Raw genomic sequence first — 62,829 nt, forward strand, 5'->3', positions numbered from 1 at the left:
AAGCATTGAGGATGCTAAGCATTGAGGTTTCTAATCACCGAGGATTCTAAGCTAAGCAATGAGGATGCTAAGCATTGAGGATGCTAAGCATTGAGGATTCGAAGCATTGAGGATTCTAAGGTATGTAATGAGGATGCTAAGCATTGAGGATTCTAAGTATTGAGGTTTCTTAGCTAAGCACTGAGGATGCGGAGCATTGAGGATTCTAACTATTGAGGATTCTAAGCAATGCATGGAGGATTGTAAGCATTGAGGATACTAAGCATTGAGGATGCTAAGCATTGAGGATTCTAAGCATTGAGGATGCTAAGCATTGAGGATTCTAAGCATTGAGGATTCTAAGAATTGAGGATTCTAAGCTATGCATTGAGGATTCTAAGCATTGAGGATGCTAAGCATTGAGGACTCTAAGCATTGTGGTTTCTAAGCTAAGCATTGAGGATTCTAAGCATTGAGGATTCTAAGCATTCAGGTTTCTAAGCAGTGAGGATTCTAAGCATTGAGGATTCTAAGCTAGGCATTGAGGATTCTAAGCATTGGGGATTCTAAGCCAAGCATTGAGTTTTCTAATCTTTGAGGTTTCTAAACATTAAGGCCTCTATGCACTGAGGTTTGTAAGCATTAGGGATGCTAAGCATTGAGGTTTCAGAGAAATAAAATTTCTAAGCAATGGGGATTCTACTCATTGAGGTTTCTAAGCAATGCATGGAGGATGCTAAGCATTGAGGTTCCTAAGCAGTGAGGATTCTGAGCTTTGAGGATTCTAAGCTAAGCAATGAGGATGCTAAGCAATGAGTATGCTAAGCATTGAGGATGCTAAGCATTCTAAGCATTGAGGATTCTAAGCATTGAGGATTCTAAGCATTGAGGATTCTAACCATTGAGGATTCTAAGCATTGAGGTTTCTAAGCAATGCATTGAAGATGCTAAGCATTGAAGATGCTAAGCATTGAGGACGCTAAGCATTGAGGACGCTAAGCATTGAGGACGCTAAGCATTGAGGACGCTAAGCATTGAGGACGCTAAGCATTGAGGACGCTAAGCAATGAGGACGCTAAGCAATGAGGATGCTAAGCAATGAGGATGCTAAGCATTGAGGATTCTAAGCTATGTAATGAGGATGCTAAGCATTGAGGATTCTAAGTATTGAGGTTTCTAAGCTAAGCATTGAGGATGCGAAGCATTGAGGATTCTAACTATTGAGGATTCTAAGCAATGCATGGAGTATTCTAAGCATTGAGGATTCTAAGCTATGAGGATTCTAAGCCAAGCATTGAATTTTCTAATCTTTGAGGTTTCTAAGCATTCAGGCCTCTATGCATTGAGGTTTGTAAGCATTGAGGATTCTAAGCAATGAGGTTTCAAACAATAAAATTTCTCAGCATTGAGGTTTGTAAGCATTGAGGATTCTAAGCATTGAGGATTCTAAGCTAAGCATAGAGCATACTAAGGATTGAGGATGCTAAGCAGTGAGGTTTCTAAGCACTGGGGATTCTACGCATTGAGGATGCTAAGCACTGAGGATTCTAAGCATTGAGGTTTCTAAGCAGTGAGGATTCTAAGATAAGCACTGAGGATGCTACGTATTGAGGTTTCTAAGCATTAAGGACTCTGTGCATTGAGGTTTCTAAGCATTGAGGATCCTGAGCTTTGAGGATTCTAAGCTAAGCATTGAGGATGCTAAGCATTGAGGATTCTAAGCATTGAGGATTCTAAGCATTGAGGATTCTAAGCATTTAAGACTTTAAGCATTGAGGTTTCTAAGCAATAAGGTTTCTCAGCATTGAGGATTCTAAGAAATGAGCATTCTACACATTGAAGATTTTACGCGTTGAGGATTCTAAGCATTGAGGATTCTAAGCTATGCATTGAGGATTCTAAGCATTTAGGACTTTATGCATTGAGGTTTCTAAGCAATAAGGTTTCTCAGCATTGAGGATTCTAAGAAATGAGCATTCTACACATTGAAGATTTTACGCGTTGAGGTTTCTAAGCATTGAGGATTCTAAAGTATGCATTGAGGATGCTAAGCAATGAGGATGCTAAGCATTGTGGATTCTATGTATTGAGGATTCTAAGCATTAAGTACTCTAAGCATTGAGGTCTCTAAGCTTTAAGGTCTCTATGCATTGAGGTTTGTAAGCATTGAGGATTCTAAGCCAAGCATTGAGTTTTCTAATCTTTGAGGTTTCTAAGCATTAAGGCCTCTATGCATTGAGGTTTGTAACAATTAGGGATGCTAAGCATTGAGGTTTCCAAGGAATAAAATTTCTCAGCGTTGAGGATTCTAAGCTATCAGGATTCTAGGCATTGAGGTTTCTAAGCAGTGCATGGAGGATGCTAAGCATTGAGGATTTTATGCATTGAGGATTCTAAGCTAAGCATAGTGCATACTAAGGTATGAGGATGCTAAGCATTGAGGTTTCTAAGCATTGGGGATTCTACGCATTGAGGATGCTAAGCACTGAGGATTATAAGCGTTGAGGTTTCTATGCAGTGAGGATTCTAAGCTAATCTCTGAGGATGCTAAGTATTGAGGTTTCTAAGCATTAAGGACTCTGTGCATTGAGGTTTTTAAGCATTGAGCATCCTGAGCTTTGAGGATTCTAAGCTAAGCATTGAGGATGCTAATCGTTGAGGATGCTAAGCATTGAGGATTCTAAGCTATGCATGGAGGATTCTAAGCATTGAGCATTGTAAGCATTGAGGATTCTAAGCCAAGCATTGAGTTTTCTAATCTATAAGGTTTCTAAGCATTAAGGCCTCTATGCATTGAGGTTTGTAAGCATTTGGGATGCTAAGCAATGAGGTTTCAAACAATAAAATTTCTCATCATTGAGGTTTGTAAGCATTGAGGATTGTAAGCATTGAGGATTCTAAGCTAAGCATAGAGCATACTAAGGATTGAGGATGCTAAGCATTGAGGTTTCTAAGCATTGCGGATTCTAAGCTAAGCACTGAGGATGCGAAGTATTGAGGTTTCTAAGCATTAAGGACTCTGTGCATTTAGGTTTCTAAGCATTGAGGATTCTAAGCATTGAGGATTCTAAGCATGGAGGATTCTAAGCATTGAGGATTCTAAGCATTGAGGTTTCTAAGCTAAGCATGGAGGATTCTAAGCATTGAGGATTCTAAGCTTTGAGGATTCTAAGCATTGAGGAGTCTAAGCATTGAGGATTTTAAATATTGAGGATGCTAAGCATTGACGATGCTAAGCATTGACGATGCTAAGCATTGAGGATGCTAAGCATTGAGGATTCTAAGCTATGTAATGAGGATGCTAAGCATTGAGGATGCTAAGCATTGAGGATTCTATGCATTGAGGATTCTAAGCTTTGAGGATTCTAAGCATTGAGGATTCTAAGCATTGAGGTTTCTAAGTATCGAGGATTCTAAGCATTGAGGTTTCTAAGCATTGAGGTTTCTAAGCATTGAGGATTCTAAGCATTGAGGATTCTAAGCACTGAGGATTCTAAGCTAAGCACTGAGGATTCTAAGCATTGAGGATTCTAAGCATTGAGGATTCTAAGCTAGGCATTGAGGATTCTAAGCATTGAGGATTCTAAGCATTGAGGATTCTAAGCATTGAGGATTCTAGGCATTGAGGATTCTAAGCATTGAGGATTCTAAGCTAAGCATTGAGGATTCTCAGCATTGAGGATTGTTAGCATTGAGGATTCTAAGAATTGAGGATTCTAATCATTGAGGATTCTAAGCATTGAGGATTCTAAGCTAGGCATTGAGGATTCTAAGCATTGAGGATTCTAAGCATTGAGGATTCTAAGCATTGAGGTTTCTAAGCTTAGCTTTGAGGATGCTAAGCATTGAGGATGCTAAGCATTGACGATTCTAAGCATTGAGGATGCTAAGCTTTGAGGATTCTAAGCATTGAGGATTCTAAGCAATGAGGATTCTAAGCATTGAGGTTTCTAAGCTAAGCTTTGAGGATTCTAAGCATTGAGGATGCTAAGCATTGAGGTTTCTAAGCATTGAGGATTCTAAGCATTGAGGATTCTAAGCATTGAGGATTCTAAGCATTGAGGATTCTAAGCTAAGCATTGAGGATTCTAAGCATTGAGGATTCTAAGCATTGAGGATTCTAAGCTAGGCATTGAGGATTCTAAGCATTGAGGATTCTAAGCATTGAGAATTCTAAGCATTGAGGATTCTAGGCATTGAGGATTCTAAGCATTGAGGATTCTAAGCTAAGCATTGAGGATTCTAAGCATTGAGGATTGTTAGCATTGAGGATTCTAAGAATTGAGGATTCTAAGCATTGAGGATTCTAAGCATTGAGGATTCTAATCATTGAGGATTCTAAGCATTGAGGATTCTAAGCATTGAGGATTCTAAGCTAGGCATTGAGGATTCTAAGCATTGAGGATGCTAAGCATTGAGGATGCTTTAGCATTGAGGATTCTAAGCATTGAGGATTCTAAGCATTGAGGATGCTAAGCATTGACGATGCTAAGCATTGAGAATGATAAGCATTGAGGATGCTAAGCATTGACGATTCTAAGCATTGAGGATTCTAAGCATTGAGGATGCTAAGAAATGAGGATGCTAAGCATTGAGGATGCTAAGCATTGAGGATGCTAAGCATTGAGGATTCTAAGCATTGAGGTTTCTAAGCTTAGCATTGAGGATGCGAAGCATTTAGGATTCTAACTATTGAGGATTCTAAGCAATGCATGGAGGATGCTAAGCATTGAGGATTCTAAGCACTGAGGATTCTAAGCTATGCATGGAGGATTCTAAGCATTGAGGATTCTAAGCATTGAGGATTCTAACCAAGCATTGAGTTTTCTAATCTTTGAGGTTTCTAAGCATTAAGGCCTCTATGCATTGAGGTTTTTTAGCATTTGGGATGCTAAGCAATGAGGTTTCAAACACTAAAATTTCTCAGCATTGAGGTTTGTAAGCGTTGAGGATTCTAAGCATTGAGGATTCTAAGCTAAGCATAGAGCATACTAAATATTGAGGATGCTAAGCATTGAGGTTTCTAAGCATTGGGGATTCTACGCGTTGAGGATGCTAAGCACTGAGGATTCTAAGCATTGAGGTTTCTAAGCAGTGAGGATTCTAACCATTGAGGATTCTAAGCATTGAGGATTCTAAGCATTGAGGATTCTGAGTATTGAGGATTCTAAGCATTGAGGATTCTAAGCATTGAGGTTTCTAAGCATTGAGGTTTCTAAGCATTGAGGATTCTAAGCACTGAGGATGCTAAGCATTGAGGATGCTAAGCATTGAGTATTCTAAGCATTGATGATTCTAAGCTGAGCGTTGAGGATTCTAAGCATTTAGGTTTCTAAGCCAAGCACTGAGTTTTCTAATCTTTGAGGTTTCTAAGCATTAAGGCCTCTATGCATTGAGGTTTGTAAGCATTTGGGATGCTAAGCATTGAGGTTTCAAAGCAATGAAATTTCTCAGCGTTGAGGATTCTAAGGAATGAGGATTCTAGGCATTGAGGTTTCTAAGAAATGCATGGATGATGCTAAGCATTGTGGATTCTAAGCATTGAGGATTCTAAGCTAAGCATAGAGCATATTAAGGATTGTGGATGCTAAGCATTGAGGTTTCTAAGCATTGGGGATTCTACGCGTTGAGGATGCTATGCACTGAGGATTCTAAGCATTGAGGTTTCTAAGCATTGAGGATTCTAAGCTAAGCACTGAGGATGCTAAGTATTGAGGTTTCTAAGCATTAAGGACTCTGTGCATTGAGGTTTCTAAGCATTGAGGTTTCTAAGCATTGAGGATTCTAAGCTAAGCATTTAGGATTCTAAGCATTGAGGATTCTAAGCTATGCATTGAGGATTCTAAGCATTTAGGAGTTTAAGCATTGAAGTTTCTATGCAATAAGGTTTCTCAGCATTGAGGATTCTAAGAAATGACCATTCTACACATTGAAGATTTTACGCGTTGAGGTATCTAAGCTAAGCATTGAGGATGTGAAGCATTGAGGATTCTAACTATTGAGGATTCTATTTTAAGCATTGAGGATTCTAAGCATTGAGGATTCTAAGCTATGCATTGAGGATTCTAAGCATTGAGGAGTCTTAGCATTGAGGATTCTAAGGTATGCATTGAGGATTCTTAGCATTTAGTACTTTAAGCATTGAGGTTTCTAAGCAATAAGGTTTCTCAGCATTGAGGATTCTAAGAAATGAGCATTCTACACATTGAAGATTTTACGCGTTTAGGTTTCTAAGCATTGAGGATTCTAAGGTATGCATTGAGGATGCTAAGCAATGAGGATGCTAAGCATTGTGGATTCTATGCATTAAGGACTCTAAGCATTGAGGTTTCTAAGCTTTAAGGTCTCTATGCATTGAGGTTTCTAAGCATTGAGGATTCTAAGCCAAGCATTGAGTTTTCTAATCTTTGACGTTTCTAAGCATTAAGGCCTCTATGCATTGAGGTTTCTAAGCATTAGGGATGCTAAGTATTGAGGTTTCCAAGCAATAAAATTTCTCAGCGTTGAGGATTCTAAGCTATGAGGATTCTAGGCATTGAGGTTTCTAAGCAGTGCATGGAGGATGCTAAGCATTGAGGATTCTAAGCATTGAGGATTCTAAGCTAAGCATAGAGCATACTAAGGATTGAGGATGCTAAGCATTGAGGTTTCTAAGCATTGGGGATTCTACGCATTGAGGATGCTAAGCACTGAGGATTATAAGCGTTGAGGTTTCTAAGCAGTGAGGATTCTAAGCTAAGCTCTGAGGATGCTTAGTATTGAGGTTTCTAAGCATTAAGGACTCTGTGCATTGAGGTTTTTAAGCATTGAGGATCCTGAGCTTTGAGGATTCTAAGCTAAGCATTGAGGATGCTAAGCGTTGAGGATGCTAAGCATTCAGGATTCTAAGCTATGCATTGAGGATTCTAAGCAATGAGGATTCTAAGTATTGACGATTCTAAGCTCTGATGTGAGGATGCAACACGTTGAGGTTTCTAAGCATTTAGGGCTCTTATCATTGAGGATTCTAAGCATTGAAGATTCTACGTTGAGCATTTAGGTTTCTAAGCAATGAGGTTTCTAAGCATCGAGGATTCCAAGCATTGAGGTTTCTAAGCTTGGCATTGAGTATTCTAAGTATTGAGGTTTCTCAGTGTTGAGGATTCTAAGCAATGAGGATTGTATGCATTGAGGATTTTATGCATTTAGGGTTCTAAACTAAGCACTGAGGATTCTGAGCATTGAGGGTGCAAAGCGTTGAAGTTTCTAAGCATTGAGGTTACTAAAAATTAAGGTCTCTAAGCTATAAAGTTTCTAATCATTGAGGATACTAAGCATTGAGGTTACTAAAAATTAAGGACTCTATGCATTGAGTTTTTTATGCATTGTGGATGCTAAGCATTGAGGATTCTAAGCTTTGAGTATTATAAGCATTGTGGATTCTAAGCATCGAGGAATCTAAGCTAAGCATTGAGGATGCTAAGGATTGAGGTTTCTAAGCATTGAGTGTTCTAAGGTTTGAGGATTTCAAGCTAAGCATTGCGGTTGGTAAGCATTGAGGTTTCTAGGCATTGAGGATGCTAATCATTGAGGATTCCCAGCATTGAGGATTCTAAGCTAAGCATGTAGGATTCTAAGTATTGAGGTTTCTCAGTGTTGAGGATTCTAAGCAATGAGGATTCTATGCATTGAGGATTTTATGCATTGAGGGTTCTAAACTAAGCACTGAGGATGCTGAGCATTGAGAGTGCAAAGCACTGAGGTTTCTAAGCATTTAGGTTACTAAAAATTAAGGTCTCTAAGCTATGAGGTTTCTAATCATTGAGGATACTAAGCATTGAGGTTTCTACGCATTAAGGACTCCATGCATTGAGTATTTTATGCATTGAGGATGCTAAGGATTGAGGTTTCTAAGCATTGAGTGTTCTAAGCTTTGAGGACTTTAAGCTAAGCATTGCGGTTGGTAAGCATTGAGGTTTCTAGGCATTGAGGATTCTATGCTTTGAGGATTCTTAGCATTGAGGATGCTATGCATTGAGGTTTCTGAGTATTTCAGATTCTGAGCATTGAGGATTCTAAGCTAAGCATTGAGGGTGCTAAGCAATGAGGATTCTCAGCATTGAGGATGCTAAGCACTGAGGATTCTCATCATTGAGGATTCTCAGCATTGAGGTTTCTAAGCATTAAGAACTTTAAGCATTGAGGATTCTAAGCATTGATCATTCTAAGCATTAAGGACTCTATGCATTGAGGTTTCTAAGCTTTAAGGGTGCTAAGCATTGAGGTTTCAAAGCAATAAGGTTTCTCAGCATTGAGGATTCTAAGCAATGAGGATTCTAAGCATTGAGGATTCTGCGCATTGAGGTTTCTAAGCTAAACATTGAGGATGCTGAGCATTGAGGATGCAAAGCATTGAGGATTCTAAGCATTGAAGTTTCTAAGCACTGAGGACTCTATGCTTTGAGGTTTCTAAGCATCGAGGTTTCTAAGCATTGAGGATTCTAAGCATTAAGGACTCTATGCATTGAGGTTTCTAAGCACTAAGGACTCTATGCTTTGAGGTTTCTAAGCATTTAGGTTTCTAAGCATTGAGGATTCTAATCATTGAGGATGCTAAGCTAAGCATTGAGGATGCTAAGCATTGAGGATTCTAGGCACTGAGGATTCTAAGCATTGGGGATACGAAGCTACGCAGTGAGGGTGATAAGCATTGAGGTTTCTAAGCATTAAGGACTCTATGCATTGAGATTTTTAAGCATTGATGATGCTAAGCATTGAGGATTTTATGCTTTGAGAATGCAAAGCAATGAGCTCTCTAAGCATTGAGGATTCTAAGCATTGACGATTCTAAGCACTGAGGATTCTAAGCATTGAAGATTCTAAACTAAGCATTGAGGTTTCTAAGCAATGAGAATTCTAAGCAATGAGAATTCTAAGCTAAGCATTGAGGTTGCTTAACATTGAGAAAGCTAAGCATTGGGGTGTCTAAGCATTAAGGACTCTATGCATAGAGTTTTCTAAGCATTGAGGATTCTAAGCTGTGCATTGAGGATGCTAAGCATTGATGTTTCTAAGCATTCAGGTTTCTAAGCATAGAGGTTTCTAAGCATTGAGGATTCTCTGTTAAGCATTGGAATTCTAAGCATTGAGGATTCTATGCATTGATTGTTCTAAGCCATTGAGGGATCTAAACATTGAGTGTTCTAAGCATTGAGGATTCTAAGTAAAGCATTGAGGCTTCTCATCATTGAGGATTCTTTGCAGACTTGTTTCCCTATCCTTCGCTATAGGTATGCTTTTGTTTCATCAGGTATTAGTTCACTTGGTTGTTTTTTAGTTGCATCATATGGAATATTAGTCAAATGTGTAGAATTTCCATCTGCCTTCAGAATTTGGGATTTTGGGATCTGCCCCAAAATGATTTATAGAACCTGACATTCTAATTTCTTGGAGTTAAGGGGCTGGGGGAATAACCCAGAAAAAGAATAACGAGAATATCCATCTTTAGTAGGATGTTAAACTGTACTATGTCTGGATGCTTTGTACATGTATTGGTCTCTGCAGTCATTTCTAATCATTCTGATTCATTGGTGAGTGAATTCATAAAACTCATCCACTAAGGGATGTTTCCAAGCAACTTGGAGCCTGGAATACCTTCACCCAGCTTTGATGGTAGAAAGCAGTTAACCAAGGTGATTTGTAACATTCACTTCTTTGCCATGAGGACCATTGATAACGCATATCGTATAAGTGTATTTAAGGGAGGGTTATCTCTCTGATAATTCTGGAAAACAGCAGTGGGCCCTGTCAGACTAGGTAAGCTGCCTCTGCATTAAGATGTGTCTCTTTGAGTAGGATTTTGCCAAATGCAGGGTCAGGAAATAAGGAGGAGGTGGGGTAAATGGAGGAGCATAGTATTACATTGTGGAGTAACTGAAAATGTGACAACTTGGGGAAAGATTTTGGGTGGGGAGCGGAGGAAAGTGACCAACACAGGTTCTGCCTCAGAGCAGTCTCAAGTTTTCTGTGATCTCAGTATTTGAAGTTGTTTTTTTTTTTCCTTCTCCTTGAATATATTTGATGTACATCACACCATATCCTGTCTTTGTCAGACTTTGTTTAACTAGGCAGCCTTGGGCAGTTCAGATGTATCCAAGGCAGGATGCAGCCGTGATACACGCAGCAGAACTGCGTTTGATGCTCTTTTTTACACATCATTTGACTCTCAGAATATGCTGTAGAGGTCACACATAATGAAGTTGGGTGGGAATGTTGGCTTTCTTTGTTTATCTCTTATGTCCAGGGGGTAAACTTGAACCTTTGATCTGTGCAGCTCTCATGATAAAGTCATGTTGTATTTAGGAATAAGGGGGAGTGGAGGGAAGGCCTATGTTTTGTGGGCTCTGGCTTGGGGCTGATAGGATGAGAGGTATGCAGAGGCACAGCCAGAATCATTCCAGTCAAGACCTGGATCTAGGTTGAATTTGTCACACGCTCTTTATGATTCCCTTTGACTCCTAATGAAATCCCAGTCTTGTGTCATTTCAAAACCTTGTTCCCTTTCAAACGCTGTGGCCCAAATAGCAGCTTGACAATGCATAGAATTTTAACCCATGTCAGGGCATCTGGAAGTGCACTTCATTTCCCTTCTGTGCCTCTTTTTATGAGGCGAGACATTGATTTGTTAACGGGGTTTCATTCTTTTATTTCAGATTGATCTTTCCCCAACTGATGTCATGATTTCTAACTTCCAAATCAGATAAAATCAAGAGGAAGATCCCTGCAATAGGCAGGAGATTAAGCAACAAGTTAGCAGTACTGTAGGAACAAAGCTCTTATTTTCATGCATATATCCACAGTTAAAATGAATAAAGAGAAGGGAAGGTGGGAGGTGGTTGATACGTTAGATTTATTACTCAAAGGGTTTTTGCTCCATGTTTTGCAAGAGGCATCAGTGCCTTTAATCTCTCATCTCTGGTTTTGTTAGTGGCACGTTATATCCTGGCCATGTCAGAATGTAGCACAGAGTAATGAGACAAGATCTGTTGGATGGGGCTTTATGTAGCACGAAAAGGTTCCTCTGCTCACTCTTTTTATTATTTACATTCCCAGTGAAGGTTACGTGTCATGTGGGCTTTGCAGAGATAAATGGGTAACCTGAGCTTTCTGGCAGCTTCCCCAGGACTTGGGGAGGATTCAGTGTAAGGACTGACTTGGCGATTTTGAAGCATCAAACTCAGTTCTGGGCCCTGAAGGAAACATAGAAGAACATGTGTCTCGGTGTCCTGAGGAGGTGCAGTGTAGCACAAGGTGGTATCAAGGGGCTCTGGACCAAAATTACACTTCAGAACAGTAGGTGTGTCCCAGAGCAGATCAGCAGCACTGGGGTGGCTTCATCAGCACTGCTGTTATGGGGCATAGTGAATCAAGAATGAAGTGCAGCAGCTCAGCTAAGTGCAGAAATCTTGACTATTGCCGGCCAGTTGGTGCCCGGAGATGTGATTTTGGCATTGCAAATATACCTGTCAGGAGGGGAGTGAAGCTTAGAAAGGGAGTTTTAAGTGGAATAGAGATGTTTCCCCACCTGGATCCTATGGATCCACTATTTCCTGGGGTTTAAAATCAGGACTCTCTAGAAGCTTTTGTCACGTTGAATGTTAGACAGAGGTTTATCAGTCTTGAGGAGAGCAGAATTCACATCTCTGCCAGTCTCACAGTATCCTCAATTAGCTGAATTGTGGCAAACCTTCCATTTCTGAGATGTGAAGACCCTTTCTTGTGGTTTCGTTTTCTCATAGAGTAACTGAAGAAAGAATCGCTCAATTAACATGCTGCATGCTTTCCCAATGTATAGAAGAGACAGGAGTTAAAGCCGTTTTCATCAGTTGCAAGGGAGCATGTTTTATTTTGCTTTGTGCTATTTACAGCTGTTGTCCATTAGGAGTCCTCAAGAGCCTCATTCTCAACTACAACAACACAGTCCCATAAGTTTAGCTCAGCAATGAGCCTGCAAAACAGCACTAAATCATGATGATGGGAGAAAGAAGAAAATGTTTGGAAATAGCAAAATGCAACTGATGCCTTTGTGAAAAGTAGTTTTTGCTTGTTGCTGTTTTAAAGCATTACTAAGGTAGACTGTAATGCACAGCATCTAGCTGGAGCTGAATAGAGGTTGTTTTCTAATATATATATGTTTTTGTAATAAAAAGTAAGCAGAACTCCTAGTATGTCTCTATTGGCTGAAGGGATCTTTTACAGTCCATTAGCGCCTTGGGCACTAATGTATACACAGCAGTGAAAATATACTAATCTCAGGGTAAGGTGCAAGAATGATAAAGGAAAAATAAAGATTAGTACACGGCTATTGAATAGCAGAGTTCTGGTTGCTTTACTGGACCACAGTATGATTGCTCTGTATGAATTCGAGTGGAGACTCTGGTCATGCCCATCAAATGCCTATGAATGGGAAGGGGTGAATGTGGGATTGTTTCCAGACCTGTCTACATCCTTGCAGAGGAGTTGGACCAAGTGACCTTTAAGGATCCTTTCCAACTCAAAAGGTTCTGTGATTCCACCTCTGTGTTTCACATTAATTGAGTAATGATTTGTAAAGCTGTTAGAAAACTGAAGGACTTTAGTACAGCTTTGGGAGCTGAGGACATAGAAGCATAACTTGCTAAATCAGCGTTTGCTTACAAGGATGCTCAGATGATACCTTTGATTGTTTTCTGTCCCTTTACTAGAGAGCCTGTGCTCTGACAGAGCTGCAAAAAACATCATGGCATCGTTGTGATTCCCTGTCAGATAGTGGCTTCCACTAAAGCAAATGTGTCAGGTTGATTTGTGACAGCAGCCTGAGATTGTGAACATTCACAGAAGGATAATTTTAAGACACATCATTGCTTTGTCCTTTTCTTTTATTCTCTATGCTTGGCAGGTGTCTACCTCTGTCTTCTTCCCTTGGCCCATCTGTGGATTTTGCTCAACACAGATGGGATTTTCAAACAATCTGCTGTCAAATTTGGTCTCTTCTGAGCATGTGTATACAGAGAGCTTTTGGAGACGTGTAACTAGGCCAAATGAGGGTGCTTTTTCATGGGAATGGCAAATAACGTATCTGATAGCAAGACAATTTTCTCTGCCAAATTGCTAGTCTGCTTTGCAACAGGGGCTCATTAGGCTCTGTCCATGAACTGTTTAGTAAGATTCTCTCTTAAAAAAAAAAGTTGGCATCGTATCTCTGCAGCTTCTGTGCATAACATCTCCATGCCTTTGCTTTGTTTTACAGACAGTCGTCCTTATGTCTTTCTGATGGCCCGTGTTCATCCTGGTGAAAGCAACGCCAGCTGGGTGATGAAGGGGACCCTGGAGTTCCTTGTGAGCAGTGATCCCATTGCTGATCTCCTGAGGAAATGTTTCATTTTCAAGATTGTCCCCATGCTCAACCCTGATGGAGTCATCAATGGCAAGTGCGTTGTAGTAACATACTTATTGTGAATTTTCACTGGGTTTACCTGCAGGCTTTACTGCTGTATACTTAGCAGGCCTAGTCTTCAGTGTTTTGGGCCAGAATTCCTGTTGCCTTTTGCCTTGTGTTTTATTCATCCTGTGATCAGTCCTGTAAGGAGAATGTAAGTCCTGGATACAGCCCAGTGTGCTGTCTCGTGTGCATCAGATATTCATGGTTCTGTACTGTGTGGGGCCGTAAGGTGTCCCAACTGACTGGGTGAAGTATTAGCGATAGCAGACAAACTGAATCTTACTTGCTGAATGGAAAGTTATCTATTCTGCCAAATCAGCAGGGCAAACTTTATCTGCAAGCTGATATATCTGGGAATAACTGGCTTTAATTAATGCTTTATATAACCTGAATGGGGGAAAGATGTAAGGATCTATTAAATGCTCGTATCTTTATGGAAATGTTTCCGTATAATGAAACTCCCTCCTTCTCCTATCTCCTTTACTCTGTTACCTCCCACATGCTTCTGAAGAGATTCCAAGTCTTTCTGAGCTTATGAATATACCAGTTTCTTTTTGCATTCTTCAGAGCTGCCTTTACATTGCTCCTACCCACATCATCACTACAACCATTCATCTGGTTTCAGGTCAGGTTGTGCTGATCCGGTGCTGAAGAAACAGGGTAAAGACCTTAAGCAAATCTTGAGCTTATTTGGTCCTAATCTAATTCCTTTCTGTTGTGGTCTGGGCTTCAGCAGAGGGCAGCTTGGAGTGTTCTTAGCCTCTGGTCTGCGACTATGAGCATAGTTTTTTGTGTTCCTGTTCTCCCCAGGACATGAGTGTGTTGTAGTTTAGGCTGTTCAGGGGAGCTGGATGCTGCCCCCGAGTATTGGAAGCTTCTGCTGGCACCAAATGTTTCCTTGATTCTTCCAGACAGCAGAAGCAAAAATGAAAGATTGTGGCTTTCTGTTTTTCCTTTCACTCTGCTTAATTAAAGTTTCCAGCAGATGGAGGGCTGGAGGGAATGTCTGACCTTTTTTCTCCAGCTGTCAGGAGTGAGCATAGCAGAGGAAGGGTCCTCAGGAGGGACAGTGTGGCTTTTGGTGACACCTGGAATGAAGGGTACTGTCTGAGCTCATATCACACAGGAACGTGTGGAGCTTCCACTGTAGTTCAACCTGGTGATGAGTAGGAAAGTTTGGTGTGGGATAGGAGCAGAGGTCCAAGGACTTGGCTATGGCTCTGTAGCTAAGCATGAAGCCTGGGGAAGGGAGAGAACCATTCCATCATGCTCCAATTTAAATGCTGTGCTGTGGGGCCTCCCATGGCTCTGTTGCTCTTGCTTCTTCCCATGTGCTTTTTCAGTGGACTGAGGTGTTCCTGCACAGAAAGAAAAGCTTCTTTTCTTGGCCTAGAGTTTATTGGCAGCTTTTTGGAGATGACTTTTAGTCCCTTGCTGCATGTGGAAGCACATGCAGGTTTCTTTGTCCATTAATGTTCTACTTCATCTAGGTTTAAGTGCTGTATTAAACTCTGTTGTCATTCAAATCACTGCCACAAAGGGAAGCTCTTTTTCCAGGAAAAGGGTCTGTAGGCCATTATTGACTGAGTAGCTGTAAACAGGTCCATACTACTTACTTTTAGGTCTCTGTAGCACATTTCAGGAAGCCACTTATTTGCCTTGAGATTTACAATCACGACTGAATGTGTCAAATCCACTGTTTATTTTGAATCATCACTCATTTCGAATCTTCATGCTTTGAAAGTGCATCTTCTGTACTACCCATCCATCCTTCTGTTATCTGGTATTAATCCTGCTCTAGTCTCGTTACCTCGGTATCTTTATATTTAAAAAAGGGTTGAATTCTTTTCTGTTGGCAGTTCTTTTGAAGCTCCTCACTCTCTCCCTCCTCCCCAGTCCTGTGTGCTGGGGTGTGCATAATGCTTCCCTGCCCGTCACAAAGATGAATGCCATCGCACGGTTACAAAGGATTTCTTCCAGCAGCCCAGCTGTGCCCCTTCCCCAGCTGACTCCCTGCTGCAGGCACAGCTCAGTGGAAGAGTGCTCATCCCAGCAGGATACCGTGCAATCACACTTCGAGAGCCTTGTGCAGCAACAAGACGATCAGGGCCTTGGTATTTGCTTTGGTTAATGTGATCTGAAAGTTGCATGCAGAGAATGTTCCTCTGTCACAGATATGATGACAGTAATGTGATTATGCTCTGACTGTGTGTGGCTGAGCTAGGAAACAGCCTTCCCTTTCACTCCCTTTCACATCAGTCAGTACTATGAGGATTTATTCCTGTCTGTCAGTGATGGAGAGAGTTGAGTCCTGTTGCTGATGCTAAATGAAGGTAGTGGTGATGCAAGCATGTCTGTATGAGTAAGGCTGTCATCACATAAAAATAAAAATCACTACCCAATATCACATATAATTTGAGTTTGTTCAATCCAGAGAGTACTGATGAGCAGTTGTGTTCTGTGCGACTGTTCTCATGGAATCATTAAGGTTGGAAAAGAAGTCTGTCATCTGGTCCAACCGTCCGCCTACAACCAGTATTGCCCAGTAAACCGTGTCCTGAAGTACCACATCTCCATGTTTCTTTAAGGTCTCCAATGGATGGTGACTCCACCTCCCTGGGCAGCCTTTGCTCTGTCCTGAATAGCAGTCAGATGTAGGGTTTGTCAAATAAATTTCAGCTGATCTGGTAGTGGCTATATATTTTAATGTTAGACACTACTTTTTATTAAGTGCATCCTGTGTGTTGTCACACAGTAGTGTTTGACCACTGCTGGAAATGGGATGCTGCCTCTGATAGATGTATGGTCTGACCTGATATAGTTATTTGTGTGTTTTTTTTCTTCTTTACAAGTAAAAGTAGTCTTAATCTCCAAGAACGGTGCTATAAGATGGTCCAAAGTGACAGGCATTAAATTACTAAAGGGAAAGTGTCCTTGTAGGCTGATTATCTTGCGAAGGCTGTTCTGTGAAAACCCAAGGTATCGGTTGGTGTTCAGCTGACTGTTTTCTCTCATCCCTTTATCGTCTTTTTAAATTAAATCACGGATTAACAGGAAAGCTAGAGAAGGAATTCCATTCTACACAGCGGTGGAGAATCCATGAAGGAGCACAGCACTTTGATTAGGAAACTGCTGAGTTATACTGGGTGAGTGAGAGACCCGTGCTTTGTTCCTGGCTCTGCTGTTGATGAAGTATGTGACCTTGAGCATTTCCCCCTCCTTTTTTTTTCTTTCCCCTGAGTTTTCTTCCTGGGAGGATGAAATAATGACACACCACAACCTTCACACAGCTTGAAATGAGTGAAATATGTGTACCAGGAGCATTTTCTCTTCAATCTAGTTCTTCTGATTCATCCACTAAAACCAGGGTCAGGAAAGGAACTTGTAAAAGCTTATGACAGCACAAACAGTTCTGTTACAAAGAAATACCCAGCACTGTTGGCTGTTCACACTGTTCCACATAAGCTCATTACCACACAGTGGAGCAACAAGTTGCCTGTGCACCAACACTTCTCCATGCAGTTGTGTACCATCTTGTGACCTGCTTTTAGGCTGTCTTCTCTGTGCACATGCTACATACCCTTCTGTCAACAGCTTGTGTATGCAGCCATTCCTCAGTGTCTGCTCACACCTGCATATCTTCTGCACCCACGTACCTGGTGCTCCCATGTGTATGTTAGCAGTCACAACGTGGTAGTCAGCATTTTGTGGGGATTTTTTTGGCTGGACTTCTTCAGAGTCTGCAGTTTCATATAAATATTGCTATTTATTACCCCTGAATTTAGGGTTATTAATTATATCAGTATAACCTAATTTATATCACCATAAACAGCAATAATAAATAGTGCCAAATGCTAACGTGCAGTGCTTGCCAACCGTGCCCGTGTTTAATGAGTGCTTCCCCCCCACTTCCCAGAAGTATTAAATTAAAAATGATTCGGCCTTGCGATATGATTGATCAAACAAGAGGTGGAACTCCTAGATAAGTGCTTTTGCTTTAAAGAATATTTCATCTTCAGACTGCCCATGCACTGTCTATTATGAGCATCCACAGGTCTTGAACTGCCCAATCTCTCTCTTCCAAGTTCATGTCTCTCTCCTCCATTGCCACCTTCTTCCTTTTTCTTTACTCCCTTTCATGTTTCCTCTTTCTTCCCTTCTGTCTGCCCTTTTCTCGCTTTCCTTTCCCTACTGTTGAATCAAAGAAGCTTTTCAATGAGAGGAACTTGATGTGTTTTTGTAAATGAATTGAACCAATCAGTGGAGATGGGAGCCGGTGAGTCTATTTTGGTAAAGGAAGATTAATTTTTTTGGAAGCAGTGTGACTTCTTCGAAGGCATGGGGTAACCATAGTAGCTGTTAGGAAGAGGAAATCCTGATTTGCATTTTGGATTATAGCCATGGACTATTCTTTATCTGGTTTAAAAACACCCTGTTCCCTTCTGCACCTGCCTTCCCACAACACAGGCTGAGTAAGCTTTGCTGCTGCTTATAGGTAAGGCAGGTGAGCTGGGCTTTTTGTTTGTTTCTCTTTATTGATATTCACTCTCACTTTAGTCAGGCTGTTTGTTCCATCCTGTTTTACTTACAGGGCTTTGTTTATTGCGCCCTGGAATCCAGCAGAGAAAAGCTTTAACTCTGACAATTACAGAAATGGAGAGATAGAAACGTCCTCTGAAAGCCCTTTCAGAACACATTTCTATTGCATGCTCTCAGAAGGGAAACTATTAACTATTAATGTTTCCCACTTACTTTTTGAAACAAGGGCCTTTTTTTTTTTCTTTTCTTTTTTTTTTGAAGGATACTTGTAGGAAGAACAGAAGCAAGCTAGTTCTTCTACCCAAAAGCATTATCTGTGTATATAACTTCTATTTCCTCCTATATTATTGTGCACTCTCCTGCACTGAGACATTTTGTTCTCCACGTAGTCAGAGGCAGAGCTGGACATAGACAGCAAACAAGCTAAGGGCCGCACTTGAGGACTCACTTGATGACCCAGAACTGCATCCTTGAGGATTAAATCTTGAAGTAGAGGCACACAAAGCCACGTGGCTGTAGACATCCCTCCTACTCTCCCTTCCCTTCTCTTGTTTGCTTCTCTCTGATCAGAGGGTTAAAGAGGAGTTGAATTCTCAGAATCTAGTCTTGCATATCTAAATGGATGCCATGCACTTTGCAAGCACAATTTAAGGGGTCTCTCCAGACTAGCTGATGTGTGATGCGTGCATTTCTTTAAGGATAGTGCCAACGGTAGTTGGGTAGATGCGTGTGGAAGAACATTTTTGCATAAGATTCAGTCCTTACTCATTTAGAATGGCTGTGCTCTGAGCTCTGTGTTATAAGGTGGTCTATTTGCAAGCGCTGACTCGGGACCTCAGAGCAGATGAAAATGCCATGTCTGAGGAATGCTTGTACTGCATCTGGAATGTGGCTCAGGGAAGTGCTATGAACTGTGGGTGAACTTTCTTTGAGTGCAGTAGATGGTTCTTATCTAAGTGCTGCTCTCTTGCCTCTGGTGTTGCCTCAGCTGTCCCCATAAAGAGGACAGTGATCTTGCACTGGTGGTGAGGCATAACTGGTGAAAATGTGCTTCTTGTTGGCCATCACGGTCTTCTCAGCAGGCCGTCCTGAGAATTTTGGGTGCTTGTTCTTTAGTTCTAGTGAAGAGGGTCTAAGACCACTTATACTTCTTCAAGGCAAGCAGCCTTATTGTTCCTGATAGTCTCAGCAGATTCCCTATAGCAGAAGCCCATGATTTGGAAGGTTAGATCTATAGGATGTGAGGTAATGGCCTCAATTTGCACCAGGGTAGGTTCAGGTTGGATATTAGGCAAAATTTCTTTTTAGAAGGAATGGTGGTGTGTTGGAACAGCTGCCCAGGGAGGTGGTGGAGTCACTGTCCCTTGAGGTGTGCAGGAACCGTGGAGATGTGGCGCTGAGGGATGTCACTGGGCATGGGGGGGATGGGCTGATAGCTTGGCTAAATGGTCTTTCCAACCTTAATGAGTCTATGATGCTATGAAATCTGGCTAGTACATGAACAACATAAGATAAAATATGGGTATGTGATTCTTTAAGTCTTTGCAGCTTCTCCCTTGGTGGACCCAGAACCAGAGTCTGATCCTCCACCAAACTCTTCTCAGTACATCAGTATGCTGTGGGAGATGACCCTATTTCAGACAAAGCCTTTGCCCTGTGCTAACATGGCAGTCCATCCTTGGCTCTCCTATGGTAAACCTCTGTTGGCACGCAGCTACACCCCAGGACTCCTGACAGCACTTCTAATGCAGTATTGTTTATTCCTTCCTTTATCAGCTGGAGCTGTTGGGCTCCCCTGAGTTATTAGATCTATTCGCTCATTGTCAGTGTTTCCTCCTTTGTAAATATGTCCCCATATGTCTCTGCTCCTGAGGAATATGCTTTCTTTTCTATTTACTGCTTTTCCCAGGCACCCACCTCCTCATTGCTCTATCCACCCAGTGGCCCAATAACAGCCACAGAGATAAATAAGCAACATAACTCTTCCTAGCTATTGTTGTTATTGTTGTTGTTGCCGCCCTGCATAGTAATACATATAATAACAAGGAAACAAATCTTATTACTAAAGTAATTACAATAAATAAAAAGCTGAGAAGGGAGATGAAGGAAGGGTCTGTCAGGGGAGTGATTGCAGTAGGGGTTTTTAAAATTTAATTTACTCGAGATGTTCTTTGCTGCTTTATTGATACCCTGCTGAGGGGGCTGCGACTAATTAGCAACCAGCTGTTGTTCTAACACACCCTCACCTAATTTATTGTTTCGTCAAGTCTCTAAAATAGGAGTCTGTCGGCTATCGTTGTCTGTGGGACTCGGCACCAGTCTCATGTCAGCAGTTGGTTTTATTGCTTGGTGCTTCTGTTTTCTGAAAGCTGAGTAGCTGAGACTTTGGGTGCTTTGCTGCCTTTCCTTTTATTTTCCAGCACTTTCCATGCGCTTTCAGGAGGTCGGGCAGGAGAATACGCTCAGTCTCTTGAATTATAAGAGCTTGTCCCAGAGTCCAGAGGCCTGTTATTATAACAGGCCAACACAATGCTAGATTCTGGTAAATTGCCCAGAGGGCTGTGCCACTGTTTGTATGCCTTGGTAGAGACCAAAAAAGACCTCACAGAGGAGGTCTGGCATAGATAGGGCCAAGGGTTTCTTAATATGTAATGTCTATGATCTTGTTCTCTTGCTTGTCAATATCCTATGGAAGTGCTGTACTATTGTTTGCCTTTGGAGAAAACAGTATCATGTCTAAACATCCACAAAAACGAATTAGTTAATGGTCATTTTAAGAACAGGGGGGACCAAATGCATTGTCTCTTGTTTCTTTGGTCTTCCAGTCCCAAAAGCACGCACAGTGTTTGCTCTGAAACAGTAAAGGTTCCCCCCATGAGGTGCCTGCAGCTCCCTCGATGCTTTCATACCCAATCTGTTCAGATTAGTCAAGGTCACTTGGGAATTTCACTGCACTTGAAGATTACTTGATATGAGCTCAGTGATATTAATGTCTTGGACTACTAAACAATTCAGCTTTAAGCCTCAGAAATTATTCCATTTTATATGGCTACTACCTTGTATTTTCAAGGTAGCATGAATATTAGATATGAACACGATGTTCCGTGGGCTCAGAAAGGAATTATTTTTGTTCAGCATTCATGTCTAGTCTCCTGACTGACAACGGGAGTTCATAATCAGATGTCTGCGCTCCTTTGACAGTTCTAAGAGCCAGGAGGCTGATGTACAAAGCTAGCTTTTAGTAAAGTTAATGAGTTGATTGAATTATATTCTTATTTGCATTAGTTTGAGTGTGTATGATTATCTTTTGTTTGTTATTATGCTCATTTAAGTCCATTTGGTAATATATTATTCCCATAGCAATTGTGCCTGTGCTAGGCTCTGTGCAGACAGGCAAGGACCAGCTTGTCTCTTGTTAGGAGCTGATCCAATACTGGCACAGCGTGCTTTAGAATTGGCAAGAACAAAGAGGATACTGGGGTGCTGGCTAATGGATCTGTTGTGAAGGCTAATCCATTTTCTCATGATGTACTTTATGGAGGTGGAAGCTTTTGTAGTTACTGCTTTCCTTCACTGTTTCTTCTTAGGATGGGGGGGAGAATCTCACTGCCGTGACTTCTTCAGCCACCCAGGGAAGATTTGTGAGGTTCAGTATCATCAGTGAAGGGACTGGAGAACGCTGTAAGATGAGGGATTTCTTTATGCTTTCTTGAAATTGTCAGGATGCACCTGAAAACCCTGAACCCAGTTCACCCCATAGTTAAACACTACAATGAGATGTCACACAGATACTAACGAACTTGGATTTTGCATCTGATTCCTGGTTGTGGTAGGCATGGAGTACCGACATAAATGCTGAATGTACTGGGTAGAAGCTCATGTCATGAGTGCAAGGGCTAGTTTTGATCACTTATCTCAAGACCAACTCATCTTACCCAAGTTAATGCCTTTTGGAAGCTACAGATTCAGACTTGGAGTTGTTATTCATGGGATGGGAAAAAAGTCCACAAAATGAAATTGTAAAAACTTCACTTTTATAGATGCAATGAAGAATGTCCAATACTTTACTGCAATATCCACACTACCTGGAAAGCTGAAATTGCCTGGGAATGAAGGTTATTGTCTCTCATAATATACCTTCATATATTACTGTGTAATAAATCGAGCAGTATTTCTTTCACCCTGCAAACTGGACATCCCTGGAGTTCCAAGTGACATTTCAAATTTTATACGACCATTCAGTCCCTTTTAAGTATTAAAACACATCATTTTTTGTGATATATGCACAGAAGTTCTTTCTAAAAGCATATGAATAAAAAAACTTGGAGCTTAGTTATGCAAAGGTAGAGCTGCCTTACTGCGTGTTGGCTTTTAAATGTCTCTGTTTAGTTAGCTCGGTATTTTAGCTACTACTGTTCTTTAACATCTCTGTTTCTGTGTTTCTTTTCCGCTCTTCCCTGCCCTCTGTTTCATTTGAATAACAGATTCAATTGAATAACAGCTGGCAAAGTACAGTGGTAGGAGAGCAGATATGTGACTGCCTTGGGTTGGAGAAATGGGCTGGCAATTGGAAAATGGTGTTTTAAAAAATGGGACAAAGAGGCATAACAACAAAAATAAGCTTCATCTGGAAGCCTGTATTTTCAAAATTGCTTGTTCAAAAATGCACCCACAGAGGACCAGCTGAGGTTGAATAGTTCACCTGTGTACATGGTTCATATGATTGCACATGCAATTAGGGTAATTACACGGGCAAATTTTACCCCAGTAGTTTGAGCAAATTGTCACCTTAACTTCTGAAACCAGCTGCATGTCCCAGGGAAGCAGCAAGAGAATGAAAAACAGAAAATTAAGTTGATGCTGGAATGACAAAGAGTGGGAAATCAAAACCTCTCCTGTGACCTGAAAGACAGCACTGCTGGGAGTCAGGGAAAAAAAAGTCAGCCACACTTCTAATGCTGTAAAGCGTTGGAGTCTTAAAGGGATAGAAAAATGAAGAGCTTTTTGAAGTCATCTGGCCCAGAATTTGAGCTGGAGGAAACAATATGAAACAAAAAGAAGAGGGTGAGATGGGCAGCAAAGGGGGCTTCAGTAATGATGACCTTGTGTCTGTATGCACTGTAGAACTACGAAGTTGGTATTTGAACACACCCCAGCTCGGTGATGTTGTGATCCTGTTAGGAACCTTCAGATTAGCACGGTGATACTTCATTGCATGGGAATAGTGATTATTTTGGCATTAAGTTGCTGTAGAGATCTTGCTGTGTTCAGAGCTCAGCCACTCTTCCTTGTACTGTTAGAACTGGCTTGTAAATTCCACAGGTGGATGTGTCCCTGTACGAGGTGCTTAAATATTCCATTACATTCGATAGAGCCTCTTCTGCGTTGTTTGCTTGAGGAAGTAGAGCACAGTGAGGAAGTGGTAGTGGACAATACAGTCTAGATCCTAAACCACCTTTTGGGTCGCTTTGATTTGTCTCCAAAAATGATAAGTACTTAAGGTATAGTTATTATAGTTGAAGAAGTCCTATTACTCCTACTCCTGTAAAGTTATTATGCAGTGACAACGTTCTGGGTGAGTACAGGGGTTCTTTCTATGTATATCACATGGCATCTCAGATGGTAATGTTTCTTTATCTCCCATATCTCTAATTTTTCTCCCCTACATGTTCAGAAGCTCAGCTTTTGATTAAAAAAAATCTATCCTCCATTTAAGGGGCACCTGGTCCCACTGAGCACCATCTAAAGCAAAACTTGCTTCCCAGGTCTATCTCTGGTCTGTGACGTTTCTACCAGTAGATAACAATGATAACAGTAATGTAAACTTTGAGGAACATTTTGCATATTCATTGTCTGGTAGTTTAAAGGCTTTTGTATTTTTTTTTAATGTAATTTAAAATATACATTAAAATTTTAAATTATATTAAAAAAAAAAAAAAAGATTTAAAAAAAAGTGTCTATTTTTCTGTCATCCCCCAAATGGTTATGACACATAAGAGGATGTAAAGTGCAGAGCAGCTGAACAATCATAAACTATTTTAATACCACTTAAAAATGAGAAGAAGCAGGAAAAGAGGTTTGGGTATTAATGAAGTTTATTGCACTCGTCTGTCACTTCTACAGAGCATGATTGGGGTTTTAAATCCTTGCTCCAGTGACGTGGAAAAAAACGTGGTGGTCTTTCATCCAAGTCCCTTATAGATGTTATTCTGTCACAGAAATCTCTAGTACCACATTTGAGCTCACGGTGAATTCTATGCTCCAGTGGATGTAATGTTAAGCAAAGCAGTTCTGGATTATATTTGTGGTAGCAGAGCTGTAAAGCAGAGCCTGAAAGTGAAGTCAAGAGTTATAGGAGATTATGGCTGTTACATTTTATTTGAACTTTTTTAGGTGATTCAAGGTAAGCTCCTTGGATTTAGGCTGAGATATCTGGGGAGTCAAGGCTGGAAAGACAGGCCATACTCTGTGGGTTAAACCATTTGCAAGGAATACCCAAACCTCTTTCTAGTTGACCTGTTTAGTGTCTCACTATAAACATATATTAACATTCAGTGTAGAAAGCTCACTGCTGAAGGCAGCAGAGGGGTGACTGTTCCCCACCCCCTCCAAAACATGTCAGGGAAGAAAGCTTGCTTTGGAAGACCTCCATGCCTGGGTGATGCATTGCATGTTTTTGTGTGTGTGCTAGTTTTCAAGTGAAGAGCACCAAAGAACTGCACTAACTGAATTAGCTGTAATTTGTCTCTTTCTGTGATGTGCAGGTGAGGGCACCCTTGAACTGTTCTAGTTCTCTGTCTATCTTTAGACTGATTCGAGCAGCACAGGATCTCATCAAGCATGTAGTCTGTTCAGAGGCAGTGGCTTTGAGCCTCCCAACTCATAATACTAATACAACTGGGAATCTAAATAAAAAGGAGAATGTTAAGAAAAAGTCTCTGTTGCTGTAAGCAGAAATAATCAGAATCAAGTCTATCTTTCCATTATGTGGTTTCTTACAGAAACAAAAGCCCAGCTCGGGGCTGTTACTTATAATGAACTGGTTTGGCCAGTGTTCGTGCCTTTCCCTTTTTTTTGTTGCCATGTGTCAATTCTGACTGTGTGTACTGCTATGACAGCAATTTATTTCTTATATCTTTTGTCCCAAAGGGTGTCAAAGAGCCATAACAAAACTGTATGTACTTTAATGTCAGGCATTGCTTAGTGTGCTACCTTTGGGCTGCTACAGAGTAGTTCTTTATAACCTCTGAACCTGTTGCCTATGAATACAGGACGTTGCTGGATTTAAGCCATCGGGCAAAAGTCACAGCAGCTGGGTGTGCAGCAGTTATTGTGAGCTACAGAGTGACTGAAAGAAATCCCTTAGATGCAATCAGACAGTGTCCGTATTCTGTTTTTGTTTTCCCCCAGCATTTTATCCATCTTTGAGAAACACCTGGCAGCTCTGAAACCACAATTGTACTTGCATGATCTCAAGTGGAATGGCTGGTCCCTAAACAGCATGTGTCTACCAAGCACTATGTCTCCACAAACTACCTGCAGGGCATGGTTTCTTGCTTAAGCCTGATGTGAGCTTAAATAAGGAGTTTGCTTTGAGGTTTGCCAAGAAGCGTTCTTTGTGTGTAAATGTGTATGCAGCCATAGAGTAATGGAGACCATTTTGACACAGGCTATCAGGATTGAAAGGCTGCAGTTTTGCTTGGAGGTTACGTATACGTTTTTATATGCAATTAGTTAAGTTGGGGTTTAGGCATTTAAATGGCCATTTGTGCTCTCACTTTTGAATATTATGCTCATCCTTTGGGAATGAGCTTGTGCAAATTAGGCATGAAAATAAGCATACGTTTTGTGTGCTGTACTGTCAGCATTTTGCTGTATTTGGTAATAAACTCGTATTGATTTATCAGGTTTTTTTTTTCCCTCTCTTGATATTTCTGCTGTAATCTGAAGAATGTGAGCTGGTGGCTACAAAGCAGCAGTACAGCAGTGTTTTCCTTTTCCTAGTGACTGACTCCTTTAATTGTTCCTGTAGCATAAGCTCATATTTCCATCTAACTCTTATTTAGGATACTCTCATGGTGAGTTGGAATTCATCCCTGCTTTGCCTTGTGGTTGAGTAGTGACCAAGACTTGCCCCTAGCTGATTTATCCTTCTTTTATCTTCTTTCCCTTCATACCCACACAAAAAAAGTCTGTCTGTGTACCGAACTGTGAAATACATGGGAATACAGAATTGATATTGTTGGTTCAGAGCTCCATCCTGGAAGCTTCAGAGAAAAAACTGCTTACAGGGGGATGAAGGCCTTTGAAGGGCTTATTAGTGACTTGGCCTATGGGCTTCCTGGGGGCTTGCTAGACTCTGCTGTATCACAACTTTAATGTCTCCACATAAAGTTATCTACTGTGAATACTTAATAAGGGGGATGAAAAGATCAGATCAGTTGATGAAAAGAACAGTTCGAGCTGATGCTAAGTTGCTGCCCCAAAACCTTGAGGATACTGAAATTTGCAATGAAATTTGGAACCTTTGAGTCAGCTGACTTATGATCCATTGTAGCATAATAATATACACTGTTGTTTAATATACCTTCCATGATTCTACTGTTAGAGTAGGCATCAAGACATGAGAGCAGCATTGTGAGTGCCACAAAGGGTAAGAATTTTGTCAGTTAATGTTCATTGAGGAAGAAATTAATCTTTGGTTCTTTCACATTAATAATCCTATTAAGGGTTGGCTTAATGAAGTTTTACTGACTAATTTTCGAGCTGTAATTTGCCTGTGATTCTTTTGAAAATTTTTTAATGAAATGGAAATTTACATAGACTGCACAACAATAACCTAATGAAGTGGCAAATCATATTTTAAAATCACTTGTGATTCCAAATGGCATCTTAATTCTTGGAATTGAAGACCATTTACACTGAGAGGTTCTGAATCATTGAAAGTAAGATGGAGCTTTTTCTAACCCAGGAAATGCTAACGAGTACAAAATGAGTCTGTGAAATGGTTCATGCAAGCTTGGACCAGTTCTGTGTGTTGCTGAAAGAAAATGAAATAGAGAAGATCTGAAAGGAAGCCCTCATCTTCTTGAATGAATGCTATGGAGAGTCTGTGCTTGGGTAGCACAAACATGATACTGTCAGTGAATGCAGCCAGTACCGAGATGGGGCTGCATTCCTACAGACTAGTGGCAAAAGAGCCTGGATGGATCATGGTCTGATTGTCATCTCTTAACACTTGAGAGGGAGCGCAAAGAGTGATGAATGTATGTGAGTGTTACAGAGAGCAGAGCTGAGGCCCCAGCAGTGGCTCCAGTCTCCTCTTATGTTTTCACAAATCACCTGGGAACTGACTCAGTGAAATTTTTCATTATAGAGTGATTTCTGATTACTGTAGGTAGCCCAAAACAGGGCCTACTGGGTAATCTCTAGAGGCTTTCCTGGGTGTTTTAACTCCATTCCTTGCCCTTGAAGAGCTGAGATATGCCTCCATTAAGCAGCCAAGTTCAGGAGCTTATCTGCATTGCTTTAAGCTTTCTAGTTTCGCATCAGCCCATTAGAGAACCTCTTTCCTGGGTTGGAAAGGAGAAGGAATTCTTTAGATCTGCCAGTATTTTTCTAATACCTGATGCTCATAGGCTGCTCTTTTTACACTTTAAAATGTCACATTGGATTCCTGATGGAACTGGAGATTTTTATCTTCCTCTTTTCTGCCAGACCTGACATTTTTCTGGTTTTCTTCTACACTGAAGGCTTAATTTCTCACATGTGTGAGACAGAGTGAAAATTAAACAAACAAGCTGGCAGATAGATAGAATGGTTCTTCATGTCTGGAAAGCTGCAATGAGCTGTGACTTAGGAATTACAATGCTTCATATTCAAACTTTTCTTTTTGATGCATTGGGGTGGCACAAGAGCTGACAGTGACATATGGAGAAGGCCCTGTTAGGAGGATTGAGGCTGTTATGTGATAAATGACACAGTATGTCAAAGGACTTCTATTATCCATCATGCTGGCTTCCTCTGAACACGGTCTCATTGAAAAGAGAAGTAGCTGCACGTACAACTGGGGGATGCTGTAATAGGGTCAGTGGTATGCTCCAGAGAAAATAAGAAAGCTGGCAAGTACATGTTTGCGTGGGAATTGATGACTCTGGAGCTTTGAGTTCAGAATTTTCAAGTCAAATTTAATTCAAATATCTGAGGTATCCCCACTGTACATTTGTGTCAAGGATGAGCCCTACCTTCAAAAGAAGCTTTCTCAAAGCTCGGTCACGTGTACAGAAGGCTTCAAAAACCCACCAAGTTTTCAGTGTTGAGAAGCTAAGCTTTCTTAGGAAAAAAAAAGAAAGCTATTTATTATCAAGTTCTGGACTGATGGCATTATTCTGGCTGCTAATAAATCCCCAGAGTTCTCTTATTGCGTTTTTTTAACCTCTGTTGACTGCTTTGACTCTGAAATGCAGTGGAGTAAAAGTTGTGATCTGCGCTTTCCTATATGCAGGAGACATGTAAGTACTGTTGCCCTTATAAATACAAGGGATAAAAAGTACTGCTGACGGAACAAGACTTTGTCTCTCGTGACCTGATACAGAAATATCCTCTGTAAGGCGCCTTCCACCCTTCTTGACCATACAAGTTAAGAATCAGAGCAGGCTTTCACAGCTCTGTGCCTCACACTGGTGGAGAGTCTGTCAACATTTTCCTCTCTCTCATCACCCTTAACCCAACAGTGCCTCCTTGTTTGTATAATCTATGTCAGAATGACGCACGAACTGGGGGCTGTTCAAGAGAAGCGAGGAATGTATGGCACGGCACAGGCACTCATCCTTTTCAACCTCCTTTAGACCATCTCTTTTTGCAGTACCCATAATAGCTGTTTTTTTCCCTGCTTGATTAATGGACCCTCAATAGCTATGTAGTCTATAAACCCAGACAAGACAAGTAGCCTGTCTCTTTTGATCCCTGCACCCTAATAGCCTGATTTTGACTCCGCTTAAGTGGTGTTTATGTGCCCACATGAGCGGTAGTAATTGGTGCAGAATATCAAATGTCACTATTTGACATTTCATTCGTAACAGTAGTATTTAAAGTAAAGGCTTTAACTTGATGATTCATCAGTAGCCAGTGTCAAATGATCTGGGACGGTCGGTATTTTAAAAGTGTCAATCAACAGATGGATCACTCTGGAGATAATTTAATCAGAGCCCATCAGTGAACTGGCCTTAAAAAACAATCCTTCAGGATTATTGTCACAGCCGTATTGTTTAGAAGATGAGAGCGGTGCTTCCTTGGGAGCAGGCTTGGTAGCAGAGTGGCTCCTTCCATAGCTCCTCTAACAAGCCTGTTTCCTGAGAGGATGGAGTTGCAACTTCCTCAGTTGACTCTGCCCTGTAGTTAAATACAGGACTTCAGGCTCTGTTGCTGTTGAGCTGAAAGCTCTGCTTCTTCAGAACAAAATCTGCAAAACACAAACCAGCCTAAATATATAGATAACTTCACCCCCTCCAACTCCTAGCACTGCTGTGCTCTGTTTTATTTGACAGTACAGCTTTTTCTTCACCAACTCTTCATGTGATGAGACGCTTATTTCAGCTGTTGACCCCTATCAGTGACCCCTCACTGGGAGATCAGGTGTAGAGAACCGGGCTATTATCTACCTTCCACTCCTGTGTTTCTAATCAAAGCAGCCGATTTTGCTAATGCATACAGCTGAAGTCACAGTGAGGAAGACCTGGCTGAGTACAGAGAAAAGAAGTGCTTGGAACGGTAGAGCAAGGGGTAAGAAATCCTAAGAGTAAGAAAAATCAAGCTGGGAGAAAAGATGAACAAGCAAAGCAGGGAGAAATGTTAAATTCAGTTTCATATAGAATGTACAGCCATGGCAATCAGTTCGTGGAGTGAGGCAGAGCATCACCCTCCATGCACCTGTCCATCCATGTTCCTTTAGCTTTCATACTCACTGAGGTGTCAGCAGCACGCAAGCGTTGTATTAGATTTTCAGTTTATATATTTAAGATAAAGCAGGTTAAAAAAATGAAATCCAGAGCGGATCTGAGAGGGTTTAGTCCAGGTGAAACACATACTGTGCTCTTCTGACCCAGGCATTGAATTCTTTGACATCTCAGATGCACAGAGTTCTGAGCCCCAATGCATTGGGTTCACAGAAGAGGAGATGGCAGGACTGTCACTTAGCATCTTCTGTTTCAGAACTTACGGTCCGTGCTACTACTGGCAATCACTGTTTACGGTTATTACCTGTAACCAGGTAAACCTTGTTAGAAAGGGCAGTGATGCTTGATAATGTATCAGGCATTGCTGCTGTTCCCTTCCTTGCAGTATTAGCATTGGTTCAATCATTTGAAACTCAGTTCCTTTTCACCATGATGTAGAGCTGTTACTGTTGTCACGTTTGAATGTTTTAACTGCACTTCAGTAATAGGCGAGTGATCCCAGTATCTTATAACCTGGCAGAGCAGGTTGTCAATGGTTTACAATCAGAAATGATTGGCTGGCAGCCCAGGCTGGAAACTGACACTGCCTTTATCTGCCATGGTCTTTGATTTTCATTTTTTTTTTTCTGGTTTAAAGGTCCTGTAGTCTGTAATTGCTTTTTTTGGGCTGATAAGGTTGTATTGTTAGCCATGAATTTGAGACCAGCTGTTGTCTTCAGTAGTTGGATGTTTCACTGCCTGAGTTATAATTATAGTCCATAAATTGTGTTAGAATACTTGGTAGCAAGGAGCATACTGAAAATGAGATTCTTTTCAATATTTGTGTCACTTTGCAGAAGACAGAGAAAGAAGTATTGTCAAAGGACAAGTGTGTGCTGTTTTTCTTATCTTTCTGGGGCTTTGAGGTGAACGAGAGTTTGTCTGGCATTTTCTCTTGGATTGTACTCGGATAAGCATGTGGCACTACTTGGATTTACAGCATGAACTTTAAGCCAGAACCACCATGCTGCAGAAACTTCACAGCCATAGGAGTGCAGTGTGAATATCTTTTCCACTGAAAGACCCGATTCCTTGTTTGTAACCCTGCAGTGAAGCTGATGGAAGAAGCTCTAAGCAAAGTGCTGGCTCTCTATGTGTAAACACTGCACTGAGAAATCCCCCAAGGTCCAAGCTGTTGGTTTTTCTTATGATTTATACCTTCTCAGTTATGTGAATAGAAACGTAAATATTTACCCTATCTTTGATTGTTTTCTTCACTATCTCAGCATACATTTTCTTTCCTTGAGGTGCCCCCAAAGGGAGTGAAATCCCAATTTCTTTGCAGTTCAGAGTCTCTTTTATTTTTGTCTTTTATTTCTTAGCAGAAGTCTTTCTTTCTGTTTGCACTTCAGCTTCTGCCCTTTGTGTGCTGCTTTCCTGCTCTTCCTTTTTTACTCATTTTTTGTTTTGCTAATCCACTGAGATTATTGAAGCATCACATGTCGTTACTGGTAGGTACTGTCCAGAACTCTTTCCAACCCTTTACTTTGTTCTTTGCCAAATATAGCTCGATATTGGCCTATGGTCACAGTTTTATCTCTATGGAATCCATCCATGCTGTCAACTATAGAATCTCTGTCCTAGTAGTTCTTTAATATTTGGAAAATAATTCATCTTCATTCCTATTCAATGCAATGGACTGTATCGTATTTCTTGAGTAGCTTTGTTCCCCATTGGCCTATTCTGTTACAATATTTTCCCTATTACTTATGTAGGACTGTTTTATATTAAATAATAGAGAGCGTTAAGTGGTTTTGTTATTAGTGTTCAGAAATCGTTAGTGTAGCTTATGCTCTCCTCAGACCCGAGTTTAGAAGATATAATCTGTAGTTTTCATTGCTGTGGCAGTTTCCCTTCATCAGCAAGGAAAAAACAAGTGGTGCTTGTAAATTCTCTGTCTAATAATTCAGTGATTACGATATTAGTAACATGTTGTGCAAAACAGGTGGTGGTGGGAGGAAGAACTAGAAGAGAAGAGAAACTGTCAGTCTTGAAAACGGCAGTAGATTTCTTTGTTTCTCCTCCTTGAAACTCATTTGGTTAAGTGAAGTGGGATTGGGTTTGATCGCTTGTTTGAAAAATCACGTTAAATAATCCATTTATCTGCGGGATGTGTGGAAAGGCCTCTGGATTCCATGACTTACTGTAAAGAGCTGTGGGGTTTCACTCTTGGCAACTGCATTTGATGCCACTCATCCCAAATAGGTAAAACGTACCTCAGTGGGGTAGGAAAAGATCTTGATATCATTTAAAAGCCACACTGTGGGGTTTATTTAGATAAAATTAACCAGTATATGCCTTTTTTTTTTCCCCTCTTTCTTTCTATTTTTTCTTCCAGTCGTGCGATATGAATAAAACATTTGCCTGTGTGGAGCTGATTGTAACGCAGTGTTCCTATTGCTTCCAGTAGGGATTTGAGAAGGAAGTTGCTTTTCATATACAGTCCTATCTGGTGGTTAAAAAGATAAACGTCTGGTAGGGAAGATGAATTGTTTCCATATATTTTTCGGTTATATTTCTTAATGGGGCACATTTAAGAAAGAGATGATTGTGTTTATGTAGAATGATGTGTGTCCTATCTGTGGTACATCCAGGTGTTTGAAGGTCATTGATGGATCAACCCCCTAAATGTGAGGCTTCTCTTTGAGCAATACTTTTCACAGTCCATAAGCGTTTCTTCACTGTGGCTTTGAAGTGTACTGAAGATGGTTATTGTTGTTGGAAAGAAGGCATCTTTTCTTTAAAAACGTACAATGTAATGGAAGTTGAAAGGAAGGTAGAAAAGCACAGTGAGGAATTGACAGGCAGCTCTATCTATCACATGACAGTTGTACTCTAACAGGACAAAAGTTGACATTTGCTACAGTCATATTCAATAGGCGACACTGAGTGTCAATATGGAGCTCTGGGCAGTCGTTATAATGGCTATGAGTGGTAAGGGAGAATGACATTTTTGATCTGTTTACTGAGATCATCTTATATCCAGAAACTGAAGGAATAAGAATCTCTACGACTTGGCTCTAAGTAATTTATTTTCATTTGCTCCTCTTATTAATAGAAATCACTTCTTTTAACATGCACCATAATGCATTGAATGACAACAGTGATATCTTTGGCAGATTCTGAGCCTACAAATGTACTGGAAATGCGTGTTCTGCTGGAAAATCAGACAAAATAGGAAGATACTGAGTTGGTGAACTTTCTTGTTTGCGTTGTTACAGGAAATGATTAAGGAAAACCAACTGATGGCCTTTTGAGTCGCATTCTGTGAAGCATCTCTAGTGCCATCAGCATGATGGGGAAATTGGTCAATAAAGGGGCAGTGGCTTATGGTTGCATTCTGCTTCCCCTGCATTCTGCTGTAGATCTACCATTGCTCTGCTGTAGTAAGTGAAATTAGTTTGCAGGCTGGTAGCGTTACTGGTAGTGTAACCCAATTGTGGTGTGTAAATTCCCCCATTTCCTTTTTTATCTTCCTTAAGAAACTGTAAACTTTATTTGTCAACCAGTCAGAATCTCTCAGTGAAACATCTGGCTGAAACAACTGCTAGCAGATAAAACAAAAACTTCATCACTGCTAAAAACAAGTAGCAAATGTTGTGTATGTGAGGATAGTGATGATAAGGGACCATTTCCTTTGGGAACAACAGAAATGAGGGATGTACCGATGCTTTCTTGCCATTCCAACTTTTGCTAGGACCTGATGTGTACACAAGTGTGCTCTGTTAGAGGATATTAGAGGATATATATTTGCTGTTCAGGAAACCTTCTCTGATAATCTGGCTTAGCCCAAGCCTGGGGTGAGTTTCCCTGCTCCATTTTTTGTTTGTGCTGATGCTTTTTTGACTCAGGGTAAATGGCAGATGAACTGACCCTTCCACTCTATGGCACTATGGTTTTGGTTGTGCATGAGTCATCTACTGGTATTCAGTACTTGGTGGGATGTGACCAGAGTCCTTCCTTACAGTGCTAGCTGATTTTTAGCCCAGGTTAAGTATCCATTAAAATGTAGCCCATGATCTCATGCATAAATGCAAGGCACATCTTCTCCAAATGTAGTGTGGATATTTTCTGTGTGGACATTCTGAGTGTAGTTTGAAACATAGATAAGTGATCAGGTTAATGGAGCAGCAAAGGGATATTTGCAGTTGCAAGCAGAGAGCTAGATAATAATAATAAATCAGTAAGAAACTAAAATTCAAACATCTCTCTTCTTTGATTGCCATTAAGGGATTGTGGCCATTCAATCAGTGGATATACTTTGCATTTGATGAAATCCTGGGATGTGCGTGTAAATAATACTTTGAAAACGTAGTTGACTAAACTACAACTTAAAAGACACATGATTTGACTGTACTGATTTCTATTATTCCTTTGTTCAAATGGCATCTCCCATATTACTGCTGCAGCAAAGCTCTCTCTTCAGAGAGCTTGTCAGTGGTATCATTGCTTCGAGTGCCTCAAGGGTTCTTCTCCTTGCTCTTCCCTTTGCCAACTTTCAGTCACATCTATGACCTCAGCAGGAATGTTATTTGAAGCAATGGCAGTGCTTCAGTTCTTCTAACAACCCTCTGCTAAATCATTTCCCTGAACTCAAAATGGCAATGCATCTGAACCACCGATGGACTTAGTGAAGGGAAAGTATGGGAGAGTTGGGAAGGGCTCAGCCAGATGCAACAGTGAAGCAAAGCTATTGAATATGTGATCATGCAAAAGTATCTTAGCTTCTTCCACCTTTGCCAGCATCTTCAGATGGAATTATCTTAGACGTAAGCTAGATGAAGGAGGTGCATGCACCCTAAAGGGTATATTCAGAAGTATTTCTCATCAAGTATGACATAATATTGAGGAAGAAGACATAAGTCTGTACTTTTGCATGTAACTGTCAGGCTGTTAATTTGTCCCTAGTATCTGTGAACCATCCAACACAGCTACTCTTTTAGACAGCAATCAGTACTCAATGCCACATAGACAGGAAAACCCTAACAGATAAACAAGAGAAAAAGGCACCTGCTTGTTCTGTAATCATTGGAAACTTGCTCAAAGTTGGAGTCATGAGGATTTCCTCTGAGATGTGTCTACTCTGAAATTCAGCTATTATCTTTCTGTTTGAAACCATTATGCTTAGGAGGTCACCTCATCACCTCTTCCAGTGGCGTAAAACCACGTTCTTGTGATATCTTCCAAGCAAGTCCTATTCACCTGACTGAGCTGGGAAGCGCTAGAATGAAATAATGCTCAGCAATTTTGAACCATTCCAACACCCACAAAATTTGTGTTTTCCTAACGTTTGCACACAATTGCAGTTACTGCCTTTTTTGCGAGGCAGCAGCTGGGGGCTGAGAGCAGGCAGCTGCAGCCTGCCACAGCCACCGCTGGAGTGCCTGCACATATAAAAATGATGGAACATCCAGCCCCGCAGTTCCTTAATTGCAGCTGGGATTTTGCAGCTGTGGAGTCATACCATGAGAAATACATTCAGTGCTGCCATTCAATGAGCATAATTTTGGGGCCAACAGATTTGCTGTGTGAGAAACGAGCTCTATAAGGCCTAGTTCTTCCTCTTTCTTTTTACCTTGTTGCTATCTCTGTTAGCTTTCTGTTCCTGGTATTTTGCAGCACTCAGGGCTAGAGATAAGCGTCTATCACGCTATCCACCACTAAGGAACTGCTGCTCAGACTGTGAGGAGGTTAAAAAAGTGTTACACCTTAAGAAGAATTAAAGATATTTAGCATTTCACAGCACTATATAGCACTATTAATTATATATATTTGGAATTAAGTTGTTCAAGAAAGGTGGAAGGCTGAAGTTTTTTTCTAGGTCTTCTGCTTCAGGCAATCAATGACTTTGCTTACAAATACACTATAAAGATAAGAAGCTGAGAAAGCACTAATTTACCTAAATTCAAACAGTAACAGCTGAACTACGTTGTTTATATATATAGGAGAAAGATAACTTAGATCTTAAGGTCTTTCCTTTGTTGGTGTTTATTCCTCAGTGTTTTTACAGCCACGGTCAAAATAATTTGCAACATTTATTCCAGTTGATCAGAATGGCCTACTTGAATTTGCACATTGATTTTTGTAGAGGATATTTCTATGAGCTTATCGGTATTGATTAAATGTTATGCAGCTGAGTCTTTAATCTCTCCTGGGTCTGAGAGGGGCGGGATAGCTCAAAGTACAAGGAGTCCTGGAGAAATTCAGAAAAGAAAAACACTATCAGATAACATCAGAAATATTCCAGAGCCTCGTTAGCCTTCCTGCCTCTATTTATGATTCTAAGCACATGGCGTGTTTCTGTTTCAAATCCATCTTCAAACAGAGAATTTTATTCCCCTGTACTTCCCTTCCATGTCATTCTGTGGATAGAAATGCTATGGATGCCCTCCACTGAAAAATATGGTTGGAAGTTGCGTCTAAGGTTGTTTCTTTGCAGTGATGAAATATTGGTCTTTAGAAGGCAGTTTTGAAGCTCTTTTGGTTTAAAGTTGGTGCTTAGCACAATTTCTCCTTCGTGGCATAAGTAGTATTGCCCTGTATGATGCACTTAGCAATAAATCAGTACTGTTATTCACCTGTTAGGTCTGGAAGGTCCATCAAGAATTAAAACATAGAATCATGGGCAAACCCTGCTTTACCCATGAGGTGATGAAAACTGTTTCTCGTATTAGAGAGAAGAAAACTGTAGTGCTCGGTCGTTAACTTAAGTAAAGGTAGACAGTATGGTCCTACTCCTTGTTTAGTGACTGAGCATGTAGAGCAGCCAGCAGACACATGTTGTTTAGTGGCACTGTATCAGCTTTTAAACATGGACCTTTGAAGTAGAAGAGCTATAATGATCCAGTGGTCCTATTAGTGTTCTTATCTTGTACCCTTTTCTCCATGTCTAAATGAGAGAGCTTACTGTGCTGCCCTTTGCTATGTCGTGAGTTATTTCAGCTTTTGATCAGAACCTGAGGTTTTGACTCACTGACGCAGGACAGTGCTTCTAATCTGAAAGTTTTTTAAGTGCTTTATTACCAGAATTGGATGCCGATCATTGATTTTCTTCATAAGTGTCTTCAAACCCATTGATGCCCAAATATCCTTAATTCATTACCCTTCAAGAGATTTTTCCTCTACTTCAATACATTAAAAACAAGGGAAGGGAAGGAAGAGCTATGCAGAAACTCACCAAAATACTTGGAAAAGTTCTGTGTCCTCCATTCTAGAATATTGCTGATATATTCTGATACGTAAAGCTTCCTGATTCAATTGAAGAACAGAGATAAAAACGAATAGTAAGGACCATAAATTAGTTGCCCTGATCCAATATGTTTTAGGAAGCTAGTTAAGAATTTCCTGACTTTGGAAGATGCTGAGTGCTTGCAATTCTATTGAACTTCAATAGGCAGTGATGAGTAGCTCCATATTTTGAAAAATCAGGTCATTTATTTCAGAATTCAAGTAACTTCACTTTACAAATCTGTTTCAAGAGGGATTTTTTTTTGATCGTACGAGCCCCCAATTAAAATTTGCCAATTGCTATGGAAAAAAAAAAACAGCTTAGATTTCTGCTCACATAAGTATATAAGAACCGCTTACATTTGTTCCTATCTACTGTCCTAGTTTTTCTTTGACTTTTGTTTTTTTCCACTAGAATCTTCCAGCAAAACTGCTGCACTTAATGTGTTTGCCCTGGTTTCTAAGGCAGATCTCCCCTCAAATTCAAATCCTTTTTCTTAGGAGTCTTCATTTTTCTCTATGCGCCCTCACTTTTCTGTGCCAGCTTTACTTACCACTTGCGTGGCATCTCTTAAACACTTGGCCCAATCTCACCATTATGTGAGTTTCCCTGGAGAATTGGGTCTGTTTTGTTTTGTTTTATAGCGATTTTATCAGTTACTGCATTTTATATGGATATTTTATTTATTTTTTTTTTTTCCTGAATGTTTTGCAGACATTTACAAGCCCATCAGGTTTCTCCAGTGAATACTTTATTTTAATAAGTGGGTATTGAATGCTTCGTTTAACTTTACTATTGTGCAGTGCCCAGAGACACTGTGCTTGGATGAGCAGTTACGTAAGTGCAATTTGTTTTAGTGCATCTTTTCGTATCAGAATTAGCATTCAGTTGAGCTTTGAAGTCATGTAGTGCATAAGCATAGGGGGAAAGTAAATAAAACAACTTAGTGCATCTGCAGATATAACCCCAAACTGATTTACTTATCTGTGCCTGCTCACTCTGCTCAGTGACAGATCAGTCCCTCAGATGCTTTTCTAGTGATGGTAGAGCAGCGGTTGCCTGATCTCTGAGGATGCATGGAATGCGTGTCTAGTTCAATAGAAGACATGCATTTCCCTTCAGAGTCAGGTGGAATGCATAACTTGAAAATAAGTCTTTTGTTGTTTTTTCAGTGTTTTGCTCTGGCTTTTTTTCCTATTTTGACATGGAAACTGTATTGCAAACAGACCTGATCTGTAACTATTGCTTATCTCTACAGAAAGGAACACTTATTGCAAAGAAATCAAATTGTTTCATAGGAATTCGTGACTGTTCAGTGGACTAGGCAGGCAGAGCTGGAAATTCTGTGTTCAGAAAGGGGAAAAGCTTGCATTCATGTATATGATTGCTGAGTAACCTGTGAGGAATTATTACTTCATTGCGGGGAGATTGTATTTGTCATGCAAGTAGCCTGTGAAGTTAGTAGGCATCGTCACACAACAGTGTATATATCCTGTTATAGCGGGCATTTCCAGTGGAGCTGTAGGCATCAGTAGCAATATGATCACAATCATATTGGTTTTAAGGCGTGACTGTAAAAAGAAAGGGAGAAAAGTAGGAAGAAAGAAGGGAAAGCTCCTCCAATGTGAGTGATTAGCAAAGTCTAGTGTTACTTTCTTTAACTGTGCCTGCCATGGAGAGGGTGGTTGACAAACTGTGTTCTTGGGTTTGTGTTATTTCATAAGCTACCGCTCAGCATATTTCTGGTAATGGTGCTTTGTCAGTACTCTAATTTACTGACGGAGGAAGTATAGTATGTCTTCATATATGTCAACCTGCAGTCAGTTCCAGCATAAATCACATCACAGTCTCATGTACTGAGATCTCTGCTCGTGCTGCTGTCAGTTTGCTGAAACAAGTCTGATACACAGATCTTTGCAGGCCCCAAACTGAAAAGGGACTCTAGGTTTCCAAAATTGGTTTGTCTTCTGAGGTAGGCGCACAATGTCCTGATCAATGACTAGCAGGAAGCGGGATGTTACAAGCTGGACAAAACCTTTTAGATGATGCTGAACATGATTAGACCAGGATGATGTTAGTGATGGTCCAGAAGGGAACTGTATCATAATATCTTGGACCACAGTCCTTGTGCAGTGTTTGTTTCATTACTCTCATTACTAAAACAAAAGTGCAACGGTTCTTCAGCACTCACTGACAATGTTTTTGGATTACTCCAATTATTCTATAACTTATTAGCAGAATATTTCTGATTCGTAGCATCTGTTCTGAGGTCTTTTCCTCCCATTCTAATTAACATCTTCAGTTCGCTCTTGCCTGTAGGAATGAGTGCTACCTACTGGAATATGGGGCTGCATAAGGATCCTAGGAAAATTGAACAGATCTGAAGGTATCTCTGCACATTCTATTTATTTTTTATTCTTGGCCTCTACGCAAGGCTCTGCTTGTAGTTCTTATTATTGATCTATGATGCCACACTTTGCTCTTATGTGTCACTTAGTTGGGTTTAAATTTTAGAACAGTCATCTGGACAATGTATTTCTTAGTGTTCATTTGTATATGGAGATTGCACTGATATAACTACCCGATATTTAAATCAACTCAATTAATGCAATCCATATGTGAGCAATTAGCTTAAGTCAGTTAAGAACCTTTCTTCAGGTATATGAATGTAAACCATATTTAAATTAAGAAAGTGAACAATGCAAGACTTAGAAGCAGGCTGAAGGACATTACTTCAAAAGTAAAATGTTAGTTATTCAGTCCTTTGTCTTGAAACCTCTGGTTCTGGTCTTAATTTTTCACTGATTTGCTACCTTGTTGCATGAGTGTCTTCACTTTTCAATATTTGTGCCTGCAAAATTAGGATCTGCTGAAAGAGTTTGTAGGAGGATGAGGCTGTCTTAAAGAACTGTTTTCTCCCCATGGTAAACTTAAGCTTTTCAATGAGTAATAGTCAAAATTGGAGCCAAATCTTCCCATTTAAAAACATCATTTCCATTTGGAAATGTCATTGCAGTGCCATTTGGGAGTTGCTTGGCTGTCCCGTTGTCCTGGCTTCACCTGCCTCCCCTGCTGCATCTTAATTTGTGCATCTTACTGAATTAGTGTTGTCAGCGCTTTAAGTTGTGTTGTAGGACACGTGGCCCAGACAAAGAGGCGCTTTGGCAGAGAAGAATGAGTACCTTAGAATCCTTAAGTGCACATATTCTGCCATATGCTGAGGGCATCTCTTAAACAGTTTAACATTCTGAACTGGCCAATTTGAAGTTTTGATGGAAAACTCCAAGTTTTGAAGAGAATGAGCTGAGGAAAAGCTATGATTTCCAGCAGGAAGCAGGTACTTGTTAAAAGAAAAATCTTGAGTTGAAAATTACTTTTTCCAGTCAGAACTAGTGACTAAAAATTCTGTTTTGGGCTTTCTTACCAGTGAGAAAGTATTTGAAGTTGTTGCAAAAAGGGTCTAAAGATGACTCAATCTCATGGTAGGTGTCAAGAAACTTTCAGTTTTTAGGTGCTTCCTGAATCCTTATTTACTCCTCCACAAAACAGTACAGATCATCATAACTTGCATTTTCCTCATAAATGACAGTGCAAAGTGTCACCAACTGCAGGTGAATTTGTTCTCATATTTGATAGTTACTGTTGTTGCAGCTAAAATAGTAGAAATCTGATGAGCGTCCTTTCATGTGGAACTGAGGAGGTAGTTTAGCTGTGATAAGGCTGTTAACTCACCTTTTCAGTAGGTCATGTGAACTTCTTGTCTCATTTGATTATGACATTGACAGTGTTAGCTGGGAATGATGCAGATCTCATTCTGTGTCTAACTGGTTTGTGACAAAGTGCGGCTTAATGAAATGTGTCCGCTGAGAGAAAAGGAACTCTCCTATCAGAACAAAGACAGAGACACAGTTACACGGACCAAAAGGAGAAAGCACAGACTAAATCATTTATCTTGGGAAGGAAGAATTGTCCACTGTAAAAAAAATCAGTCAGATGTAGAAGGTGAAACTCTGAAGGCTCGTTATGCTAATTAGCATCAATGCTCTGATGTGGGTAGGCAAGAAGAAGCTGATGGAGTGGTGCTTTAGAACACCATTTGCTCAAGAGGAAGTACAACACATCATGGATTCATTAATCTGTGCTGAAATGGAAAAGTCTTTGAGCAGCAGTGGTCTAAAGTGGTCAGGATCTTTCCAGTGGCCTTGTTCAGTTGGTTGGCAGCCAGATAGTACGAGTGTCATCTAAGAGATAAGCTATGATCAGTAGTGAATTGTTAGCTGCAGTAATGTGGATGGAAACTGCTTTGGTCATTGGTGCCTGTATATATGCCTTGCAGATATTCACCTATATTTCACTGTGAACAAATGAAAATCTGGTAACTTCAATCCCTGAACAAAGAAAGAACATTGCCCCCTTTGTTTCTTGAAGTAAATGGGGAAGGGATCACATTTCTTCAGTGAAACCCCGTGGCTTGCCAAGATGCCCAAGTGAGGTATCCCAGAGGGAACTTTAAGCAGCTCACTTAAATGATGGGAAAGAAGTTTCACTATGAAATTAATGATGCAGCCCAGAGCACAGTAGGAAAACACCTTGCCCTCTTTTTCCCCATCTTTGATTCCAGCTGTAGAGTCCTGTAGTGCTTATCTGTATATTTATCTGCTATAAAATGAAATGGATTATATGAAGAGCTCTACGAAGCAGTACTCAGTACTTCAACATTTCTCTAATGCAATTAAGGCAGATATTTCAGAAAATGGAAGACTGTTAGTTGCCATAAGCTGGTGTTTCATTGGATTGCACACAGTTTAAAGCCTCCAATATTGCTGTTGTTGTGGGGGCTTCCTGTTTCTAGAATGACCATAGACATCGCAGGGCAATGCTGTAATGCAACGACTAGATGGCATTGGATGAGCATCTCCATGGAATAAATGTATGGTGAATGTAGTCAGTTCCAGCGCATGGACTTCAGGCTGTAAAAAAATAATTCTATTTCTGTCACATCTTCCTTTTAATTATGAGGGAGGGCTTTACTGGTTCTGCTGCTTTCCAACATCACTGCCTTGTTCTCTGAAAAGGTTAACAATCAAGAAAATTCACGATTCCACCTGCCCTCTCCACATGTACTCACATCTCAGGTTGATCTGAGCTTTCTTAATTGCAAGACCAAAACACCTTAATGCAAATATTCCTCTTGCTTCCATCCTGGGTAAGCAGTAGTTATTTATAAGTCCAGCATGCTGTGTCTGTCTGAGGCTGCCACATGCTGTTCAACGGCATCCTGATGTTTACTTGTGCCTACTTTCCTTTATAGATATTCTTATCCTGTGCTGGTACTGCTGTCTGCTTTTAAGATGCACAGTGAATGGTGATGTTGCTCTCTACATATCAAACACAATGCATCCCTTTAGATTTCATAGTTCACTGTGCCCCAGGTGCTGTTATTATCAGTCCTGACATCATTCATTTGATATGATGGGCCCTGTCTTTCCATTTATCTGTAATGGACAGGAGATTTTGAATCATTTTATCTTCCAAGCACAGCAACATCTTTTCTTTAAAAAGTGACTTTCCTCTCTTTCCACTTCTCGCTTTCTTCCTGGTCTAATATCTTGTGCATTACATTTATCCCCCCCATGTCTTTATTTCATATTTCCTTTTCCCTTTTGTTTTAGTGTTTTTTTTTTGTTTTGGTTTGTTTTGTTTTTTGGTGTTTGTTTTCTTTTTTCCCCTCTCCTCCCCATGTGTTCCCTTCTCTCTTTTTCCCCTCTCATTTTTCTTTCCATGCAGGGCATCGAACCAGTCTTACAGCAGCCAACTGAAGGGTTCTGTTGACAATATCAGCCTTGGGTTAGGACTAGTTCATGTCTCCCAGTCCAAAGACATTTCAGAATTCAGTACAGTTGGAAGCTGAGGCGCTCAGGGATCTTTTGCTTTGCTCTTAAACCAAGCAGACCTAAGGGTGAGAGAAAAAAAGAGGATGAATCTTCATTAAAACTTGATGTCAGACTTCGAGGTACAAGATTAAAAGCAAGGTCTTAAAATTGCAAACAGACTTAAAATATCATTCTGTTTTTAACTGAATAGGTCCGTGCTTTAGCAACTTAACCTCTTTCTCATTAACTCTCTGTGAGGTGTCCCTGCCTTCAGAGCAAGGTCTAATGCTTCTCTTAGAAGTGCATTTACTGCCTGTGTATTCAGAAGAGAAAACTCAACCTCATCTTTATGACTGTGGTGTATCAATTTGAGATTTTAAGGATCTGGCTTTTTTAGAGTAGTTCTCCCATTTGCAGTTCAGAATGACTACCTGCCTTTATACATCTTTAGAGGTGCGGCTTGCAGAGGTGCAGGAGTATTACTGATGATGTGTACTGATATTTGAAACCAACAGTCATCAACAAATTCACCTGTGGTTGAGTTTTCTTTGCTCACAGCCAGTCACAGGAGAGCTGAGCGTGTTCCATCAAATCTTTGCTTCAGGGTGTGGGCTTGACTACTTTCTGTTCATTTTCCAGGGCTGCATGGCACTAGTATATCTGAAAGGCAGACAACCCAAGCGTTTCTTTCCTCAGACAGTTGTGAGTGCTGGGTGCTTTGCTGTGGATCACTGTGGCAGTGTTTTCTGGCTACGTACGTTTTTAGAACACCTTAGTTATGCTTTGAGGGTCCCATCTTCTACCAGCTCTGTGGCTTTTCCTGAGTTATTCTAGAACTACTTACAGAAACGTTACAGCCCCAGAGTCTGCTTGGAGGAGAAGGTCAAAAGTGTTTGGTCTTGATTGGTGGGAGAGATGTGTGATATTTACACAAACTACTTCAAATTGTGGAACTGATCCTTTCTACAGTAGCACTAATGGATCGTGTATCTCAAAGGTTGTGGCCGAACGTTTAATGGAGCCACTTCAGTTCTTATGTAGAACAAAGGAGCAAATAGTTTCCTTTTTTCTGTGCTCTGGTAGTCAAGCAGTACCCCAGGAGGCAGCTAACAGCTGTCCCACATGCTGACCCCCATCAAAGAACTGTTTAAAGGTAGAAAAGGAGGTAGAGCTATAACAGAAGTTCAATCCAAAGCATCAGACTTGTGAGCAAGAGAAATACAATTTAATTACGGGTAATCTGTTTAGAGGTAGAGGTGGGGTTTCCTTTACTCTATTGGAATTCCTTGTGGCAAACATTTTCATCACTTGGTTTGAGCTGCTGGGAGTCCCATCCAGGCTGTCACGTAGTCTCACTAATGCTGCAAAGGAGAGAAGACATAAAGCACTTAAAGCAAATACAGTAGCTTGGAACTACGTTGTGAGAAATGCCTTTGGTTTGAGAAGTGAATTTCATTAAATCTTGCCAAATGTAGAAAGCCAGTCTCAGCTTTCCAGTCTCTTTATTTGCTATCAGCACTTGAGATCAGCTTAATATTTTACCTTCACCCTTGGATGCAGAGCATAACGGACAAAACCATTATCTGCGAATGTCATCGCTATTAGGAGAGGAAGAGAAGGAGGAAAGGAGCAAGGGAACAGAGCTGGTGGGGATCTCCAAAAATAAACAGCCTATAACAGTATGGTCAGAGGGAGTGAGCGAGGTTGGAAAAATCAGTGTCTCATAATTTAATTAAAGTTCTGCATCTCCTTCAGAGCTATGGCTACAGGCTGCCAGGCAGAGGGCTAATATCTAAAGGTCATTCGAATGAGCGAAGATACTAATCACTGGAGGACAAAACTGAACTCTGCCTCCCAGTTCTTGCCTTCTTGGTGAGATTTTACCTTCCTTCCATTATAAATTAGCCTGTGAATGTCATGGGGCAATTGAACTGTCATAGAGTCTCCTCTAGGAAGAACCTCCTTTTGTATCAGAATGATGGAATTGGTAAATTGCAACATGGGCAGAGTAAAGACTGAAGAGTGAGGGTACTGTGACCTATGAACATGTCAGCATGCTGTGTACAAGATGTGCTTGTGAACCAGCCCTACATTCCAGACCACAGTCCATAGCAGAATCTAATGCTGCAATGAGAAACACTGCAATGCAACAGGATCGATTAGTTTTTCTTGCCTCCTTTTCTAAGAGAACATCTAATTTCTTCTTGTGTTCAGAAAGAAGAATAATTTATATATATATTTACAAACTGGCTTTTTGTTTAGTGACTTTTAGAATGGAGTTACGCCTGCTGGAAGGAAACTGCGTATGCACACAAGTTCTTGGCAGAAATACACTTGTAAATCTCAGCTGAGCATCTGTTCTCTTGCAGGTCAGGAAAGGTGAGCCTGCAGGTAACTTTGCCTGAAGGGCTATTAAGAAACATAACAGAAACGGTCATGTTTTTACATAGAATATTTGGTAGAAGCATTCAGTGACTTCTCATGCTTTTGTTACTGGCAATATTTTTCAGCTTTCAGAATGAGCAATGTAGCAGCTGTGGGTTATGAGGAAAAAAGGGAATTCAGGTAACACTGAAACTAGAGTAAAGTCAGAATGAGTCTTGTGATGTTGCCAGAAACTCCAAGATGGCATCAGAGACCTTGTTTTTCTCCATTAGAAACGTATGACATTTTTAGTGGATTTTATTGTTTCTTTGTTTTCCTTTCTTAACCAGTTCTCCATTGTATCTAGTATTTTTTGAAGTATTCCAGCCTTAAGACCTTTTTTCTGCAAGCATTATTTGCAAGGCTCACTGATAACGCTGGATGCAATGCACCCCAGTTGCAATGCGAGATTCTATCTTCAGACCGCCAGATTGTGTCCCCAGGAATACATCTGTACTTATTCTGTGACTAGGAGGCTGGAACAGCAAAGCTGGATGTAACTCTGTAGCTAGAAATTTGTCCAGTACTTACAATAATTAGGCTCTGCAGTGCACACAATCACTAATGAGGGAAATTAGTCAGATTCTGCAAAATTGTACAATGATGTGCTGCTCCTTACAATCAAATATCCTGCAGATTTTTTCACTGATCACTGAGTCAGGAGCAGAATATTTTCAATCCAACTAATGAAAACACTTTCTCAGTGCAAATCTAGGATCCTTATTTAGCTTTTTATCCAGTCTTTGCAGTGAATCTAGGTAATTGTTCCACATAATGATGTAGCATGCATCAAGATCTTCTTGATGTGCTTCAGATAGCTACATTTCTCATGAGCGGAGGAGCTTAAATGAGATATCCAGCTCATCTCATTTAAGTGCATACATATTTCAGGCTGGTCGAAGAGATTCAAGCACCTGTCTTCAATTAGAATGAGTAGGAGTTGGATGTACTTATTTGCTGTGGAGGTTTTGAGAAGCCTTTGCTGTGCACGTAAGCTGGGTGAGTTTTGTAGATAGCGCAGAATTTAGAGCGTTTCCGAAGGTAATTTTGTTTGTAAGTGGTCCTGATTGTGTATGTACTTAAGTAAAGGAAAATCTGCATTTATTTTCAGGGCTGTAACTGTCTGAATTCTGGAAGGAAAGGGGATGATAAAATCTGCATGGTGGTACGCACCTCTGAAATGTACCGACTGTTGATTCATTCCAACCCAGTGTTAAAAGTCTTTGATCTGTGTTTTAATTGGCATTCCCCATCTTTGTGCCAGGTCTTGCCAGAATCAGGAACTCTTTGGAATCAACTTTTGTTTGTGATGTGTTGCTTTGTGATTTCAGCCACCGTTGTTCCTTGAGTGGAGATGATCTGAACAGGCAGTGGCTGACTCCCAGTTCTCAGCTCCATCCAACAATTTACCACACCAAAGGTCTTCTGTATTATCTGCGCAGCATCAACCGGGCCCCTGTGGTGAGTAACTCCCTGTATCTTCTATGGGTTATTGCACGCAGATGGATTATTGCAGTTGTGTCAACAGCCCTGTTTTATGGTTAGAGATGTGGAAAGCATACTATACCGCTATACTTTCATCATTGTGGGGTGTTTTTGAAAGTCTTGGGTTATCTACTGAATCTTCTAACCAACTCCAAACTTCAGAGTCTTCGTGCACCTGCAGAGTGAATACAAATTCCTTACAGCTCCTTAGTATCCTCAAAGTACTTCAGCTAAACTAGATATTGTTAGTAAGTTATTGTTATCTTTCTGGCAATGACAGGAGAAATTCTGTGAAGACATAGTCTGAATGGATCATGCAAAAGCCCAAACTGGAGCAATCTGTGCAATCAGAGAAACACAAGTTAGCTTTCAAAATGGTTGAACTTTTCTGCTGCTTCAGTGAGAAGAAAATGACTTTTTGGGGGAACTACCGGAAGTTCATGAGGGGTGATACTACTGGCATATGTCTGGGATCTGTCCCCATCTGTTCGGTCTTGATGCCCAACAGAATGAATAGTTCTGAGACCTCAGGATAAAAAAAAAACACTGATGGTTTCAAATGTTGATGAACAGAATGGAAGTGGATGGAACAGCAAGTTGGCTTCTTATAGCCCCAGTTAGGCAGGAAATGTCCTAAGATGCACTGTTCACTCTGGTCTTGATGAGAAAATCCTCAGACAAGGTGAAAATGTCTGTGAGTTTCTTTAAGTGAATATTTGTGGAAATATGCTATTTTTGGCCTAAATGACAGCCCTGACATCGAGCTCTGCACTCCAAGGAATCTACTGGAAGTTCAGCTTGTATCTGAGAGTTTATTCCACCTACATTTTCTTTGGGTTTTGAGCTACATCTGATCAGTTTTGTTTTATTGTGCTAATCGTATTGGGCCTTTTTAATTTAAATTTATCATAACCATCCCTGTCACATCCAGATGCATGAAGTTGAACATGCGCCCAGTGGAAGTTTTCATCTTGCTGAGTGAAGTAAGACTATTGATCGTATCATGTCTCTCACTCACAGGCAGTATGTCAGACGTGGTAAACTGATTTTTTCTTTGCCTTTGAAGAGTACATTGATTTTGGTTTATACATGCTCGCAAATGTCTTTTCCCAACTCCAGAAGAAGCTGGATTTCTTCTGCCCTGCACTCACTGCCAAGATGCCATGAAGGCAATTTCACTGATAGCCAAATGATTTCTGTGGAGTGAATTAGTTTAATTTATCTTGGGGATGCACAAGCAGTTTCTTCAAAGGAAAGGAAAGCTTCTTGAAAGTGAAAAGGAAATAACTTTAAAGTTAGCGGCCTTTCAAACCAAACCCATTTTAATTGGTAACTTCAGCCATAGAAAACAGCCATCTAAGTGCTTTATTTGTTTATTTATTTTTGCTTCTCTTGTTGGTTTTGGAAACCCTAGTAAAAGAAGGGGCTGGATACGCTGTAGTATTGCAACTCTCCACTGAGGGTGGTTTCTTTTCAACTGAGAGCAGCGGGAGTATCAGAGAGCTAAGCTTGGGAGCAGCTAGGACTGAAGGGGAAAGAGATGTTGCTTTTTCCCCTTGAGCATTCGTGGTGAGGAAATGTGCAGTTTGTGAATTACAGTTGACAGTGCACTTGCAGGATGCAACAGGAAAAGTGTAGCTCTTACAGAGGGATCAAGCTGCAGCAAAGAGCAAGTTACTTTTGGAGGGGACAGGAAGATGCTGTTAGGGACCAGGAGACACAAAGCGGTGTTTGCTTTTTGAGATATTCTATCAAGGTTGGAAACAGAATCTGACTGCAAGTACATAGCTTTTTGTGAGCAAAGCATCCTAAACGTGTCTACCTCAGCAGTCTGAGATTGGGTCCTCTCACGAAGCTACTAAGGAAAAAAAAGAGTATTTGCATCCATTTTCTGTCTTGCTTTTCCTTTGTTTTAAAAGCTTCCTGATTCTGTGAGTCATGAGGGGGATTGTTTTTGAGTTTGAAAGCAGTCCTTACCTTTGTGGTGCTCAGTGCTGGCACATTACTTTAAATAGATAAAAATTTGCATGTGTGTCTTGAGTCATACCCCAGTGAACACCAGACTTGGAATTTGACTGTGTGTTGGTGTCACAGCTGTACAAGAAGGATAGAGAGAAAAAAGGGGTGGGTAGGTCTCAAGTTTACCTTGTGGTTGCCCAGGCTTAACCCAAGGAAAGTTCTTCATTGGGTGCTGCAACTATAAAATACAGTTTTGTCTTGGCTGAGTGGTGAGGCTTGAGCTACTCTGTAGAATAAAAATAGAGCAGAAGAATGCATTGTAAAAACAAAAACAAAACGATTTGTCATAAACATTGAGAATAACTGCAGTGCTCAGTAAAATTAATTAAAATGTAGGTATATATGATACACAAATGGAATGGAAACATTTCCAGTAGTGTTGACTTCTCTGCTGTGGAGGTGGGTGGCAGTCATGGATTCATCCCATGGCATGAAATAGTGGTGTTACAGAGCCTGGCTTTTACAATGCTTTACTAATATGGAAGGCTTGTTCCAGACTTGTCACTTAAGGATTCACTCTTGAGATGCAGAATTATGGACCTCCTGCTTATCAGGCAGCACAGCTATCTGAGCAGCTGATCATCCCTGTGTGGTTTCTGATAAGTAATCTTTTAGGTAATAATATATGCATCTTGCATGTTAGTAATTCTGTAAATTGGCAGGTAATTGATACCTGGTTGAGCTGGGATCTCTGCCTCAAAATAGAACCACAGCTATAAAACCTTCTTTGATATTCATAGGAGTAAATTCTAGTTGGTACCTGTGGTTAAACTAATCTATGACTGTATTGCTGGAAGCATAGATGGAACGCTAACTGGAAAAATGCCTGTCATTAAAAGAACCAATAAATGCAGCTGTTTAGAAGGGGGCTTTATGGGATAATTCCCTGTTTTTCAGGCAGTTGCTTGAAGTGTAGGACTGCATAAGCCCCATGTGTTGGACTGGGTGATCCTTTTACAGGTCCTGTCCAACTCAGGATGTTCTGTGGCTATAGCAGTCCTGTTAACTAGGACTTGTGGGATGAATCTGCGTGTGAGTGTCTTAGCATCTCCAATCAACGTGCAGCTTGTCAGAGCAGCTGGAGGAATTTAAATGCTCAGTTCCTTAGGTAATTAAACTTCCTGACTGGCTGCAGCTAAACTGAGTTACTGTATAACTACTAAACAAGCATACTAGGGTAAAACTTGCCTTATCAGTTGGTGGAAGAAGTTGATCTATTCCATCTGTTTCTCTCCTCCTGTCTATGTTTATATAAGAATATGTATCTTTCTTCCTCATCTTTTTAATTGATCCACAGTGCTTCCCTACCTTATGACACCTGTCCCTTTGTCTCTGATAGATGCCTCAGAAAACTATTTAAATGATATCACGATGTTCCTTTCTAATCGGCAATGAATATTGCCTTAAAACAAACCAATTTCTTCTCTTTAGAAATCCTTGTCTTTTCACTGCTGGATTTCTGAATGTTTCTGATAAAGACATGGAGAATATATGTAACAGCAGTGTCTATATTGACTTCATATTCCGGAGGGCAATGAGATTGATTATTATTTAACACTTGGGTCAATATTTTCCTCTTGGGTCATTAAATCGTGATTTTCATTTTTATCAAAGTTGATATGTGCCTATGAAGGCAATCAAAACTTCCATTAAAACCTGGAATGTACCTTCTACCTAGTTTATATGATAGCTGACATGAGAGATGGATTAAATAGATACATTACGTTGTGTGGAATCAGATTATTTGTCTGACAAAGATAATGTCCCGTGCTTTATGTCCAGGAATTCATGTAAGTATCTGACCACATACAATACATTTTTACACAACTGCACAATTACATTTTCCTAAACATTGTGTAGCACAGTTTTTGTGTTTAAAGAAGCCAAGGTGATTAATTGCTGGCAAAAGGTGCAGTTTTAAAATCTCCTGAGGCTAATGCTAGAGTTGAGAAGTCAGAGGAGCCCAACAAATTGCTCCGTTGTATCATAAGTTACCATGAACTCTCAGGTTCCTCGGTTGGCATGGAATCTTGCACAGATGTCATGTTTATTTCTGCTGTGGACAGAAATGCACCGGTGTTGACACTGGATTCATGAGATCATGTCAGTTCCAATAGGTAAAACGAGGTACGGCTGACTAACAAAGTTTGACACTGATTATAGGCTTGGCCCAGAGCTCTGCTCTGAGTTTGTCTGAAGAGCACTGACAAAGGTGTAATTCCTCACATACAATCCTCTAGTATTTATAGTGTCTGTTGTGAAGAACCACAAAGCTTACTTCAGTATTACAGATTTTGCCTTTCTTTCCTCCCTAGGTGTTCTGTGACTACCATGGACACTCCCAGAAAAAGAATGTGTTCCTCTATGGTTGCAGTATCAAAGAGACCTTGTGGCAAGCAGGTTGCGTGGTCGACACAGCAGTTATCACAGAAGATGTTGGCTACAGGGTAGGTCTGCTTTGTTCCTTTCTACAGTTGTTGGCATATATGTGCACCTACATCCCTCTTTAAGATGAGGTCAGATCACAAGTTCTGTTGGTAGGTGCAAACTTGTCTTGCAGCAGAGGAGTAGAGATCCAGAAAGGTTTAAATGATTCCTACTATCTTCATGCACCAGATATCTGCGAGAATATTGTCAATAGGTGGATCTCTAATTCATTTCATTAAGATGCTGTTTTGTTGTCACTGCCGCTGACTAATAGAAATGTTGTATTTTTGTGTTTTATAAGTTCCAAGTATACATGTGCTTCTCTCACCCTCAACTCACGAGAAGTCCCCGTGGAAACACTTGTTTCACAAGGAAAAGCAGGAAGGGTGCTTACAGTCAGAACATCGCTTGTTGTATTTGAAATCAGTGGGCTTGAAAAGGCTGAGGATAGTTCACTGTTACACAAACAGAATTCAAATGCTGCTTTCAGCATCTGGTGCCTGTCTTGAATCTGCAATGAAGAAACCAAGAGCAAGCCTCCAAGGGTGTCCAAGAATCTGCAGTGGCCTAGATGAAAGGCTTTGTGATTGCAAAATATGGGAAGTTTCTCTCCTTCCTCCCATGAGTAATTGGGGACGATCCTGCTCTCCATGTATTTACTTCCCAAAAACATGAGCAAAATACCTCAAGAAAATTGTGATTTTTGAACAGCCTTTGCTGTAGCCCTTGATTCGTGGGAGAAAGAGGCATTGTTACTTCCTAATACTTGGCCTCAGATGACATGCGTAGCATTGACATTGGAAAACCCAACTTCAGGATTTCTCCTTTTAATCACCATTCCAGGCCCCTTTGACAGTAATCTCTGAAGGGACCTCAGTAAAGAATCCTAATTCCATTCTGACCAAATGGGAACGGAGGTTTATGGACATGGGCAGCACCCCCGTTTTTGTGCATGCTAAATCCAGCTGTATGAGAGACAGGGAGCATGGTTAAAGTAATGTGTTGTCATAAAAGAATCCTTTGAAAAGATGCGTTTTCACCCTCCCAGAAATACAATTGAAAGGTAATTAATGAGAAAAGCAGAGGGGAAAGAACTATTAGTGTGAAATCCAGTGAAAGCTGGTAAAATGAAAGGAATATTAAATTCAGATTTGATAATGCTTCTAAATGAGTCCTGACTACAGAGACATTACTGTTACCTGCCAGCGTTTTTATTTAATCAAATATAGAAGACTGATTATGCATATAATTTCAATTGTTTTAAAAACTAAACTGGATTAGAGATCTGATTATGGTACTTCATAGCATATATTTACAAAAATCTGTGTGCTGTTTCAGATAAGGACAGAATGAAAACTATCTGAACCTTCACACGCAGTTTAGCTGGATCTCATGATTGTGTTCAGGATTATAATTGTTTGGGTGACTGTGCTTTATTTTTAACCCAGCTCCAGGAAAACCTGGATGTGTTGCTCGGAATCATAATATTTTGCAGCAAATTGTACTTTGAGGGCAATTCAGAAGCAGTGGATGTTTAGTTCAGAGCAAGTAATCAATTTTAAAGATTCCTCTGTTCGGTATTCTCCCAGGAAAAGGAATGCTGTAGTTCTTAATAGCACACTGTAGATCTTGACTTAAGAGTTAGGCTCATGCTGGTCTCAGGTTTGAAATGTAATCTCTCACTTTGTTCCAGTTATCTGTTCACAAGGTTTTTTTCTGCTGATGAATGGACCTTATAGATCTTTATGTCTGTACCTTACAGAACTGGTAGGGTCCATTCATAGCTATAGATTGGATATGCTGAAAATAACATTTACTTTCTTATTACAGAGGTATGTATGATTATGATGTTTGCAGTGGATATTGCAGAACAGTTTAGGCCAAAGATTTTATCTTCTGCGTCAGTCATCCTTTAAGAGAAGACCAGCTATTAAATGTTATTTTCTCAATTTTGATGAAACCAAGCAGTCCTGTACAGAACTGTGATGTAAAGCTCAACAGAGTGGAACTAGAATTGCTTAGAATCAATCAGTTTCACTGATTGTTATTGGAAAGTGAAATTAGCTGGTTGGCTTTCACTGCCCAAACTGAATGAAATTTGAGGGTCAATGCCATTAGCAATGAGCAGAAACTCCTTCTGTATGATTCCATTCCATTCAGAAGTTTAAGAAAGCTGTCATCAAAGAAATAATGAACGTTCTTATTTTACAAGCTCTTCACTGGATGGTCTTTGGGCATGTACTGGGATGCAAGCACAAAGGTTTATATGCACATATGTGCTTTTGTATGTAAATGCCCAATTTCTACACCGAGTACACCTAGTGTTAAGGTATCTAGTATATACTTTTACAGTTAGCATGAAGAAGTGTTGCATCCACACTGATAGAAATATTTGATAGCGCTGTGTATTAGCAGTGTTTATAGGCTGCTGTTGAGAAAAATGATTTCTAGAATAAGAAAATCACTCAGAGCTAAGAGGTAATTTTACTGAATTTTCATATTTACTCTTTATTGCCGCTTTCTATACAGAGTGCATTCAATGTACCATTTGATCCCAGATGAGAATAGTTTGGTTTATTTCACAATGCAAGATAGTTAAATGCTAAGCTCTATTTTCCTATAATTATCTGTGACCTTCAGTGGGATTATGCATTCCCCTTCTTTGCTGTGTGCTGTGTTCAAACAAAATTCCTCCTATAGCTGAATCCCTTGTCAAATTGTGAGGAGGAGCTGGAAAGGAAAGAATGGAAACATTGTGTGCTGAGCTATGACTGCAGCCCTCTAGGCAGAACAGGAAAATGTAGTTAATGTTGAAGCAGCTTAAAAAATAAAGCTTCATAAGTGACTTCAGCAGTCCAAAACTATAGGATGTGCAAAGACATCATTTTGGATGGGATGTACCAAATGTACTTACAGCATTTTTGTCTGTGACTGGGGACAAAAAAACAAACAAACACAACAAAACATTAGAATATGAAGATTTCACTTGGGATGAAGATGAGACCAGTTTGGCACTAACTGGAACTATCACAGTGACAGTTTCTACAGGTAGCTTTGGTGATACGCGCTTTAAACAGCATAGGCCTCTTGTAGATGTATTTGTGATATAAATGCATGTACATCTGTTTGATTCATTTTCTCATTGCTGATACTTTCTTATAGACTCTTCCTAAAATCCTGGACAAAGTGGCCCCTGCATTTGTCATGAACAGCTGCAGCTTCCTTGTAGAAAAGTCCCGCGAGTCAACAGCCCGGGTGGTGGTATGGCAAGAAATGGGTGTGCTGAGGAGCTACACCATGGAGAGCACGTACTGCGGCTGCAGCCATGGTCTCTACAAAGTAAGTACCTCTTCCAAAGAACTACATGGCACACTCCTTCTAATGTGTGTCTAATGAGCTTGGGAGAATAGAGAGTGCTGTTTTTATGCTGTTTGGTATTGCCAGCTTCCTTCTATAATATAAGTGTAGCCATTCTACTGAGTTTCTTCTCAGTTAAATCCTTCCACGATCCTTCACTTTTAATCTTCCATGCCAGGGAAGTAGGTTCCTTGCTACGAGGTTTCATTTGACAGTGAAATAAAAAGAAATTCCAGTCTAATGCCAAAAATATTGAGCTGAATGAAGGAGTGTTTTTGAGATGATACAGACTGTGTCTTTATAATGGTATTCACAGTAGATCTGAGGTAATTAACATGAATATTAGGAGTCGTACACTTCCTGTTGCAGTCTATCTGGGCATTTGCTTGGCTAAACTTAAGAGCCTGCACTGAGAATTCTGCACTTGGAGTTTGTTACTGACAGCCAAAGGTAGCTCATCTATGAGCTGAAGCCACAGCTTTAACTGTGAACTAAATGGAGCTAAATTTCTTACCAAATGATGTTCCAGATACTGTGGGAAGGGCTGTACTTGTGCTGAGTGCATCAGAGACAGGAGCCTCTTGGCACTTTTTAAGTACATGGTTTGAGCTCTGGTAATTGTATTTAGCTGTACATAATTCTCCACTTGCTCAGTTGGTGAATTCTTTTAGTTCCTTTCCCAAACCTGTTGCTTTCCATGGAAGGGATTCTGTGCTCCACCTTATTTCTCCCACTAGGGAGCAATCCTTATCTATACAGCATTAATATGTGGTTAAGGATCCGAAAAGACCCTTAAGGAAAAAGCCATTGTTACAAATAACAATTAATAAGACGTTCAAATTATTCTTTGCAAGTTCTATGTTAATCCTTTTACATTCCATAGAATGTGGCTAGCAAGTACTCAGCTACTGTTTTAACAGTGCTCTACTATACTCACATCATTTCTTAGATAGAAAAGGCAGAAGAAATATCTGAAGATGGTTTAAAGAAAGAGAATATAACTGCCCTGAGCATTACACCTAGTGCTCCCTACTCTGAGAAGTGCTGATGGGGTGCAATAGGTACCACAGGTTGTGGTGGGGTTTTAAATTTCCTTCAGACAGTGGGGAGAAATTCTACCTTGACTAATGTCAGTGGCAAAACTCCTAGTGATCTCCATGGAGAATTTAACTCATTTCCTAGATAATCTGAGTAACATCTAAAAGCAGTTGGACATCAGGTTATATCAGTGTCTAATGATTTGTTCTCTACTTCCTTCAGTATTTTCAACCCAAGTTTGCATAAGTTGTGCCAGCAGATCTAAAATGTTTTATGCAACGTTCTCCCAAGTGCACCACCACTCAGTAAGCTGGTGGTCAGGCTTCTAATGGTGTTGGTAGCAGTTCTGGATCCTGATCTTTGACTTTCTTCCTTCTTGAAAATGGTGAAAATAATGGTGAATGTAGCTGCTTTGCTGACTGTAAACTGAGATACAAACTTCTTGTGCTTGAAGTTGCACATATCTGATAGGGAGTTTGCAAAGGATTTAGGAAAAAACAGAGGAAGGCTTTGTAGAGACTGTAAGAAGCTTAAATATTAAATACACAGGGCTGTCAGGTAAGCCCCCTCTCACCACAGAGCAATGTTGTAGGAGGGCTGAGGTAACCTGTCTGATAGAGAGGCCCAGAAAAGAAGTTCCTAAAGTTTTTCGATTGCACGGTGTGTGGCATATCATGTATAGAAATGTGACTTTCATTTCTAAAGCAGTTTAGTGAGTGAAAAATAAGGCATGAATTTGTTACTAGTGATATGTAAATGAGAAACAGTTGTGACCCCAGCCTCGATTAAAAGTCATTTGATTTCAAATGGGTATGGGGGGAGGGCAGAAATGAGAGCAAAAGAAAAGATGACTTGTCTCTGTTGAATCTCCCTGTCTGTGTGATCAGTGGAAATGCAATAAGCCATCTACCCTTAAGGAAGAGAAACATAAAACTAAAGAAACTATTGATCTTATCTAAGGTTTTATTCAACATAAAGAAGAAGAAAAGAAGGGGAAAAAAAATCCAGACTCTCTTTGATTTTGTCTGGATTGTCCAATTGAGTCTTAGAACAGCAGTGTCTCCATTTGAAAGCTGCCTAAAACAAAGCAGTCCATTTCAACAAGGAATTCTCCTTCCTACTTCTACCAGTTTACAATCTCACAATCAAAAAGTAATCAGAAACTGCCTATCATTTCTCTCCCAGTGTGAATGCAGTCTGTATTAACTCCCTCACTGGACCTATTGCCCTCCAGGTTTGTATTACTGTCCTCCTTTTGCAGGATTTTGTTGAGCCATCTTGTCTTATTTGGTTTGCAGAATACTGAATATAAGGCTGTGCCATAGAAAGCTCTATTCAGTACAATCGGGAGCAAATATTGGCCCAAAAGAATCAAATCTGCACTGACGCATATGGATATTCTCCTAAGTTTCTTCAGTGTGATTCATTTTTAAACTGGCATAGCTCTTTGTTTTACCATATCCTATTGTACTACACTTTATTCTTCTTGATTCTTGGCTGACTAGTTAAGACGCCTGTAGTAACGTACTGCACTGGGATGTTCAGATTACTAACTGTATTCACCATCCTACGAGTTTGATGTATTTTGAGCCATGTATACATTTGCGTTCCAAAACAGATATAGTAGAAACATGGCAAATCTCAAAACTCAGCTCCGTGCTCTCTCAGTACATGTGGTGTTGGAAAGGCATTTTCCTTGACATGTTGTGCCTGGTAGAGGAGATGAAGTACTGATGTAAATAGACTTCAGCTTCTTGCTTCAAAGGGATACACGCAACAAGGAGTAACAAATGAGTTTTTAAATTATTCCAGATATTTTGACAGTACCCTTTGAAGGAGATTTTACTGGTGACGTGGATCCCTTTTTGAAGAAAGTCTTTGGGAGAGTCAAGAGAAAAAATTAATTCTGTCCAGTCTAATGCTTCTGAATGAGGGGAATTGAATGCCCCAACTTTTATTATCCGACTTGATGAGAGGGAAAAGCCATCCATTTGCAGAGATGATGGAATCAGGGAGAGCAGCACCGAGCAGAGTGGCCATACGTTCATAAGAAATTGTTGATAGTTGTTCAAAACACCTTTGAAAGGAGGATTTGGGGAATTTCAGGAACGCTCTTCCATAGAACCCATCTTCATGTTGGAAAAGTTTTTCTTCTTTTGAGTCCAACTACTCAATTCACTGAACTGGTAAAGCAAGCTGGAGGTGAGGAAAAACTGATGTTGTTTTGTTGGTTGGTTGGTTGGTTTGATTTGATTTTGCTTGCATTCTCTCCAGTCATTTACAGTAGGAGAAATTAGAGGTAAAATTGTGCCTGATGTAACGGCAGCAATTGGCAGGTGGAGCCTGGCCAGAGTAACTGTCAAAAGTCATGGCCTGTCTAACAATTAGAAGCCCCCATCTCTACAAAACTCACCCCAGATAAATTGTGAGAGTGAATGTCCCTGAAGGTTCTGTGAGCCATCTTCGTGTGAGCGAGGATGTGACATTAGTCATGTAACGTGTGTTCCACAAATCATGTGCCATCTTGCTGAAGTCTGTCTCGTTCTGTTTAGAAGGTTAATAAATTGCATCTTTTTGTTTTTCCTATGCTATACTGGCATAAAACCAAGATAACTTTCTTGTTAGATAAGAGCCAATAGTTTGTATTTCGGAGATGGAAGTACTTAAATGCTGAGGGATAAAAGGACGGAGCTGCTGATAAACGGGTAGCAGAACTGGATGAAAAGCTCTGCATCCTGGCCCCTTATACAGTAACTGCAGAGATGAGAGTCTAATAAATGGGAAGAGCTGCCATTATCCATCCCCTGTAACCTGGCTAGCATTTACTGAATTATTTTATACAAGTAATGAACCAGTGAATTGCCGTGAAAGTGTGGCAGAAATAAAGCAGTATGCCAAGATGAAAGCCTTTCCTCTTGCTACTCTTTCAGAGGTGGACTGCTCTGGTTTGACCCATTTCTGTCCAAAATAACCAAATTGTTACTAATACATCATTTGTCCCTGAAATTGCAGTTCTGTTTCTTTATAGTTATCTATAGGCAATGAAAGATTTTCTTTATCTTCCTTATTATTGCATATCACATATTATATTTCTGTGGAATTTTTATGTATGCCTTATTCATAAGCAGTTTATTACAGTCGATAGTCAGAAATTGGGTTGTTTTGAGGGAGTTTGCAGTCGCATAACGTTGTCTTACTGGCATACAGAAGCAATGATATTCTTGTATATCATTCTTGTAATTGGATGCCTAGTGCACAAACTTGCAAATAATTTTAATTTGGACTCATGCCAGTATTCAGGCACCAACAGAAATGGTTGCAGCAATGTTCTTGCCACAGAGCGTATTTGATAAGTACTTGCAGAAGGGAAATGAAAAGAGATGGAGTTTATTCTGGGCTTTCTGATGAGCATTCCAGTAAATTGTTTACATCATCTTTGAAATCTGAGGCTTTTCCTATTTCTGGTTTCCATTGTCTCCCACGTTTTACACTTTTCCTAAGTATGAGTAAGTTTCACAAGCATCCAGAAGTTTCTATCCAAAAAATCATCTCTAAAACGTGCATCTAGTGAACCCTCTGAGGCCTGGGCACGTCATTCAAAAGCAGATGCTAAGAAATATAGAAGAATGTTTTTTTGTTTTTTTTTTTTCTAAATAGTTCTGCTTCCAGTTCTGGTCCAAAGTGATTCAAATTGGAAGCAGCTGTAATTGTAAGAGAAGTATAAGAGAAAAACAAATAGTTATCTTGTAGTAATCTAAGGAGTGAAGGATTAAATTAAGGTTTTCTGCTCATTGTGTTTTCTTTAGTTGTTGCCCATTGCAAACGTTTGCATCCTGTTTTCCGTATTTTCATGCTCCTTTTGTGCCCACCAATCCTTTTCAGTAAATTGTGATTCAGTTTTCAAGATATTCTAATGGTACCTTTTAGTCTTGATGATTTCACTTAATGCAACGATATAAAGGTTAATGGCATTTAGGAAATGAGCAAAGGCACATGGGAAAGAGCAAACCAACCAGGAGACGGTGAGCATTCATCTTCCTTGGATGGCCAGAGCAACATAATGTTTAGTCTGCAAGCACAGCACCAGGGCTTGTGGCTTGCAGCCACAAACCTGTATTTTCTGGTCCTCTTAGGCTGGATTGAGTCAGATGAGCAAAGTCTTGGATGAGAACTCTCCACGGACTTGGCAGAAAAAATGAGTGTTATATCCTAACTCGGATTTTGTTGATATAAACAAAAGGAGAAATGTATATGGCCTTGAACTACAGAGAAATGAAAAATCAGCTGACTTCTCAGCCTTTTGGAACCAATTTCAAAGCTGATCAAATAGGATCTCGACTTCTCCAACTCCTAAATAAACAGAGTAGCACAATCTGAGCCCTTTGGAAGTAATAGCATCTTAAATCAGTTCCTTTGTCTCTGTTGTTGATAGATTATCGAGGGCTGTCTGTCAGTGTAACTGGAGAACAGGTTCCCTCCCTTGTTGTGGTTTGTAATTGCTTTGTGTTTTGTTGTTAGTGGTGTTTTTTAGGTTTTGTTTTTTTTTTTTTTCTTCAGCACAACAGAAAGTAATGATGGGATGAGGTCATTGTAGATCTGACTTTGCAGAGTTGGAAGCATCTAGTTCTGTGGAGGTACACTAGACATGGATGTATTTGGAACAGCAAAGCAGAGCCATCATGTGCTCCCCTCTTTCTCTCAACTCTTTTCCACTACTGTATATAATCGATCAGTTGCTGTAGCTCTGATGTTTACCACTTCTGTTTGGGGCTTAGTCTTAAAGGGCTTGTTCCAACAAATCCCTGCGTTTCTTTCCTTTTACTTGCAAATGATGTGAGCATCTCCTAGTTAGCAGCTGGTTTATTTGTTAAACCAAGGAACACAGCAGATTCTGTGGGACCCAGGAAAGGAAAACAGATGTTACCTTGATTCTGTACATTTCTGAATGCTGATATTTCTCTTTTTTCCCCTTCCAATATACCATAAACAGCTGATACCTGTTTTGTTTGTTTGTTTTCTCCCTCAACTACTTCTAAACCTTTCTAGATGCTTGGTTGCAGCCCAGTCTTCCCATACTCTTGGGAAGAAAGGTGGTAGTAGGTACAGATTGGAAAGAGTTATCGAGCTGCTTCCCTAGAAGCTTTTTTTTTTATTTCCCTAGGAAATAAAAAGCCAGACTACATGGAATCAGAAATGCAAGTATTCAGTCATACCCATTTTCTGGGAGTTGTGGATGGGATTAGATCGAAGATTCCCAGGTGCTGACATTGCAAACCCAGACAACTTAGATGTTAGAATCAAAAAATTCATTTGCAATTAATTAATTTATGGTTGCATGGAAAAGATGCTGCACTTTGGATGAAATGTTACTCTTTCTGAAGCCCACTGAACAGTTCTGAACGGTGCAGCCTTGAATATAAGTGGGATTTAAGTCTGCTAATGAAAAGAACTCTTGGGAAGGATGTGAGACAGAAAAGCAAAATTCCTAATGAAAACTAGCTGTAGTATTCTGGCAGTGTCTCTTTAAAAGTCTAAATATCATTGCACATCATCCTTTCAAGTTTTCAGTGGAATTACAGCGGCTAGGTTTTTGATTTCTGATGTCTCTCTTGCTTGTTAATCTGGTCCCATGTGGATTTATTGTACAAATCTATTTGGCAGCTGAAAATTGCCCTTTGATGAAGCTCATAGTCTAATCATGAACTCCTCAGGCATGGCAAATAAGAATGGGAGGTTGCAAAAGCACAGGCTAGAGGAGCCACGTTTGTCTTTTACTCTGCATGGATTTTAGAAGCATCTAAATTTCAAAGTCTTTTATACACAGGATTTTCTGCGAAGATTGATTTTTACCCCTCTTAGCATCATAACATTTGCCATGCTGGATCAGACCATTGGTCCATATGATCAGGTATCCTGTCTCATACAGTGTTTGGTTCCTCGTGGCTCCTAAGAGAACAAAACCAGGCTGTAGTGCAACTGATTCAATTACACTAAGACATGGAAAAGAAGAAATAATCCTACCGGCCCACCTGACCTGCCTCCTTTCTGCTTCATATGCTGCAGCATGAGGCCTGATTATTTCGAGGGTGTGGTAATGATAATGAGCAACTTTCTCTGTTGATAATTATGGCACTTTTCTGTCCCCTTTTGTAATATTTTCCCACACGGGATTTCCTGCAGCAGTGAACTCCACTAGTTCATACTAGTGATATTAGTGGTATTGGATATGCTGTCCAATATTGAATGTAAACTATATATTGAAATTTAATCTCACTTCCTCCTCCATTCTGTCCCTCCACTGATTTCTGCACTGTACTTCTCACAGCTGCTGTAGCTCCCAGGTTCTTTAATCTGCTGTTCTCTGCCACATCCACTGTTGTCTTTATTCATGGATGATCCAATCGTAGGTCCCTTGGTCTTGTCAAAAAGAAATCAAACTAACTCTATTCATTCTTGCCAACTTTGAAATCTGTAGGTGCATCCTTTCTTCTTCTTTTTTTTTCTCATCCAGTTCTTGTCTCTTTGGTCTTTCCTTTTTTATGTTCCCAATTGAGATTTATATTTTTTTTTCATATGTGCTAAGCTCCTGTACTGATAGCATTGTCTTTCCTCTTTCCCTTCTTCCACAACACTTATTTCAGCTTATGGTCCCAGAAAGAACCATCAGCTCTTCTGGTTTTGACCTCCTATACTACATAGGCAGCTTTGTACCAAACCCTCGTGTTTGTGTAAGATTTTTCATAGAAGAAAGAATTCAGACTGGATTTGAGAGCATCACATGATTGGAAATCCATCTGGTCCCCTGATATTTTGTTCCAGGGATCAGAAAGTGCTAAATATTATTTCCTTGTACGAATTTGAATTCGTCTGCCTGCTATTTTCAGATGTACTCTAGTTTTTTCTCTGTTGGTTTAAAGAGAGATTTAGTAACTTGCAGGTTCTTCTCTTAAAAATACTTACAATGCAACCAAGTTACCTTTCTGTTTTGATAATTAATTAAAACAGGCT

The 62,829-nt window shown here is 40.2% G+C and overlaps 1 protein-coding gene across 1 annotated transcript; it reads left to right on the forward strand.

Moving 5' to 3' along the window:
• Positions 1-13,229: 13,229 nt before the first annotated feature.
• Positions 13,230-54,834, forward strand: LOC146755724 (cytosolic carboxypeptidase 4-like). The gene is made up of 4 exons (XM_085525390.1): positions 13,230-13,427; positions 46,827-46,956; positions 51,315-51,446; positions 54,589-54,834. Exons 1-4 carry the CDS (start codon positions 13,270-13,272, stop codon positions 54,817-54,819), a joined length of 651 nt encoding a protein of 216 aa, XP_085381516.1. The 5' UTR covers positions 13,230-13,269; the 3' UTR covers positions 54,820-54,834.
• Positions 54,835-62,829: the final 7,995 nt, after the last annotated feature.

This window comes from Coturnix japonica, chromosome 31 (assembly GCF_054131305.1).
Source record: "Coturnix japonica strain WE chromosome 31, WE-NBRP24, whole genome shotgun sequence".
Lineage (NCBI taxonomy): Eukaryota > Metazoa > Chordata > Aves > Galliformes > Phasianidae > Coturnix > Coturnix japonica.

Coding starts and splice junctions, on each gene's coding strand:
- LOC146755724 (XM_085525390.1), top strand. CDS start 13,270: ATGGCCCGTGTTCATCCTGGTGAAAGCAACGCCAGCTGGGTGATGAAG. Junction 13,428..46,826: donor GATGGAGTCATCAATGGCAA/GTGCGTTGTAGT, acceptor TTGTGATTTCAG/CCACCGTTGTTCCTTGAGTG. Junction 46,957..51,314: donor GCATCAACCGGGCCCCTGTG/GTGAGTAACTCC, acceptor TTTCCTCCCTAG/GTGTTCTGTGACTACCATGG.